Genomic DNA, 72,089 nt, shown 5'->3' on the forward strand with positions numbered 1-72,089 from the left:
TCCTTTTTAGGCATCCAACCCACACTTGTGGGCTCTCAATCGGCCACATATATTACATGCATTGTGAGGCTCAATCAACTTGTAAAAATAATAGTACTTACAACTTGCACGGGAGTGAGCCCCACCCTCAATTTTATATTGATAACATTCTTGAAAAGATAATTACTATATGTCACATAATCGTAAAATTTATTGCATATCATATGAGGATGTTTCTACTCCTTTGTATGCTTGCTCCATTGCAAGACAAGGGTTAACACGCATTAATATACACACACTTTGCTTTGAGACAATATATCTTGGAAGTATGACGTTTACATGGATTTTTTGAGAGATGGCACTTTCTAAAAAGACCTTTTCTTGGCTCAATGGCTTCTTAGTATGCATGAGAAATTGAGTGTACATCTCTTTTTTTAATAGCTCTATGGCTTTTATACATTTGTTCATATGGCTCTTTAAAATTTCAGCAACTCAAAAGCCTTTAAATTTTTCTTCATTTTCAAGTATTTTCATTTCACGTTTCAAATACATAATATTTTGTGGATTGAAATTTCTTATGCACACTTATGTGATGAAGTTTGATGGGTAGGTCTTACCGCATTTGTTGACAGTGATCTTCAAACCCTTACATGATGACTTACTTCACTCAAACCTAAGAGATGATGTTATAACTATTTGTATCTAAAATAAATAAGCTTAACACCACAAAATGTAGCTTGAACATTTTGCAAAACTTAACTTATTAATTCATATTTAGACAAGTGGTGCTTGTGAAGTCTAAAATCCTAAGCCAATCTTTGATAATGCTTATCTTTGGGCTACAATACCAACAACCACATGAGTTTAGTGCTTCACATAATGAAGTAATACTTAGAAAGCTTAAGACTACAAGAAGAAGCTCAAATAATGAAGTAATACTTAGAAAGCTTAAGACTACAAGAAGGAGCTCAAATGCATAACATAAAATTGACCTTATTCTTTGAGATTTGGACAAGTGGCATTGAAGTCAAAACCCCTAAATCTAATCAAGATTTAATGAAGTTTACTTTTAAACTACAATACCAACAAACTAGTGGATGAATGATTTCTTATTTACACCGTGATGCCCTTTACATTGTGATGCCCTTTACACTAGCAATGCCCAAGACGTTTAGCTCCAAAGAAAGCTCTTAATGTGTACTTCAATGTGAACTTTGTATGTATGTAGGAAGAGAACCAACTTGACTTTTGAGCCTAGGTCTAGATATCTTTATTGATCAATGGAGCAAGTCTAAGAACGTCTGAAGGAGACTAAAGTGGATGACCCGCTCTAATACTATCCGAAAAAACCTCCACAATCAAACATAAAAACATGTGAGAGAGAGAGAGGGAGAGAGAGAGAGAGAGAGTGTGTGTGTGTGTGTGTGTGTGTGTGTGTGTGATGACCAAAATGTGCATGTTGTACTTAAATAGGCATCAATACAACTACTATTGGTAACAAAGGCCATCCCTAGCAATGGTTAATACCTCTCATTAAATAAACAAAGGACAAGTGAGCTATGGTTAAATTGAATGACATTGTAATCCATGTAGGATGAGGATAATTCTTGGAACACATGCAAAGGAAACAAGCACCATGACCAAAGAAATGCAAAGATGTCAAAGTGTAGACTAGGAATAGAGCTATCACATGTGACTAAATAAAAACTCTATGCACATCTTTATCAACCACAAAAAGAAGAGAGTAAAGCAAGTAGATGTCTTTAAAAATGGGATATGATGCCAATTAAACAAATTTGTGAGTTAAACAAAATACCTTCAGCGCACAAAGAAGATTATTGGAAAAGATTTTTTCACCAGTAAATCACGTAGAGGAGCCTGTATGCCAGTACTATAGAGTTACAGATACTGGTGGCATCTTCCATGATGATGAAGGAAGGGATGTGATTCACCTATAACTAATTTTCCAAACATCAATATTGATTCACTCGACCTTTTTATGCAATTAGATATTATACAAAACTTGACAAGATTAGACTTACGTGTGAAAAAGAGATGGCAAAATCCAAGAAATGCAAACTTTGCATTTAAAACTTGCCATAAATACCCATTTACCAAGATACAAAATATTAAAAAGCGATCCACCTCTCCAAAGTTCAAACAATCATTGGTTCTCTACTGGCTTGGGATTAGATACCCCAGTAATCCATGCCATCAACAATGTGTTCATTTTTAGTCCACAAATCGGAAGCTCAACTAACATGTTAAACACTCCACCTGGGGAATATGGTTGAAAGACTGAAACTCAAAGGACTCGACGGGGACTTGTACATTGGAGGGGTTCCACTAGGATGGACATTATTTCATGGAAGGATGATACTCGTGTAGGTAGGTAAAACAAAGATACAATGATGATAGTAGACTCACGTGCATCTAGTATTGAGTGGACCCAACGTCTTTAAGTCAATTCAAGAGTGATTGAACTGGGGTGCAACAAAGCAAAAGCCTTCTTATAATGGAAAAAAGATAGGGAAATGTAATCCTTATTCTGATCCATGCACATTTTTAATCATTAGCCAATGCTAAAGAGTCTCCTCCACTTCATATCTACTTTCGCTCACCTTGACCTCATAACTGCAAATTAACACTGCAACATCCACTGAATGTACTCTACACTTCAATGTTCATGGTGCTTGGGTTACACAGGCTCATGGAAACTAGTATTGAGTGGACCAACAAACTTTGAAGGCAATTCGAGAGTGATCTCTGACTATGCTTCCCTTAATAGGCCAAATATCTAGTTTAACTCACCTTGATCACATAGCAGATTAATACTACTTAGCATCCAATAAGTATACCCTACATCATGGTCACTCACCTTGACCATATCAGATGAACACTACTTCATATCCACTGAGTATACCCTACAGTTTGATATTCATGGCATTTGGTAAGTCAACATAAGGAACTTTCAGTGTGCTTGCACAAATTAAGCAGTTTTGATAAAACTCTGTAAGTTAGCTCATCAAAAAAGGAGGCAAGTCCCCCAAAGCTCACTACATGAAAGAATGACTTGAGCCAATCATGGATCAGGCCCCTGAACAAGGTAGCGCCTTTTCCAACCCCAAAAATGAGGCATAAAACACCCATGTGGCATTGTATGCACAGTACATGGCATAATCATTAGCATGAACAACTTGTGAAACCCTAGTATCCAAGGCACTCTCCAAGTAACAAACATGGCAAGCAACAATTCAATTAGACATTTGAGCTTGTGATTGTTCCGGTACACTAAGAGAACGCCCTAGATCTATGGCACAAAAGATGGTCCCGTTTGAAGTCAGCCTTTGCTGCAATCTTATCATTAAAGCCAAATCCACACCTAACAGGCAAAGACACCCAAATCATTACTCTTGTTTCAATCTTTGTCCAAACTCGCAAACCTCCAGTTGATTTTGCCCAGAATTAAACATGTACCAAGGGAAAAAATTGCAGACAATAAAAGTGGAACTTGTACAACTGAACAGAAATAAGGTGACTATCATACAATGTCCCAAGACAAGGGACAAGAAAACAAGCTCTTGGCCTGATCAAAAACACCTCTATAAATAATCTACATTGCTTGCAATAGTTGCAAGAATAATGAATGATTAGATGATCATCGTGATGTCATTCATTGGCTCTGATCTTTCATTCTCTGAACAGATATTTTTCTGTGCAGAACTTGAGACCACTTAACTGCTAATAATTTAGTCTTTATGATACAAGATCCAAAGATTGTGACATTACTCACAAACAATCTGTTTGAAATGTCTCTTCTTCTTCTGCTTTTCCGGTCATCTCTCCAAGATAATACATCTTGACTTCATGAGTGGCAGCAAAGCTAGAAAGTCTCTCAAGCATCTCAGCTAGTTGTATTGGAAGATCAAGACCGCATAGCCTTCAAGCCTCAACAGTCTGCTAATATGTAATTTGTATCCTTCTGTTGCTAGTAAGGTCTTACCTCTTTTTCGTTCGAGTTAAACTTTTTCCTTGCCTTGACTGCACTGCAGATGCTCGCGTGGTTCCTGATTGACAACTTAGGACATCAAAAAAGAGTTGAAAACACCCCACTTGAGATAGGCACTAGGATTATTCACATGTCAAAGGCTTCATTAAGTTTCAAATAACTATAGAGATACAGATAGTCAGCAACTTAAATCTGTAAGTGTCATCTTAGTAAGGTTGTATGGTACAATGCATACACAAAACAAAAGTAGCACTTAAAGCTTGAAGCACGTACCCTTCTCAGATGGCTTTTCCTTCTGGTACACTTCTTTCCAGCAATTGTCTAGACCTTCACGAACAGTGACCAATTCATCCTGTTTCTGCTTGAGCTTGCCTATAACCATGGGCAAAGCAGTCTGTGGGTCCTTCCTTATCATCTGTTCACATTCTATACCATGTTCTACATACAGCCGTTCACAGCAACGCCAATCAATCACTGTGGCAACAGAATTGTTTCCAAGTAAGACAACCTATCACATCAGATACTTCACAGCAAGCTTCAAAGAGAAATAAGTTGGACGATCTACCAGTCAAATAATCATCCACATGGACTTCTTTACTTGATCGCAACCTCATCATTAGGTCTTCCATTCGCCTGATCGCTGCTCTGGTGCATTCTAGAAGAACATCCACCTCACACCTGGAAATTTTATCAAAACCATGATGATTCACGACAGGTCAACATACATGGTTCTAAACAAAGTGAACACAATTTCTGTCTTTTGAGGTTGCTAAGAGTGACTAGGGATGGCCTGGAAACCAAGCCAGAACTACCGCATATCTAGGAAAAGCATCTGATTTACACATTGACCTGTTCAATTCTGATGATGTTAAGCACAACTTTCTTCTCTGATTTGGAGACATGAAAAAGCTATGACCTATATCTTTCTCTCAGAATTGCTATTGTATGCAAAAATTAACTCCTGACCAAAACAGTAACATCAGACTCTACACAGGTATTCAAGTAAGACATTGAGGGCGATTGCAACATTGCCATTTGCCTTAATTAGGAGATTCCAATTGATATAGTCCACTAAAGGCATTTGACCTTTAACCACTAAACAATCTTCCAAACATGGGTGTATTTAATAAAGGATTGGAAAAGATAAAGAAGGCCATCAGATCTACATGCTTGAATGTGTTTCATTTTTCCTTAATGCATATATGAAGAATGAAAGTAAGCAGAAACTATTGGAGAGAACCCTTGCCTCTGCTTTCTTCTCACCTACCAATATGAGGCTAGCCTCCTCCCACCTTTGGTTTGGCCTGCTGCCCCCGTCAGTCCAACTCATCCACCCTTTCTTGCTACCCTGTCCTCCCCAACAGCTTGTCTCTATTTGGATTCATATCTTAATAATCTGTGGATATTATATATTTGGATTCATATCTTAAAAATCTGTGGATGTTATATTTTTCCCACTGCAATAATTAAGCTATGAAATCAACAACTAATACACTTTTACTCGTAACCATTATAAGAAGACCAAATCCAGGGTGATACTATCATTTGATTTGGTAGGCTATGGATCGATCCAAAGTGGTCTAGGGAATCTCCGTCTAATGAATGATTGGCCTTGACTGATCGATCCAAAGTGGCCTAGGGAATCACTATCTAATGAAAGATTAGCCTTGACTACAAGTATTCATGATGATTGGCACTTCTGTTTTCAAAAATTAAAGAATACTATTAATAGATTCCTTGCCAAAATTTCCAAGGGTAGAGTACAAGATTAGGCTTGTATTGGATTTTCAAGATGTAACAAATATAAAGCCAACAAAAACTCGGACTAGTAAAAGGCCTGAGTAAATAACCAATCAAGACATCTACAATCCCCGATTATATGTGACTGAAAATGAAAGAATGTACTAGAATTCGAGATCCTGAGAAAAGCATGTCTTCCACCTTAGTCTTCTAATCCCTCGCAACCTCTCCCATCTCCCTCGAAGAGTGTGGATAACCTTTGCCCATATCCTAGAGAGAGTCTCTGCAATGGACATATCCAGTAAACCTATAGCATGGCTATGGCGATTCAAAAGAACCAAGGAATTACAGTGGCTATCAGTTCCCATCTGTGACAACATCCCTCAGTCGACTCTGTCTGCAAGAAGCCTAGCATGGCTATCTTGCTCAAGAGCTGACCAGAAATGATATAGAATTGACTTCCATGAAAATCCTCACAATTGCAATGAAGGCCTTTCTCGACGACCCAAGCTTTTGACCCTCACCTCACTATCATAATCTGTCTTGTACCATGAAAGACTATCCTTACATCACTATCATAATCTGTCTTGTACCATGACCCAAGCTATTGTCCCTTACCTCACTATCATAATCTGTCTTGTACCATGAAAGACTATCCTTAGGACTCACCTCCATACATCCTGAGCCCTAGGGCAACCCCATAAGCAATGCCTCTGAGTCTCCTCTCGCTTTCCACATCTAGCACAAGCCACCAAGAACCTGCCATAGCCAAGCCACATGCCAATTGCTGCTACCAACCATAGAAAGATTTTGATCTTCTTGGGTCTAAGGCTATCATCCCATCTCCTCCAAAAATCAGCTAGGAATGCCGATGCAATGCCATGTCCAATATAATATTGGATAGCCACTAGCACCACTCTGATCCGGCTCATCTAGATCCTCTTCCCCAGTCTAGTGATGTATCTGAAAAAGGGGACATCCATGGGTCTCTCTACAAAGCGATCTCTCCAACCTCTTCCCCTAGGTCCCACTGTAGTCTCTAGAGAAGCCTGCTCCAATTGTAACAATTGGCTTTGAATATGTGTATTCAAGGATCCCTAGCACTCATTACCATGTGTTTAAGTATGTAAGTGATTGGCCTCAGATAAAGCGTGATTGGGCTCAAAAAACAGTGTATGAAAGATATTGTCCTTCATAAAATTAGGTGCCCAAGAAGTTATCAAGGACAATAGGTATCCCAGAAGTTATCAAGGAGATTAATCATTATACTGACAATGTGTGACATGAAACTACTTCTCAACCTAGATTGTTTATTCATGTATATGGAATCAAATGAGACATGCTTGTGCTTTTCTATGTTTATCTTTGAGATATAGATTTTGTTGTCAAGAGATTTTCTCCATCTCCATATCTGAAATTTTTCCTAGCATTCTATTACCTCCTTTGTGGGCCATGTTTATGGTCTAGACCAACCAATTGGCCAACCATATTTTCATATTTTCAGGTCAGTCAGTCTACAAGTCGAACTTGTTCCCAGATATTGGCATACTTTAGGCAGCTCCTTTGGATAGTGCTTTCAACTCTTAATTCTAAAATTTCCTCACTTCCTCCTTCACACACTTTCATGTTTATCCTCTCTTGTCGACTCCTCTATGTCTCTATTTCCATCATGGTACTAGGGCACAAAACCCATTCTCACCTTGGAAACTTATCTGAAACGCAGACAGTCACTGTTCATGGAATAGTTGCAGTTCAGACCTGTGTTTCTCACGCTAAAAGCATTCCCAACCTGATCAAATTTCATGGTCTTGCAACATTCTGCTCTTCCTGAGCCTCCAGCACATGTTCTTTCTAGAAATTGCTGGATGTTTGCAGTCTACAGCATGCCCTAGTTCATAGTGGCCCTTTTTCTGATTAATTGAGGTGTCTAATGACCACTCAAACCCAAGACACAGAACTGCACTATCTGTAGTAGCTAGCAGTTCGTATCATTTCAGCCATTGTCTTTGAGAACTCCCTCATCTAAGGCTCCCAGCGGCCATCAACTGCTGCATTTTTGCTGTAACCCAGCATTTGTGCAGCAAAATTTGGATTTTTCTGCTATTCAGCAAATCCATGAGATAGATGGGTTCCCCACCTATCCTCAGCATCATATTGACTAACAACCATTCTATTTGGAAGAGATGCCGTAGGTGCACCAACATTGGGACATGAACAAAGGCAATGCTGTCGTTCCATAGAAATGATATACTTCAGCAAGTGAACACAAGACTCCCTTTTCTCTCTCAAAGACAAATAATTCCCTGGTATAAAGTTTTAGGACTCTTTTTGTGCCAAGCGGTTGCACCCTACTGAGGCATCTCCAAAGCCCCCGAAACTGGAGGATCAATCACCAGCTTACAGCATTTATCCATCTCATCTCCTTCCACTGGCTCATGAAAATCCTCGCCCAAAGTCTCAACATCAGAGTCCGATTCTTTTTCTCCCCCTTCTTGAATTTGCTGATGAAGAAAATCCATATCCATGCATATCCATTCCCAGAGCAACACAAAACAAACCACACCCAAGAAGAACACAAGCTGACTAAATCTCTCTCTCTCTCTCTCTCTCATATGAGTGTTGGGAGTTTCTACCTTTCTACTGGTGGGTGGAATGCTTACCATTGTAAGATCTCTTAACTCTAAAATTTATTTGAATAACCTTACATTTAATTCCAATTTGTTATATGTATGAACAATGTCTTTCATCTTTGATTTTCCAATTTGTTTTCAAGAATGTGCAACTAGGCAATTCGACCAATCAAGAGGTATACATGCTATGCTGTGGTATGTGTGAGCTGCTCATCAATCTTCAGCATTGGAAAATAATCAATTGGGGCAAAGAGGGTCATTATTATGATTTACTATAGTTCTCTCTCTCTTCTTCAACTTCTTCTTCTTCTCCTCTCTTTTTTTTTTCATAAAACAATTCCTCTCTCTCTCTCTCTCTCCACATCAAGGTAATTGTATTAATTACAAAAAAAGTACAAGATTACAAGATACAAGATGGCTTCCGTCATGCATAAAATCAGAGACATCACAATGAAGGTACAAAGGAAGCAAAATGACTTAAGGGGAGCATAAGAAATTGCGGTATGCCAAGCAAGCAGATATTGTCTAGGGAGAGTATTTGTTAGCTCAATCAAGTCTAGCTGCCCATGAAGAAGCCCTTTCAAGCAGGCTATATGACTCTGCATGCCCGATGAAGTATTAAAGATGAATGCATTCCTCGTGGTCCATGTATGCCAACAACCCCAAAAGCGCAAGAAAGGAAAGAACACTTTCATATCTACCTACAAGGTGTCCACAAACTTGGGATGTCCAAAGACCCAATCCTTTGGAAGCATCGGTAGCCCAACCACTCGTAACCAAATGGCCGATAGTAGTGACCAAACCTCTCTCTCTCTCTCTCTCTTTTTTTTTTCGTAAAGGGTAATTGTATTAATTACGAAAAAAGTACAAGTTTACTTGATTACAAGATACATGATGGCACTAAGCCATCATGTGAAACGGTTCTAGTTCTAAGAGTTACAAGGTCATGGCAAAGATATAGAGGAAATTGCCATATGCCAGGGACGCAAGTCCTCCCGGGAAAGTAAGTCAGAATGTTGAAGAAGATCTATCTGCCAATACAAGAGGCCCTTAAGCCTAGCAATATGCCGCTGAACATTACAGGCGGAATCAAAAAGAAAAACATTCCGAATGGTCCAGTTATGCCAACAGCCCCAATATTGAAGAAAGTGAAACACGAGCTTCATATGTGGCTGTGCCGGTGTTGGGTATTTGGGCTGCACAAAGACCCAATCAAAGGGCCTTAGCGAGAAACCAACCACTACTCTCCAAACGGTTGACAAGAACGACCATATTTTCTTAGCAATAGGGCAAGAAATAAATCGGTGACAGGTAGATTCGACACTGGTGGTGCAAAAGAAACAATTGCCATTGGATATTCATCGCTTGGAAAGAGCCGAAGCAAGCGGAAGACCCCCAATCATCACCCTCCAAAGAAAGACCTTATATTTGAAGGGTGTCTTGTTCAGCCACCCTTCCATCACAGTTGCCCTCCACCATGACCGGGATTTACGCAATCCCCATAGAGCATTAGCTTTAGTGACCAGCCAGTGATGATCTTTAATCAGAAGATGATAGACCTGGTTAGCGGAAGCGTTGCCTAAACTCAGCCGGCCTTCAAAGTCCCAATCCTGCCAAGGACGATCCGAAGCAAGGGCAGGAAAGGGTTGTCTGCTCTGGAGCACCATCAAAAGTTGTTCCCATAAATGCCTGTATCCACGAGGGATTCTAAAGATCCTCCCGGCTGTACGAAATGATATTAACACATTGCGACTGGCAAGGGTGGCATCCGCGACTGAAGTTAAGCCCAAACGTGCCATACGGTTGAATTGTGGTCGAAGCTCTTCTTTACCTTCCCATGAAAGTAACCGCGAGACTGCCAGCAATTCCAGTTGAAAAGAATTAGCAACTAAACGATCCTCCGCCAGATGTCACTGAGCCTTCCGGAGGACCAGTTTCCAGAAACATACCAAATGGGTAAGCAGTGATGAAGAGGAACACAAGAATCGGGAATCGGCATTAAGAACATGCCACCATGAACTCTGGATTTGGGTATTGCCATGCCGAAGCCCATGCTCCTTAAGGAAATAATGGGCTATAACGACCCACGGATGATAATCTAAGCACATGGCGCGGAAAAGAGACCAACAGAGGGCCTTCATGTGAGTTTGGGCATCCAAAATAGCTCCTCCACCCATGCGTTTGGGGGTGCACGCATGCGACCAAGAAATCCAGGAAATGCCTGCATGCAAGGAATCTTTCTTCCATAACATGAAACGAATAAACTGAGTCAGAGCATTCAGAGTAGTAGTAGTCCAGGGCAGCAAGGGTAAGAAATATGTGAGCATCGGCAACATAATTGTCTGGGCTACTTTGAGGCGAACATGGAATGGCCAAGCCTGAGACTTCCAATACAGGAACTTAGCTGCCAGTTTCTGAGAAGTCCACTGTAGAAGCTGCTTTGGGGGAACATCAGCGCCCAAGGGGTAGCCAAGATGCCTGACAATGGAGCCACGAGGCACAACGATACCCTGCCAATTCAATGACTGCAAATCCGACTCCGTGCAGCTGAGAATGGCTGATTTCAACGCATTGATGCGAAGGCTAGAAGCCTGACCAAAGAGAGCCCAAACATCCAATGCTTTGCGAAGGTTATCCTTATCCGCCCGCAAAATCGTAAAACTGTCATCAGCCAAGGATTGACTAATGAAATGTTGTCCAGAAGGAAGCGACAATCCAGCCAACTGAGTGGAAGCTGCCATATGAGATAACATCGAAAGAACCGGATGAGTTGCAAGGGCAAAGAAGAGCGGGCTCAACGGGCACCCCTGTCTGACAGACAGGGCAAGGGCAAATGGCTCGGTAACGCCTCCATTCAACATGACTCGCGAAGACGCCGCTGCACTGATGATGTAGATCAGTTGAGACATCCGAACACCAAAGCCCATAGCAAACATAAGCTCTGCAACAAAAGACCAGTCCAGATAGTCAAAAGCCTTTTCCAGGTCCAATTGAATCAGTACGACCTCCTGATTAGAATGCCGTGCATAATCAATCGCCAGTTGCGCATTTAATACATTGTGCAGAATGTTTCGGCCCTTAATGAAACCATATTGAAGAGGATGCACAATGGCAGGGAGATGCTTGTGGAGAGCCGATTCGCCATTACTTTGGCAAAGATTTTGTACATAGAACCCATTAAAGAAATTGGGCGCCAATGTTTCAACATAGACGGCGAAGGAACCTTCGGAAGCAATTTAATAAGTCCTTCTTTCCATGAGGAAGGCATAATCCCTGTTTCCCACACCTGCTGAAACAAAGCCGTCAATGGTTTCGCCAATTGGGTAGCAAAAACCTCAAAGAACTCATTGGTGAGCCCATCCCAGCCAGGACTTTTATCCTTGGGTAAGTGTAACAAAACATCCATAACCTCCGCCTCACAAATATCTGACTCCATAGTGGCTTGTATGTCCTACGGAACCTAATTACGAACCAAGTCATAAAAAACTGAACGGGCCTGAGTAGTTTGGGCTGAAGGTGGAGAAGTGGAACCAAGTAGGTCGATGAAATAATTCCTACACATATGCACAATAGTCTGCGGATCAAGGACCAGGTGCCCGTCTGCATCCAGAAGTCTGGTCATATTCTCTCTAGCAAGAGAGGCATGGAGGGCTCGAAAGAACTTATGAGTCTGACACGCATTATCTTGCAAAGTCTCCGTCAGATGCTGCAATTTGGCCTGCTGATACGATTTCAACTGAAACTCTTGAATAAGATGAGCCACACGCATTGCCAGTGCTAGTAGAAATGCATCATCTGGAGTGTCCATCAGCAGAGAACGGACCAAAGCCAGCAAGTCCTCCGCTGCTTGCCGACGCTGTCGACAAAGAGAGGCATGGTGGATTCCATACTGCCGAGCAACCCGCTGCACATTAGAGAATAATCGTTCAAACGAAGCAATGCCCTGAGAGGAGAAGTCCAGTAAGAATCTATCAATCAATTGCTGCATATAACCCTGAAAGATTACATGCTTCAAATAAGACGAGTTAAAACGCAAAGGGAGCCGCTCCAGAAATCGCCTAAAAGGTGCAATGGGTTGTGCGAGCATCTCAAGCTGCAGAGGAAAATGGTCCGACAATGCATATTGCTGCAACACTTTCATTTCAAGCATCTCAGGGAGGAAATCATCATTCTGCATGATGTATATGCAGTCCAGCCGCGACCATGTTGTTGCATACTGAGCGGAATGGAAAGTAAACCCTGTAGAAGACGGGTGCAGCCAGGACCAGAGATCTTGCTTAAGAACAGCAAGAGCCAACTCATGCCACCTACGGCTTTCCGGCGCGTCCATTACCAAATGCTCTGATGTGGACTGCGAAGAATCAACACACATATTGAAATCTCCCATGAAGAGGCCCCGTCTGCCAAGTGACAAAGAAGTCTGCAAAGTATGCCAAAGCTCCCGGCGCGATAAAGGATCATTCGGAGCATAGAGACCAAGTAACCATAAGATTTCTCCATCGAATAAAATTTCAATCACCACAATACGGCCATGCACATCATTTTTAATAAGAAGAGGTTGATATTTTTCGTGTACAATCATGAGCACACCAGAATAACGCATGGCCTGTGTCCCTGCATAGAACAGACGAAAGCCATGGCAATCTACAACTTTTCCAGCTTCACCGTGACTCTTGTGTTCAACAGCACACAAGACATCCCACTGATTCTCATGCCATACAGTCCACATGGCATGTTGCTTATGGCGATAACAGATTCCTCGCACATTCCAAGTGGCTATTTTCATGTGTTTTTTATAAAAGAAACTCAGGTACGAGGCACAGCTTGCCTCGATTTGACCTTTTCTGCGAGAATGTCCAGGACTCCCTCATCCAAGAAATCAGCCAACACGGCAAAAGAGTTCTGCGGACCAGATTTGGAGGTAGACGGCATATCTGCTGGCTTGGGAATGGAGCGGGGATAACGACGATCCCACGGGGTAATGACGTTGCCTCTGGTATCAAAAGCCAACTTAGCTGGTGGACCCTTTGGACGATCCAAATACACTCTCGGAGTGGGCTGAGGACGGGGGGCAGAGGAAGCCATCGCAGGAGGAGAGTGCTCCGACGGCAACATTTCTTTCCTGCGCATATAAGTACGCATGGAATCTTGTGACGCAGAAGGCACAAAATTCTCCATGCCAGCAACCACCCTGTTTCCTTTTTTTGCGCGTACTTCAACCCAGTCTGTGCCATGGGAATCTAAAACCGAAACCTGTTGTTTACCTTTATCCAGAGCTTTAGATGGGTGAATAGCATCCTGCGATGGGACATCACATACCATATCTTCCATGGGTAGCGCAACATGCCCAGCATCTGAAGTGTGTTGCTGTTCTGGGCATTCGGCCATGAAATGCCCTGATTTTCCACAGGAAAAGCAGTGTCCTGCAAAATTGCCCCATTTCAAACGAAAGTGTCAGGGATGCATGCCAGAGCAATTGAGATGTAACCATGCAGGCCTTTTCCTGGTAGTGTCCCATAACATACACAAGCGATTAGATTCACTGCCCTTAAACTTGGAGGGACCAGAACCGTGCCCACAGCAACCATGGCGTCCTTCAACAGTGGCCAATAAACAGCCGGGCAATTTTCCACTTCAACCCATACAGGGCACTCCCGTTGTAGCAGGCGCTGAAAATCTGCCATTGGGCGCCATGGTACAACATGGACCAAACAACGATCAAGAAACAGAGGCAGTTTAGACAGAAGAGCAACACGGTGCGTCTCAGATTTTAACAACACCTCAAAAAAACCTCGGGGCCCCACAAAAATCTCTTCAACACATTCCCCTTGTAGCAGACTGTGCAGCCACTGGCGAATACGGGAAAGCTGGGGGATTCTACCAGTGAAGAAGAGTATCACCGCACGATCATAGAATACTGAAAAGGAGCGCAAGACAGATTTGGGATCAACTGTGGCTTCCAAAACATCTTCCGGTGCAGAGTCAGAAAAGGCTTCCTGATTATGTTGAACATAATCGCCAAGTAGAGTGTTGGCAAACTCTAGCAAATGCTCCCAGTCAACATCCTGAGAGTCTGCAGAGTCCGAAGCAACCTGAGCATAGGAACGATCCTGATGATCCATTGACTCCTCCGAAGTGTGCTTGGTGCGTTTGCCTGTAGACTGAAAGTCAAGAGCAGTGGGCATCTCTTCATTGCACGGAACCATATCATCGGGTTCCTCGGTATCAGTGTCCGGACCAAGCGCTACCACCGTTTGGTCTATAAAATCCAGGTCCAAGCCAGCCATGGTGTATCACTGCGTATACCGGTCAGAGGCCGAACGAAGATCTCACGGGAGGCAAGAATGCACAGGCCGTTCTTCCTCTTTCTCAAGCAAAAACGAACCCGGCACGGGACTGACGAAGAAGCTTGGGAAGCGCATGCACAGAAACAGACAGCCACTGTGCAGAGAAGGCACGTCCGCAGGCAGAGAAGGGCTCGTTCCCTTTGCTGGCTCACGCTGTCGCGCGCTCTGTGTGGCAACCTGGGTGTGACTGGCTGCTGGCCCTTGGTGGCAAAACGGGCAGATCAAGGCGGGCAGCAGGCAGGGGGCGACGGAACGTCCAAGCAAAGGGCGAGCTCTCTCTCTCTCTCTCTCTCTCTCTCTCTCTCTCTCTCTCTCTCTCTCTCTCTCTCTCTCTCTCTCTCTCTCTCTCTCTCTCTCTCTCTCTCTCTCTCTCTCTCTCTCTCTCTCTCTCTCTCTCTCTCTCTCTCTCTCTCTCTCTCTCTCTCTCTCTCTCTCTCTCTGTGCAGTGCGCACTGTAGGGCGACCAGCTGTTCGCAGACAGGCAGGGGCGGGAGTCGAGCCGCAAGGTCGAACAAACCCCACGCGGGTCCGAGGGGCAAACGCAGGCAGCGCGTGAGGTAGAGGAGCACGTCGGCGGGTCAGGAGAGGCGCATCAGATCCTCTCGCTCCCTCTCTCGGACGGGCACAGACAACGACGGCGACTGACGCGCACAGGCACAGGTGGGCGAGCACGGCGACTGTCGAGCACAGGCGAGCGAGCACGGACGACGGCGACTGTCGCGGCGCAGACAGGCGACTGAGGCGGCGCAGACAAGCGATGGCGTGTCAAGCGACGGCGGCGACAAACGCGATGGCGTGTCAGGCGACGGACGCGACGATGGCGTATCAGGGTTTCGGTCCCGCTCCCATCTCTCTCTCTCTCTCTCTCTCTCTCTCTCTCTCTCTCTCTCTCTCTCTCTCTCTCTCTCTCTCTCTCTCTCTCTCTCTCTCTCTCTCTCTCTCTCACACACATGACAATGTTGGGAGTTTCCACAATTGTCGTAGTGCAATAGTGGGTGGGATACAAGGTAGTGAGTGGAATGCTTACCATGCAGCTACTTTGTAAGATTCCTAGACTCTAGAACTTATTGGAATAATCTTAGTTTTTAATTCCAACTTGTTATATGTATAAACAATGTCTTTCACCTTTGATTTTCCAATTTGTTTTCAAGAGTGTGCAATTGGTCAATTCGACCAATCAAGAGATGCATGTGCTATGCCATGGTATGTGTGAGCAATCATCGATCTTTAGCATTGGAAAATGAAGTCGGTTGGTGTGAAACAAGCCATGATTAGGACTTTTCCATAGCTCTCTCTATCTTCTTCTTCCATAGCTCTCTCTTCTTCTTCTTTTTTATCTTCTTCTTCTTCTTCTTTTCTTTTTTTTTCGTAAATTCTTCTTCTTCTTCTCTCTCTCTCTCTCTCTCTCTCTCTCTCTCTCTCTCTCTCTCTCTCTCTCTCTCTCTCTTTTCATAATGGGTAATTACATTATCAACCACCTGAGAAATACAAGAGTCACAGCATGTAGCAAAAGAGACTACCATATACCAAGGGACTAAATTCTCCTTCAAAGAAAACCAACATGTTGAACAAGGTCCAACTGTCAATGAAGACCCTTTCGCCTATCTAGATAACTTTGAACCCCAGAGGTAAAATCAAAGATGAAAGCATTCCGAGTGACCCATCTATGCCAACAATCCCAAAATCTACGAAAATGAATAATATTTTCATATGTGGTTGTGCCAAAGGAGGATATTTTGCCTTGCCAAATACCCAGTTTGATGGACAAAGGGAAGGACCCACCACAACCCTCCAAATGTCAGTAACATGGACCGAATCTTTGTGGCCAATGGGCAAGAGATAAATCTATGGCAAGAAGATTCCACATTGGTAGTATAAAAGAAGCAGTTGCCATTTGAAATATGGCACTTGGAGAGGGGGGAGGCGAGGAGCAAGCCACCTATCAACATTCTCCAAAGAAAGACTTTGCATTTGAATGGGCTCTTATTAGGCCACCCTGTTAGAGATCATCCCCTAGACACAAGCATTTTCCTCTTTCAAGTAGTGTGCGGAGCAGTTCAAGGTCAGTTTGAGTGCCACATCATCATTTCTGCCAGGTCAGCAGTCACACGTGTGGTGGGAGATGCTGTTGCAGATGCCACGTGGCAGAGGACTGTGCAGTCGAACAGAGAACTGTGCAGTCGGACAGTTTTTGGCATTTTTTAATGCTGTCGGTTGCATTTAATGCAGCCCACCTGATGCTGGACATTGTTCTTTTCTAGGCTATATATAGCCAGTCTTTTGGCACACTCTCATTATTCACAGGCACTCTCAGCAGTTCATGGAGATCAGATCATGACCAGGCCTTGCTGTCCTCGAGGTGTGCGCGTGTGGTGACATCATAGAGGAGGAGATACGCAGACATACACATTGCTCCCATGTACAGATCTGCATTCCTTTGTATTCAGCATACTTCCTACAGCAGATCTTCTTGTTCTAGTGTCTCTTTCTCTCTCTCTCTCTCTCTTCTCTGTGTTCACTCTCTCTCTCAATCTTGGTCCCACGCTTCCACATCGCTGCACTCTGACATGGTATCAGAGCAGTGAAGATGGACTGATTGAGTGAAGAACCTACCTAAAGAGGAGATTTCAGCGTGACACAAGGCTGCATTTCCAGCATTCGAGTGCGAGCAGGAGGGCTGCACATCGGAACAAGGCTGAAGCGAGCATAAGCACGCGGGAAAGGAGTCCAGTTGGTGAATTTGCTGCTGTTTGTTGCTGTTCGAAGGAAGGCAGGCTGCGTTTTCAGCCTTCAATTGCAGATTTTACCTTGTCATCTCCGGCAACTGAAGAAGGTTCAAGAAGCAGAGGCAAGAGCCCTAGCAAGCTGCGTCTTCATAGTCAAAGGGGGCTGCTTTTACGTTTGTGCAGGCATTGCAGGTGAAAATGTCTACAGAGACCGACTTAAGAGTTCCAGGTGATCATGGACCGGAAGATGCCTGTGTTACCGACTCTTCCATCAAATCAAAAGCTCGATGGCGACAATTACCACATCTGGCGTGTGATGATATTAGCCATCATGGAATCTTACGATCTGGCAGAGCTTGTGACAGAAGAGATCAAATGGCCCTCAGTGAGAGATGAGTCCAAACTCTCTTCAAATGCTCGTGCGGAGTTGACCAAGGCCCAGTCTCATTGGGACAAACTGAATGCCAAAATTCGTTCTTTTCTTTTTCTATCTTGTACTACAGCTGTGATAACTCACATCAAGCACTTGATGGTGGCTCGAGAGATATGGCTGGAGCTCGACCAGATGTACAACCAAATGACCATGATGAAGAGTGTTTCTTTGGAGGTGTAGATGCGGACCTGTCCATGAACAAGTCTTCTTCATTGTAGAAGCAAATCAACAAGCTGAGACAGCTTCAGATGCAAATTCAAAATGTGGGGAAGCCGATTTCCTCTGAAGACATGGCGATTACTTTATTGTCCCAGATGCCGTCACGATTTGGTGCCTTTTATTCCGCTCTTATTGCTTCAGGGCAGGAGTCAACTCTTTGTTGGGAAGAGTTAGTTCCTATGGTCTTGGACAAAGAGGAACAGTTGAAGGGACAAAATGCTTCCAAATCAGAGGCATTGACAAGTCAAGCCTCTCAGAAGAAGAGGAAGGACCAAAAGAAGAAGAAGAACAATAAACCAAAGGACAAGAAGAAGGAATTGACATGCCATATTTGTGGTAAGACCGGTCATTGGAAGAAGGATTACCCCAACAAGGACAAGAGGACACCAAGAAGGACACGAAGGATTCTAGAGCGGTGGATACACCCTCATCAGCCGCTTTTCTACACTTAGCGGTCATTGAGGACCCTACACCGCAGATTTCTGATGCTGCGATGACAGCTCCCTGGGCTCAAGAGTGGATTGTTGACAGTGGTGCCTCACGACACATGACTCCTGCCATTGGTGTTGCACATTTACAACCTTCGCGTGGGTAGATTCTCATAGGAGGCAACTCTTCAATGTCCATTGCTGCGCGGGGTAAGATACAACTGTTTCTAGATGAACATGGTGGTACCCATACTTCCAAGGTGTTACATGTACCAAGTTTAGGATATACTTTCGATACATAAGATTTGTTCTCTTGGCCTTTTGGTGGAATTTGACAATGATGTTCAAGTCCTTGATCGTGGATCGAGGAAGGTTCTCTCTTCAAGATATGAGGAGAACGGCATTTACAAATTGAAGTCTTCTACAGCTCTTACTTCTCTTCTTCTTACCTCTCAGACACAGTCCGAGCTGTGGCATGCTCGGTTTGGCCACGTGAACTATGATTATCTTCGGAGGGCGTCACGAGGACAGCTTGTTGAGGATTGTTGGACATAGTGGTGAGCCAGCAGCCTTGCGTCTCCTACATTCATAGGAAGCAACATAGGCATGCGATTCCCCACAAAGCTTCACGGCGGTCTACTTCACCTATGGATCTTGTATCTACGGATCTTTGTGGCCCGATGAGGAATGAGTCCCTGAAGGGGAGCTTGTACTTCATGTTGATCCTAGATGACTACAACAAGCTGACATGGGCCTACTTCTTGACGTTGAAGTCAGAGACTTTCTTCCACTTCAAGGATTGGCTTCTCTTCGAGGAGAACCGATCGGGCTGGCGATTGAAGACCTTGCGATCAGACAAGGGAGATGAATTTGTTTCTAATGAGTTTGCTCGTTTTTGTGCAGATAGGGGCATTCACCAAGAGTTTGCTAACATCAACACTCCCCAAGAAAATGACATTCTTGAAAGGAAGAACCGCAATGTGATCAAGATGGCACGCACCATGATGGAGCATCGGCAAACACCTCAGTTTCTGTGGGCCAAGGCTATGGCTACGACAGTCCACATCCTAAATCGATCCCCCCCCTTCGGCCATTGACGAGATAACACCTTTTGACGCATACTTTGGGACTAAACCTGATGTTTCTTATTTCAAGGTCTTTGGGTGTGACGCATATGTGCACATCCCCAAGCCTCAACAAGACAAATTCGAAGCGGCTTTCCGAAGACAGGTTATTGTTGGCTACAGCTCCTAGTCCCAAGGATATCGCCTGTATGATCCTGTGAAGCGAGATGTCTACACAAGCCGAGATGTGCGGTTCGTGGAAGGTCCGACCACAACACCCCGTACTCGGAGATCCAAGGGAGAGTTGGGCTCCAGAGACAATTCTTTTGGAGCCAAAGCCTCTTGATGAAGATTCTGCTACAAATACAGAGTCTTCTATTCCACTGGCCACCCCAGTGGAGCTTCTGCCGGTAGATGTACCCAAGTCTTCAGCAGATGGAGAGCGACGAGGAGAGATCGGGCCTCCTCCTCATTGGACCCGTGACACACTCCAAGATTCAGGGATCGAGGGGGTCCCCAAGGAGTGGGTACCACAAGATGGATCGTGAAGGTCACGATGGCACTAGGCACATTCTACGGAGCTTGTTTGCTCTAACTATTGTTTGATGACCCGTGTTATGCAAGATCGAGAGCCCATCTCCATGAAGGAGGCTTTACAGTCTGACCATTGGAGGAAAGCTATGGAAGCCAAGTTGGAGGCTATTGAGAGGAATGGCACTTGGTACCTCGTGCCTCATCCCTCTCACAAGAAGGTGATTGGCATCAAGTGGGTCTTCAAGACCAAGTACCTTAGCGATGGTTCTTTGGACAAGCACAAGGCCCACCTTGTTGCTAAAGGTTTTGGTCAACACCCAGGCATTGACTTCCATGATACTTTTGCCCCCACTGCTCGTATGGCGACTATTCGAACTATTCTTGCCTTGGCTGGCCATAGGAGATAGCCTATCTACCAATTGGATGTGAAGTCAGCCTTCTTCGATGGTGACTTGAAGGAGGAGATCTATGTGGAGAAACCTCTTGGCTTTGGATCCTCGGATGGGAAAGTATACAAGTTGAAGAAGGCCTTGTATGGCCTAAAGCAAGCTCCGCGTACATGGAACAAGAAGATTAACTTGTTCCTTCACTCCAAGTTGGGATATCAGCGCTCCAAGGCAAATCTACAACTTTATGTACACACTTCCAAGGTTGGTCGTGTGTTGTTTGTGTTGTATGTTGATGATTTGATTCTTACAAGTGACCACACACAAAAGGTCCCAGCTTTACATCAGACGTTCGAGATGACGGACTTGGGGCTTCTTTATTTTTTCTTGGGTCACGAGATTTATCAATCTCAAAGGGGGATTTTCATCTCTCAGCAAAGATACATTCAAAAGCTCTTGGTGACTTTTGAGATGGAGACTTGTCAAACCATTTCTACTCCTATGGATCCGAACTGGAAGGCCACTTCCCACTCTGATTCTCCCTTGACGAATGCTTTCCGCTACCATCAACTGATTGGATCATTGATTTGGCTCCTCAACACTCGTGTTGATCTTTGTTTTGTTGTAGGTTTCTTGGCAAGCTTCATGAGTGAACCCAAACAATTGCATTGGTAGGCTGCTCTGAGGATTCTTCGGTATTTGAGGGAGATCTGACTTAGGGATTTCTTATCCACAAGGTACAGGTGCTTCAGATCTTGTTCTTGCAAGTTGGAGCAACTCGGACTGGACTAGCGATGTGGACCCCCGACCATCTACTACAGGCTATTATTTTACCTTGGGTGCAGGTGTTATCGCATGGAGTAGCAAGAAGCATCCCACAGTAGCCCTTTCTTCTACTGAGATGGAGTATCAGACTGCATCTTCCACCACGTAAGGTTGTGTGGCTTCATAGATTATTGGAGGAGCTTGGCTACCCCTAGACTCGTCCTACTCTTTTGCGGTGTGAAAATGAGAGTTGCATTGCCTCGGTCCGAAATCCTATATTCCATGCCAGGACAAAGCACGTAGAGATCTAGTACCATTCATCAAGGAGAAGCTTATGGATGAGACCATTGATGTGGAGTATTGCAAGACGGAGGATAATCTTGCAGATTTGTTTACAAAGGCCCTTCCCCAGGCTCTTCTTCAAGAACATGCCAAATCCCTCAACCTTATGTCTCGTCCAAGACCTAAGGGGGTGTTAGAGATCATCCCCTGGACATAGGCATTGCCCTCTTTCAAGCAGCAATTCAAAGCCAGTCTGAGTGCCGCATCAGCAGCAAGGTGCCACATCATCATTTCTGCCAGGTCAACAATCACAGGTGTGGTGGGAGATGTTGTCGCATATGCCACGTAGCAAAGGACCGTGCAATCGAACAGAGAACTATGCACACCGGCATTTTTTGGCATTTTTTTATGCAGTTGGTTACATTTAATGCAACCGACCTGATGTTGGACATTGTTCTTTTCTAGGCTATATATAGCCAGTCTTTTGACACACTCATTATTCACAAGCACTCTCAACAATTCGTGGAGATCAAATCGTGATCAAGCCTTGCTGTCCTCAAGGTGTGCACGTGTGGTGACATAGAGGAGGGGATACGCAAACATACGCATTGCTCGCATGTACAGATCTGCATTCCTTTGTATTCAGCATACTTCCTACAACAGATCTTCTTGTTCTACTGTCTCTTTTTCTCTCTCTCTCTTCTCTTTGTGTTCACTCTCTCTCTCAGTCTTGGTCCCACACTTCCGCATTGCTACACTCGGACAACCCTTTTATAACAATTGATTTCCACCATGCCCTACTTTTGTGCAAGCTCCAAAAAGCATTGGCCTTGACCACCAACCAATAACAATCTCTAATCAAGAGATAATAGATTTGATTCACTGAAGCACAATCTAAATTTCGATCCACAAGTTTTCAATCCTGCCGAGGATGATTTAAATCAAGAGTGGGCAATGGGTGGCAATTTTGTAAATGCATGGAAATCATGTCCCACACATCACGATATCCATGAGAGATCCGGAAAACCCATCTTGTTGTGTGGAAAGACATGAACACACTATAAGTTGATAAGGTTGCATCTGCAATAGAAACTAGGCTCTAATGCGCCATGTGATTGAACTTGGAACTATCATCTTGTTTCTCTTCCCATGAGAGCAAGCAAGAGACAGCCAATAATTCTATCTACAAGGAATTAGTATGCAATCTATATGCTAATGGATGCCAATTCACCTTCTGAAGGATTGTCTTCCATTGGCATATCAAATGGATCAGTAGAATAGAATATGAAATCGAGAGCAAGGAGTCGTTTTTATGTGCCACCATGAACCCTAAATTTTAGTATCAGAGTGCACAACTCTCCAATCTTCCAGAAAAAAGCAAGCAATAGAGAACTAGGGCTAATGGCCTACACACATGGCCTGAAACAATGACCACTGGAGAGCAACCATGTGAGTCTCAACCTCCAAGACAACCCCTCCACCCATGCTCTTTGGAGTACAAACATGGCTCCACAAAATCCAAGAAATAACAGCATGCATCGAATATTTTTTCCATAGCATAGAATGGATATGCCTAGTAAGGTCATGCATGCTAATCTTGGGCCAAGGCGAAAGAAGCAAATAATAAGCATGGGCAGCATAATAGTTGTACCACTTTAAGAAGGCCATGAAAAGGCCAAGTTTGAGGTTTCCAAAAAAGAAACTTGGTATCCAGGTTATGAGAAATCCATTGCAACAATTGTTTAGTATGTACATCAACACCCAGAGGGTAGCCCACCACACAATATGACCACACAGAACTACTTGGCCTTGCCACCACAATACTTGTAAATTTGATTCAATGCAGCTGATCAGTGACGATTTGGTGGCATTAATATGGAGGCCCAAAGAAGAGCTAAACAAATCCAAAACGTCCAAAGCTTTACAGAGATTGTCCCTGTCAGCTTTCAATATCATAAATGCCTCATATCATAAACATGTCATCAACCAATGCCTCAATAAAATGTTGTTTGAAAGAAAGGGATAAACCAGCCAACTATCCAATCTCAACAAGATGGGACAACATAATGAGAATCGGTTGGGTAGCAAGGGCCAAAAACAAAGGATTCAGAAGACAACCTTGTCAAACCAACCTTGTCAAAGTAAACGGCTGAGTAATGTCATCGTTCAACATGACACGTGAAGAGGAATTGCTACTAAATAGTACATATCAATTGAGACACACAAGGCCCAAAACCCATGGTTTACATAAGTTCCACAAAAAAAGACCATTCCAAGTAATCAAATGCCTCCTCCAAATCTAGCTCGACAAGAAGAACATCTTGGTTGGAGTGTTGTGCATGATCGATGCGCATCTTCAAATTTAGTATATTATGCAAAACATTCCTACCCTTAATGAACCCGCACTGATGGGAATATACAATGGAAGGAAGGTGCTCATAAAGACAATTGGCCAAGTCCTACGAAAATATCTTTTACATAGTACCCACCAAGGAAAACGATCACAAATGCTTGAGCATGGAAGGGACGTTGGGGATCAACTTGATAACCCCTTCTTTCTGGGATGCAAGCATTGGTCCAATAGCCCGAACCTCCTAACACACCGTTGTCAAAGGCTTTGCTAAAGGAGTAGTATGAATCTCAAAAAATTCATTCGAGAGGCTATCCCAACTGGGACTTTTATCCCTAGGTACGTTTAATAAGATATCCATAACCTCATCCTCATGAATATCAACCTCTAAAACAGCATGAATGTTCAAGGTGACCTCATCCTTAGTCAAAGCATAAAATACTGAATCAACATGGGCAATCTAATCAAAATGTGTCTATCTCGAATCAAGGAGATCCTGAAAATATTGTCTATATATATGAACAATAGAGTGATAGTTTGTGACAATATAACCATGAACATTCTACAATCTCACCATGTTTTCCTAAGCAAGGGATGCATGTGAACCACAAAAGAATTTATGGGATTGGCAAGAGTTATATTGCACACCCTCGATCGAGGCTCTCCACTTGATTCCTTGATAAACATGTTGTTGACAGTGCTTAGCAAGATCAGCCAATCATACAAAAAAGAAAGCCAACAAATCATCATCGGAAGACTCAAGCAACAAAGGATAAACTAAGGCCAGCAATTCCTCCACAGCATGATACACTACCTGCAAAGAGAAGCATGGTGAATCCCATATTACTTGACAACAATCTGCACATTTTATATCAACTACTCAAAAGAGGCACTATGCACACATGGAAAGTTGAGTAAAAACCTATCAAGCAACTGTCCCATGTAACCATTGAAAATTGCATGACCCAAAAAGGAGGAATTGAAACGCAAAGGAAGCCAATCCAAAAACTATGCAAAGGGAGCAATAGGTTTGCTAAGCATCTCATACTACAATGGAATGTAAACAGATAATGCATATTGCTACATACCCTCATCTCCAAAATCTCTAACAAGAAAGCATCATGTGAAGAAGACAAAAAGCTAATGGTGAGTGGTCATAGAGTCTTCACTAACCAAGACAGGCTTCATGTTGAAAGAGGACGGCTCGAGCGTTGCACATGAGATAGTGGGTAGTCTGTTTTGCCAGGCAGCATGGGTTTGACCTGAAGCTAGGGTGTTGCACATAAGGCAATGGGCTGCCTGTTTTATAAGGTGGCAAGGGGTTTCACCAAACTACCTGATTCATGTCATCAAAGCACCGCCGATTAGTTGTCACTTGTGTTGTGACTTGGTAAGCAAGGTCAATACCACAAGGTTGTATCTTCCATGTTGGGCTGTTTTATTCCTACTCTGGGTTGTTTTGGGGCAGATCTAAGGGTGAAGAACTCAATTTGTGAGTAGGGAGACAGCTGCTGAACCTTCAAGACAGCAAGGCAACCTAATGTGGAGTAGGTTCTCAGTTTGTAAAGAGCAAGAAATGCTAAAAACAAGGTCATTGACAAGTGCTGGTGCAGAAATTGGGGTCTCAAACAGCAGTAAAACCCTAAAAACCAGAAGGTGACCTGATTTTCTCTCTCTAAAACTAGAGGGAATTGCTGTCACAGCACTTTCTTGGCATCAAATTGAAGGCTTCTCTTCCCTCTATTGTCCGCACTCAGCTGAGCAAATCTGAAGATATTCAGCATTGTTTTGTTGTTTTTAAACCTAATTACCGCCGTGCTTAGGGTTTATCAATTGTCTCAAGAAGTGTGAAAATGAATCTCAGCCATTCTCAGTTTTGCTCAGTTGTTTGAAGGTGGACAGCAATTTTCATGCTGTCCAAACCCTAATTTAAAGAAGAAATTAGGGTTTCTCAACCACCTAGAAGTGCATGGGCATTAAACAAAAGCCCAAAAATCAAAGCAACTACTGGAATTGAAGCAATTACAAGAGATTTGAACCCATACTGAAGTTGACCCGCATGCAAGTGTTCTCAATTCAATTTGTGCCAAAATTGCATCAAAATCAAGGGGCATTGGATCTTGATGAAGCTGGTCACCAATGAAAGCCAAATGTATTGGAATTTGTAAAGAGATCAGTCTATATCTTAGTGTCCTATGAATTCAAGCAATGAAAGTTGAAAGAATTACTGCAAGGGATGCTAGTTTTGGGGCCAATCGGGTGTTCAGCTGTCCAAGATTAATGTGGTAATGTATTTTTTCCAGATTTGTGAGTTTATTTGCTTGCTGTAATTAGTGTTATATCAGGTCATTTACCACCCTATCCAAGAAGAAAGGCTGATTTCACTATGCATAGCTCTGCCTGCTAATAATATGTAGGGCCAGCTCAAGCCTATAAATGTCCTTTCTTCATCCATTCATGTAGAAGACACAAGTGAACTACTCTAGGCTCTCAGCTACAGCTATCAACTGGTGCACTCCTCTTGGACCTGTTGCTGCTCCAGTCTCTGCTCCCAATTACAAGGTGTGTATAGAAAAGTTTATTGAACATAAGTTGAAATTTTTGGAGCTGCTTTTTGTTCCTCGCTGGTGGGCACATCCTAAGGAGTTCACCGTTTACAGCAGTAAATTGCAGGATCTTGTTTTTCTTTTAACTCTTTTTACATCAGTCTTGGCATATTGTAATCATCTTACTGTTAAGACAATAAGGTGAGGTAATTCAATGCTGAGCCAGTTCTTATCCAACCAGAAGCACACCAATCAAAAATCTCCAAGGAAATAGGCCTTTGTTTGGAAGGGAATTTGTTTTCCACATTTTTTCATGAAGTGTTTTCCAGCATTTTAATGGCTTATTTGTATACCAAAAAACATGCACCAATGGATATGGTAAAATATAAAGATGGATCTGAATGGGTGACATTCCAGGCAAAGAAAATGCAAAATCAATAGGAGTAGTACTTATAAACTCTGTATTCTATAGGATTAGGCCATTTGCCAAAACCCAACTGAAACAGTTCAAGACATTTTTCACGAATTCCATTATGTAGAATAATAGCCTTGTTACATGAATCTATCATTAATTCTTCAAAGTTTTAGATGGTGTCAGGTAATAATGACTATGGTGGACAGATTAGCAATGCTTATGCATGTGATCCTTTGAAAGTCATCAAACTATGAATGACTAGCTAAAATAAGCCAAGTCCCAACTAGAGCTCACACAAAAAACATGTGCTGGCTGGTCACAAAGTGTTGGTATGCTGGTCACAGTGTCACACAGATGGTCCCTAAAATACCTTATGCAGCACTTTAAATGCATTTCCTAGGCAGAGTGACCAAAGACCCAACTAGGTGTTTTATTGGTCGTGTAAATACACATGTATATAGGCGATCTTGGGTTGTATATTCAAATTATTTGGTGTGGTTGAGCTCTTCTAAGCTGACTAGTACTATATAGGTGATCTTGGGTTGTATATTCAAATTATTTGGTGTGGTTGAGTTCTTCTAAGATGGACTAGTACTATGCTCTGGGCATTGCCCCTGCTATAATTGCCCTTTGCAAGTAGTTCTTGACATTTTAGGAGGATCTTGCCAATGTTGTGGTTCTCCAATTTTAAGCAAGTCTTGTGAACTGGACAAAGCTTTCTCTACCAGAGTGCAAATGATGAGATTCTTGATTGAATTTACATTAGTTCATGGTGATTTTCATTAAGCCATCTTCGAAAGGAGTGCCAATTTGTCAAAATGTACACCGATTGATTGTGTGTACCATTCTCACAATCATGATGCATTGTAGTTAGAAAGTGTTGCGATGTATCCTTTTATTTGACATTGTACTATTGAAATCTAGAACACTGTCATGAGGACATGCATTTTTGAAACCTCACTTAACAAGTGGATTAACTTTTAATCACATGGTTAAGTAAATGTTGCACATGTGAGATATAACTGGGATGAGAGTAAATTTACAAGCTCGAGACCCGAGGAAATCACGGGATGTCAAAGGCAAAAGTTACTGTAAGTTATGCCGCACATATACTTGGTGATTCATTTGGCCATAAGTGTTAGTTGGTGACACTAGAGAAGTGACGTTTAATGGTATCTAATGTCAATCTGATAGTCAAAGATGATGCAAAGACACTCAGGAATGAAAGTTGCCTAGCCAATTTAATTATTGGCCAGTTAGATTATTTTTTTAGGGGGATCGAAATAATTATTAGATTAATTTTCAATATTTAAAGACTGAAAATTAATATTTAATTATGGATAATGCCGAAAAAACCATTTGGAAAGGCTGCCACTTGTCAAAAATACCCATGGAAGACTAAAAAACGTCTTTAGAGATTGGAGAGAGACAATTTTAGTGTATTCAGCCTGCAAGAGAGAGGGAGGAGATGCTGCCGGTCTGATTTGCAGCCATTGGAAGACCTTCTAAGACAGCCAAGGGCAGGAGAAGACCAATCAATCGCAAGTGACAACATCTACAAGCTGTTGAGACAGTGCAACAACAATAAATGACTAATTTTCTTGAATTCTTTGCATCAACAAGCTGTTGAGACAAGGCAGCTCAGTAATTGACAGATTTTCTTCAGTTCTTCACAAAGAAAGTCTAAATTTTCTCTCCTCATCATTCTCTCTCATCTCCCAACCTTTCTACAACCTTGCTTCAAAGATTGCAGCATTGAGATCACCAGAGGCTGAGAAATTTCAGATTTCTCTGTAGTAAACTCTAATCTACAGCAGCAAAAATTAGAGTTTAGCAATATCCTTGGGAAGCGTGGCAAAAATTGGAAGCTCCAAGACTTGGATTCAACAAGGCTGAAGTTATTTTTGGCCTGTTAAGGTGAGGGACCAAAAAATAATTGAATTTGGAGCATTTTTCATCTCCATCAAAGTGGGTGAAGGCCAATTGATTGCCCGAATCAAGGGGCAAATCTGATTAAAAACTTGTTGGTCATTTTGAACAAGAAGGGGAGTTGGAATATCAAAAGGGATAAGGAGAATCCCATTGTACATCAACTTATTCTTCAATTAAGTTAAATAAATACCGAAAGGGGCGTCAATTTTGGGACCAACAGGGTGTCCAATGTCCAAGATTATCTGCTAAAGTGTACTTTTCAGTTTTGTGAATTTGTTAATTCTTGTAAATAGTGCTTAATCAAGTTATTTACCACCCTATCCGAGGAGAAAGGCTGGTTACAAACATACTCTCAAAGGATAAAAGAAAAGCAATTTTACCATCATTCCCTTATTTTGTCAAACAACAATCATCTAAGGGTAAGTTGTGATATGAAAAGCCTTTCATTGCAATCTTAAGCCACGTACAATGTTCTAGTAGAGCTTGATGTGTTGGTTGGAGGAGTTACTTTTATGATACTTGAAAAAATGCTCCAATTTATTGAGGTGTATGCTTTAGATAATTAGTTATTCCTTAAAATATGTACAGAGAGTCCAGAAGGCTTACCGATCATCCTCACATTGTTGCATTTTCTCTTCAAAATCGCTCATTTCCACATGCTTCAAACAATAATCTTGACTACTTGAAGGAACGCAAACCCAATGATCATTCAAAACTTCAGCTCTCAAAGGATGCAGATGGCTTGATGTCCTGATATACTGAAACCATGGGATAACACAATCAGCGGTTATAAAAGGTGGTACATGTGCTCAGATATTAGAAATGTATACACCTTCATTGGAAGCAAGCGATAACTTGGGGTGCACGTCAAACTTCTGGATAGGTCAAGGCCTGAAACAGCTTTACACCAACTCTTTCCCCTGTGCTGGGAGGGTGAAATTAACACTTTCTTTCGCCCTCTTATTATGCCTGATCCGGGTTGATAACCATGAAGCTGATTCACTGACCTATCTCTCAAACAACGTCCATTCTGCTGTATTACAGTCCTAACTCCTGTTTTAATGTCAAGGTTTTGCTCTCTAACATTGTCTTTAGATTCTGCTACAGACAGAAAAAAACAGATACAATAGGCATCTCAATGCCCCCCCAAACTTCAAGAGGCTTGATCTTTGCATCAAGCTTCAACTGCATAAAGTCATTGACTAATGTGAACTTCTTGTTACCTGACTGCAATAGATATGAAGCTTTCATGAACTCATTGGTATCACTTTCACTAGAAGTTTGCCTATTATGCAACAAATTAACCTGCCAAATCAATTCACATTATATTGTTTGATCACGAGTGGGTTTTTGTAAACAATTAATAATTGTTGCATTTAAACAAGCAATACTAGTCCTGCTGAGAAATCCACATCACATGGCTATCACAAACATAGAATCTTGGTATCATGAAAGTGGACCCATTAAAAACATGTATTAAGTGCAAAACCAAAAGGGAGCTTGAACATTTTTATGACATTGCCAACACATTCATACAACAGCAGAAACCCACATGGCAGCTGAAACTGCGTGCCAACATATGAATAGGAACCAAGTAAATTCATAAACTTGATAGCAACAACAGAGTTGTCTAATGTACACATGAGACTTGCAATGATGTTTGAGTTCCTTCTTGCTCTTTTAGGCTTTAGCTTATGGCAAGGCCTCGACTCACCTGTATGTAAGAAAAAAGCTCTAAAAGTTTTGAATTATTTGACTCACTAAATGTGTTTCTCGAGGTAGAATGCCACTATTACAATTACAATATGGGATGGAAGTCCAACATTCTAGAATTGCAATATGGTTTGGCCAATGCAAATGTAAAATCTTGGTATCACGCAAGTGGACCATATAATGCATGCCTTGTGTGTGCAAAACTTAAAAGGAGATTGGACGTGTTTATGACACATTCATAGGACAGCAAAAACTCACATAGTAGCTGAAATTGCATACCGACCAAGTAAATTCATAAACTTGCTAGCAACAACAGAGTTGTCTAACGTACACATGAGACTTGCAACAATGCTCGAGCTCATGCTTGCTCTTTTGGCTTATGGCAAGACTTCACTCACTTTTATCTTGTGATCTAAATGTGTTTCCCAAGATAGCATGCCAATCATTAAATTGCAATATGGGATGGTAGTAGTACATGTCTATACTTGCTCCTATTTGAGAGCCACTTAGAGAAGCTAGAAATATGTGACTATTAGCAATCACATAGCAAGTACCTATCTTACTTGTGTGCATATTTATTACTCATAAGAAGCACTTAATTCATGTGGTCTTTTTAATCTTGCATAATTCATTGGCCTCTATTCACTAACCTTTAGGTCGCCAAGTATAAATGTACATTAAATCTAGAGCTATCAAGGGATCTTGTGGCATGAAAACTAGGGCACATTGGAGCCACATCTCCTATGATCACCACACTTGGACTCTAGAGCCTTAGCAACTCTATCCACACACCAGGATGGTGTAGGTTGATAGTATGGAACATCAGTCCTTACACTAGGGATCTTACAAACGCACATTAACTCTAGGGGTATTAAAGATCTTGTAGCATGAATATGCAATGCCCCCAAGGGTTGGGGCAATTAAGGAGTCCTATGAAAATTGGGACACGCCACACATTGGTGCCACATGTCATACCTTGGACCCTTGACAACTCTATCTAGACATCGAGAAGGTGTGGATTGAGAGTGTCACAAGGACATGAAATTTTGAGATGCTTTAATCTTGCCGATAACATTTGATTAAGTTATTAATCAAATGTGCAAGGTCGTTGATGTACATGTGATGCACATGGCAAATATTCCATAGTAACACGCCAAGGACCCTGAAGATGCAGTGGGTATCAAAAGGCAAAAGTTGTGTTAAGTTAGAACAACTAGGTTTCGTTGGTCACGTGGTATATCAGATTGGACCCTAGGGAAGTGGTTTGGCCAATAAATGTCGATGGTGACACTAAGGCATTAATTAATTAATTAATGTCAGTCCAAGGATCAATAGAGGTTGAGGACCACTCCAAGTTGCAAATGGCCAAGCCAATCTAATTATGGATTGGCACATTTAATTTTAGGTAGGGTCAGAAAGACTGAAACTAATTTTCAAGATTATTTAATTTTAAAAATAATTAAATGGATGGATAATGCTGAAAAATGGGTTTGGCTACCACTTGGCAAAAATGCCTATGCAAACCGAGAAAACATTTTTGGGAGTTGGTTCTCAACCATTCAATTAGTTTTACAGCTCGGGAGAGGGAGAGGGAGAGGAAGAGCTGCTGATCCATTTTCTGATCAAAGAACAACAATTTGCCGCAAAAGACAACCATCTAGAGGCCTCAACAAGCAAGGGAAAGCAAGGAGTCACCTTCTAGGGGCTGGCAACAACATTGTTAATCATGTGATAGCATTTTGGAGGTGCCTAGCAATAGGTGACTGCATTAAATGCACGTTTGAGCAAGGAGTGGCTTTCTCTCACCTTTTCCAACCCGTTCTTAGGAAATCTCAATCATTTTGGGCATATCTCAGCCAAATTTGGTGGACAACAAAGAGATCTCTACTATAAACCCTAATTTTTTTCGACAGCCACCTCGATACCTGTGTCAATTGGTGAAAGTATCATACACTGAATTCAACACTTGAAATTTGTGTAATTGTCAAGGAATCCAAATGCCAGCCCATTCATTGTAATTTGGGACAGCATTTGGCCAATTGGTGGTTCCATTTGTACAAGTCCTAGGTGAAAAATCAAGGAGCAATTGGCTTGAATTGATTGCTGATTGTTGCTACAACAAAGAGTCTTTTAAAACAGCAAAGGAGATTGTGAATCTCAGCTTGTACTCATCCCATTAGCAATCAAGTTAAAGAAATACCGAAAGGGGTACCAATTTTGGAACCAAGAAGGTGTTCAATGTCCGAGATTATTAAAGTAATTTGTACATTTCAAGTTATATTCATTTGTTGATTGTTGTACTTAAGTGCTTAATCAGAAAATTACCACCCTTTCCAAGAAGGCAGGCTGGTTTCAGAGGGTATGAAACATCAATCCTTGCACTCAGAACTTGACCTAATATGTTACTAATCCCATGCGTAAGGGTGACCGTACTGACTCTATGACTAGAAGCTGAGTCCGATATCCATTGCTGAATGTCCCCCCTATGTTTGTATGGTTTGTGTCATGTCACATATGGAGGTTGAGGACAAGTGTGGGCATTTTATTGGTATTAAAGTTAAGGGGCCTTGTGATGTGAACCCATCCTAAATCTTAGGGCCAATGAGAAGTCCTATAAAAAGAACTCACGGGCATATTTGTACAAGAGATCATCTAATCAATAGGACAACCCTATCCATAACATTGGATGATGTACACTAATGGTAGGGACATAAATCCTTGCAATGGGAGCTTGGTCCAACGTATTCTTATCACAAGCTCGAGAATGAGCCTATATTGGCTTTGTGGCTAGGAGGTAACTCCTATGTCCATCCTTCAATGTTTCTTCCTATACTTGTATGGCTCGTATGTTATGTTATGTGTGCAAGTTAAAGATACGTTAAGCTACCACGATCTTAGTCTTAAGTTAATCTCATAATTGCTAGCTAGCTTTTTCAACTCTCCAACAACCCAAAATCGAAATTGGAGATTATCATTCAAAAGATAGGATCTTGAAGAATTTTATATAATTAATTACTAGCTCAAAAACTCTTGGAAATTTGAATCATGGACATGCCACTATTTTATTTGGCATTACCTCTTATGTTATCACTTTATTTGCCAATGCATCACCTAAAAGGGAGCGACGGATCGAAGGTTGGACTCGAGAGCTATAGCGGGAGAGTAAGAGCAAGAAAAGGGAGAGACTAGAAATGGGAACTCCAACAGTCACAATGTGTGATCGGGCCTTCCTTTATTCAAACTGTCACTAAAAGAATAAGGAATAAAGTGGTGACGGGCGCCCGCCACTTGCAGTGTGCAGTGGCGGTGACTGTCAATGTAGTAATACACGGGCGGCTAGGCAGAGGCGCCTTTATCCCCAACAACCTCCCACTTAAAGGCGAATCTGCCCTAGTGAGGAGTGAAAAGAAAAAAAGAAAAAAAAAAGTCAGTACAACATATACACATGTACAACAGGATGAGAAAAGACATCATCTCATCCCACGCCCATCAACCTCCTGAGGAAGGCAAAGCGCTCTGTAGAGAAGCTTTTTGTGAGTAGATCTGCAGGATTTTGGACAGTCGAGATCTTGACAAGGTCAACAGACTTGTCCTCAACGACCCCACGTATGAAGTGATACCTCACCTCAATGTGTTTCTTCTTCGCATGGAAGACCGGATTCTTGGCTAGATTCTTAGCTAATTGAATAGCACTCATAGAATCCGAATGCAATGTAGAGATAGCATCAATACCAAGGTCAACAACCAAACGACCCAACCAAATGGCCTCCTTGCAAGCCTCAGTGGCTGCAACATACTCGGTCTTTGTAGTAGAAAGGGTCGTGCATTTTTGCACCCTGGACATCCAAGAAACAGCACCTCCAGCATATGTGAATATATAGCCGGAAGTGGACTTCCTACTATCTGCATGTCCTACATAATCAAAGTCAATGTATCCCACAACTCCTGTATCCTGGCTGCCATAGCATATGCACATATCTGCAGTGCCCTTTAAGTACCTCATGATACCCTTCACGGCATCCCAATGCTTCTTGCCAGGTGTAGCCATATAGCGTGCCACAACACCAACTGCAAAGGCAATATCTGGACGAGTGGCTATCATGGCATACATAAGACTGCCCACTGTGGATGCATAGGGAATCTTGGCCATCTCGGCCTTCTGCTCTTCTGTCTGCGGACAATCAACTTGTGATAGCTTCACATAAAAAGGCAATGGACAGCCAATAGGCTTTACGTCCTACATGCGGAAGCGCTCAAGAACTTTATGAATGTACTCCCTCTGTGACAAGTAGAGGAGTCCCTGATATCTATCGCGTGTAATACGCATACCAAGTATGTGAGCGGCCTGTCCCGGATCTTTCATCTCAAAGCTCTTTTTGAGTTGAGTCTGAAGAGCATCTAGCTCATCATGAGCTTTCCCTGCTACCAACATATCATCCACATAGAGTACCAAAATCAATAAAGAACCATCACGAGCTTTCTTCGTGTAAAGACACGAATCCATAGCACTTCGGCTATAGCCCTGTGACTGCATAAAGGTATCAAACTTATGATACTACTCCCTAGGTGCATATTTCAAGCCATAAAGACTTTTCTTCAATTTGCACACTAGGTGCTCCCTGCCAGGTTCTGCAAAGCCCTTAGGCTGCTCCATATAAATCTCATCATGCAAGTCCCCATATAAGAAAGCCGTCTTAACATCCATTTGGTATAAATCCAAGTCAAGCTGAGCAACCAAAGCCAAGACTAAGCGTAGGATGGTCATCTTAACCACAGGAGAAAAGACCTCATCAAAGTCCACACCATGCTCCTGCTTAAAACCCTTTGCTACCAATCTAGCCTTGTATGCCGGCTTGGGGTATCCAGGGGTACTTTTTAGCTTGTACACCTACTTGCATAACAAAGCCTTCTTGCCCGTAGGCAAGGAAACCAAATCCCAAGTGTCATTCTTATGCAAAAAGTCTATCTCAGATTGCATAGCCCTCTCCCACGTTTTTTAAAGTGACTGTCACCCCTGCGCATAGCCTCATCATAAGTGAAAGGCTCTCCTGCATCTATAACCAAGACATAATGCATCGAGGGCTGAAATCTATCAGGTGGACGTCTGTCTCTAGTAGACCATCTCACGGCAGGCTCTGCTACGTGCCCAGCTGCCTGTCCAACGCCCTGACCATGAGCATCTGCTGTAGCTGTAGACTGTCCAACTGGCTGTGTGGGAGCTCGCAGCTTCTCCTGAAATATGACCCTGCGGATCTCAACAACTCTCTCAGGCTGCCTATGCATCTTGTCTTCATGAAAGACTACATCATGACTGCGGATGACTTTCCGCACCTGCGGATCCCAAAGACGATAACCCATCTCGCCTGCATCCCCATAACCAAGAAAAATGCATTTGACACTCTTAGGATCCAGCTTACTTCTCTTATCCCTGGGCACATGGCAAAATGCCTCACATCCAAAGACACGGAGATGCACACAAGAGGGGGGTTTTCCAGTCCATACCTCCTCTGCAACCTGGAAAACCAAACCACTAGAAGGTGATATGTTTATGACATGCACAGCTGTACTAACTGCCTCAGCCCAAAAGCTCTGTGGTAGGCCTGCATGGCTAAGCATACTACGTACACGCTCCTGGATGATTCTATTCATTTGCGCAGCCAAACCATTCTTGGAGAGGGGTGTAGGGGACAGTCAACTGACGCTTAATACCCCTCATCACATAACTGCTCAAAAGCACATGAGACATACTCACCCCCATTATCTGTCCTTAGGTATTTTAGCCTATACCCAGACTGATTCTCAACCAATGCAAGCCATCTCTGAAACACAGCCAAGACATCGGATTTCAGCTTAATGAGATAAGCTCAAACTTTACGTGAAAAATCATCTATGAACGTAACAAAATACTTTGCACCACCCATAGACTGACAAGGCATGGGCCCACAGATATCCGAATGTACCAATACCAAGGGCTCACTCATGCGTGGCCTATCAGACTTCTTATGCGTAGACCTAGTCTGCCTGCCATAAAAACAATGCTCACATGAATCAAAAAATGCATAATCAAGGGACGGTAAGTATTGCAAACTAGAAAGCATTTTCATTCCCTTCAAAGACATATGGCCCAAACAGACATGCCAAAGAGATACATGTGGGATAGAACCCACACACAAAACATGATCAAGGGAAGAAGCTGATACAATCAAGGGATAGAGACTGCCAACCTTGACACCTCTCGCAATTACAAGTCTGCCACGAGTGATCTTTCATGCAAAGTCTCCAAAAGATACATGATAACCTGCGTCATCAAGCTGTCCAGCTGACATGAGACTGCGTGTCAAAGCAGGTACATGACGTATATCCTGCATAACAAAACTGCTGCCAGAAGGAAACTGCAACCTAACATCACCAATGCCCACAATATCAAGAGAGCTGTCATCACCCAAGCGCATAGTACCCAAAACAGTACGGTATAAATGAAACCACTCTCGACAAGGTGTCACATGAAAGGATGCACCTGAGTCCAAGAGCCAACACTGTGTATACATAGAGTGTATCCCTGTCATCTGCGAAGCACTAGAAGAAGCTGCAAGGATATAATCATCATCATCAACATCCTCAGGTTGCATAACATTGATCTCTTCAATTTTAACACTAGACTTTGTAGACACTATGCTGCGATCAGAAGACTTATCCTGCACTTTGTCTTTCCCCTTATCTTTGCGCCTTTCATTGCGTAATTCATGGCATTGTGGCCTAATATGGCCCTTTTTCCCACAATGGTAACAAATAACATCTGCATTCCTACCACGGGATTTGCTACATGACTTCCCACGAGACTTAGACTGAGATTTTTGAAAATCCCGTCCACGGCCACTGCCACTGCCATGCTTTCCATATCCATCATTCCTGCCTCTAACTATCATAGCATGCGACACACGAGAGACATCCAAATTCTTACGGTTAACCTCTTCTTGTAGAAGAGCACTCCCAACATCAAATAATTTCAAGGTAGCAGTAGAGACACATAATGCAATGCGGAATACATCCCATGACTCATTAAGAGTACCAAGCAAGAAAAGAGGAGTGACATCCTCTGCAAAAGTGATGTCCTGCGAAGTCAAGTTCTTGAGTATAGTATGGAATTAGCTCAAGTGAGCACACGTAGTCACATTCTCCCTCATGTGCAGATCCATAAGCTGCTTCAACCAATACATCTAACTCGCAGGACTTTTCTTGTCATAGAGATTCTTAATCTTATCCCACAACTGCCATGCCCTCTGTTCTTCCTCAAAGACATTATAATGAATCTGTTTTGTGAGAGACATACAATAGTGGACTTGCATAACTCATCAAGCTCAAGTCATTCCTCATCTGGCATAGTTATAGGCGGATGTCCGCTCAACCTCAAAGGTTTGATCTGCGATTTCTGCACCAACACCTGTCAAATATGGCTCTTCCAATAAGAGTAATTCGTACTATCAAGCTTAGTGATTTTGAAAATAGCATGATCAGTGGACGAACTCGCCATAATGCAAGCTGGAAGACTGTAGATAGTTCAAAACTGCTTGCTAATTACTGCAGAAAATGACCAAAAAATCACCAAAATCGAGAGAAAATGGCGAGAAAAGTGAAACCAATGCTGCTGCCCACCAAGTACTAGTGAAAGTACATCATTTCAAAGTATTTCAGCATGAAAAATCCATGTCAATCCATACATATATGCTTACTGTAATAAATTTCAGATTTTAGTAAAAGAGAGCTAACAGTGCCAAAATCGGATCCCAAGGCAATCAGATACTGCCAAGACCAAAGCCGACATCATGCGGGCATAGCATAAGCATATGACGGTCGTTAAGCATGAATCCAACACCCAAGTATGTCATACAAACATCTGCCAGTGAGTAGAGACACCCCCCAGTCAACGGGGCAAAGTGTTCCTGCCACTACCAAAACTTGGCACAAGTAGGTGTCAGTTCACAAAGATACGGATCCAAAACTGAGACTCAGCTCATAAACATACAGTGAACCAAGACATATAATGTATCATCCCAAAGGATAAGAAATCCCAAGGTCTCAAGTGTCTGTAACTGCTCAATAGCATATAACTGCTCAATGCATAAAAGTACCACCAGCTCAATGTCTGATAAGCATTCAAGAATGCTCCCACTGGCACAAAAGCCATATGTACGAGCTCAAAAGCTCAAGCCAAGGCAAGACACAGTGCCAATGACATAAGTCCAAGACAATACATCAATAGTACATCCCGAACATGTAGGCGGTAGAGCATCCGTATGTAGCATCCGTAAGCATGTAAGACATCAAATATATCCCAATCCAAACTCTGACAAGCCAAGTAACATCCAAGACTACTCCAGATAATCCAAAATGTATCCAAGGTGGAGTTTCAATGAGCACTCAAGCTCAACGTATGCATAGGGTAATCAACCGTGGCATGAGCATCAAGCCGTAGACAACGGGTATGCATAAACCCAAGAAGCATCACTGTCAAAGCATATACCAATGTCAACAAGTGCGGGCTGAAATAAGCTCAAGCTTTCAAAAGCATCCGGATTCAATGACAAGCTCAAAGTCGTCCCTCGATGATCAATACATCATAGCATAACCCAAGACATACATCCAGAACCAATACGCATATGTCAAAGCAATGCCCCATCAAGAAGACCCGTAAGCCATGCAATCCATCGTGCATTCAGTCATCCTTTAACACTTTACTACAACAGACTACAAATCCCAACAATGGAAGTAGTAGGAGTCCTTTGGGTAAAAACAAGAGGCGAATATAAACACCTTCACTCACTTCCCCAAATTCCTAGAGGATGAGATCATCTCCAAGTTTGTGGACAGCTTGCACACCACCATTTCGGTTGATGAGGAGACACGCATTGGAGCGGGCTATGGAGTAGGCTATTACCTATGAGAAGCAAAAGAAGCACAAGAAGAGGGATCAATCTTACAAATAAACTACTACTTAAGCAAAAGAGAAGGGCAACACCACAAGTAGCAGGGAAGATACTTTCAAGAAGGCAATTGCTTGGGAGGAGCAAAAGAAGCTAATGGAAGAGAACAAGTCTTTCACATGCAAGCAGATGCTATAAATTGCTAAGAATTGCCTCAAGAAGCCTAACTCAAAGGATAAAACTTTCAAGGTAGGGATCAAGACCGTGAAGGCGGTCGCAACCTTGTCCATCGCAGATTTTACCCTTAAGATAGCACCCTTAGGAGATGTGGACTCTCCTTTGGGTGCTATGACCTTGTGTTAGTGCAAGCAAATGGATCCATGCGATACTAGTGTGGCACAATCTGTGGAGCAAGCTTTTCAACTTAAGAGAAAAACCAAAACTGAGAAATACCACTTACAAGAAACAGGTGGAGGAGATAACTATCCAAACAAAAGTTTTCAAGGTTCAAGATACTTTGAAGGTGGCTCCTCTCCTCAACATCAATATGATTTTAGGGCAGCCATGGCTTTATGGCCACATGGGTTTGGTGGATCATCACTCATACTTCATCCTTATTCAGTATGGAACTTGGCAAGTGGTGCAGACGCACCATTGCACCTGGGTGTCTCAAGCTCAGCCAGGTGCCAATGGTAGTTATTTCTCTTCTCAAAGTGAAAAGAGTAAGTCACAAGGGTGGCCATGCTATGATGGCATATGTGCAGAAGCTTGAGAAGAAGTCTTCTTTTGCTTTAGAACACGAGATGTGACAAGAAAAGCTTGGCATTGCTATGAGACTTCGATCCTCTTTTCTTCAATGAGTTACCTCAAGAGTTGCCCCCATCATGACTGCAACATCTCAAAGATTGAGTTAGTTCTAGGAGCAAAACCTCCCTTGAACACACCCTACCACATGAGTAAGAAGGAGCTTGAGGAGCTTCAAGCATAGATATATTTTGGAGCACGGATTGATTCGGGTCAGCTCTAGCCCATTGAGTGCTCAAGTCTCGTTGGTAGAAAATGAGGATGGGAGCTCACATCTATATGTGGAGTACAAGGCCCTCAATAAGCCCATCATAAAAAACAAGTTTCCCTTACCACAAATAGATGGGATCACCTAACAAGATCAGTAATTTTCAGCAAGCTAGATTTGAAGTACGGTTATCGCTAGATTCGGATTGCTTTGCAAAATATTTAGAAGACTACATTACAAACTCCATTTAGGTTGTTCCAATTTGTGGTGCTTCCTTTTGGACCCTCAAACACGCCTACTTACTTATCTAGACTCGGATATTGCAACCTAGCCTTGGGAAGCATATTATTGTTTCCCTAGGTCATATGTTGGTTTAAAGTTTGTCTTGAGAGGAGCATAATGATCACTTGTGGAGGGTCTTGCAATTGTTGCAAAAGAACTAGCTTTTCTTCAACAAGAAGAAGTGTTAATTTTGCATGATATTAGTCTCTTACTTGGGACAAATCTTTTTCGCAGGGGTGGTTTCCATGGATCCTGAGAGGGTTGAGGAGACAATCATGAAGTTGCCTTGTCCTAAGATGCATTGAAGGTGTGTGTGTTCTTTGATTGGTAGTGTTCTATCGTAGGTTAGTGAAGCACTATGCACAAGTGGCATTGCCTCTTATGGATGTAGCAAGGGGGGAGTTTCAATGAACATTGACACAAGATGGACCAAGCTTTCAAGGAGTTGAAGGATATCTACTCTTCACATCCTGTATTGAGATTATCAGATCTCAATGAACCTTTTGTGGTGATTCGCGATACCGAACATCACGAAGGACATGAAACTTGCTTATGAGACGCAAATTGGTGTATATAAAAACATTCTTTGGCTTAAGCTTGTTCCATTTCTTCGTATGAATGAGAGAAAATTTTCTCCAATTTCTCTCGCATAGTCAAGCACAAATGCCTTGAGACAATATCCTAAGTGCCAAGCACTGCAATTTAGTATCTCTGCCCCAAACCCTCCATTTCACACCTTGATGCATCCTCTTCTCATCCTTTGCAATAGGGCGCGCAAATGCACCTAACTCAAACTTATACTTATCCAGTTCATCATATAACTCCCCTTGAGCACTTACATCATAGTTTGAAACACGTTCAACTACATCCATCCAACCCTTACTCACCTCCCTGTCACTATCAAGATTCTCTACTCTCCAAATAGAATGGAGCACAAAAGCAACGACATGCAATGGAGAGTGCATCATGTTCCATCGGTCTACACAAAGTGCCTTGACTTGCTATAGCTTTGAAGCACCAAAAACCTCAAGACTTCAATATTTCTATCATGTGATTACTGAGCTCATACACAAAGTGCCTTGACTTGCTATAGCTTCGAAGCATCAAGAACCTCAAGACTTTCAATATTTTCTATCATCCAATTAGTGAGCTCATACACTAACCCCATGGTAGCACCCTCTCTATCAACAAGATGCAAAATCTTTAAAATTGGAGCACATAGCTTCACAATCTTGGCATTGATCCAAAATGAAGAACCCAAGACAATAGATGAGACCTGCAAAGCCTTGGCACTTTTGGTCACTTTCTTTCTACAATACTCATCACTAACAACCATGTGGTGCAATCCATTGAAGACTCTCTCATCCCACATGTTTGCCACAATGATAAACATATATGCAAACCGATTTTGTGATGGTTTAAGAAATTCTTTGAGCTAAACTTTCTATACAAAGCAAGAACTGCACTTTTTCGTGTGACAAATGTCACAACCTACACAGCTTCTTTCAAAACAAGCTTCACCCACCATGAAAGTTCTCCAATATCCTCAAAAAGTAAATCAAGGCAATGGCATGTGCAATAGGTGTAAAAATGGTTGGCCACTCTTGCTCAACCAAGTGACCAACACAAACACAGTTGGTTGCATTATCCATGCACACTTGGACTATTATTTTGAGGCCCCACTTCCAAAATGGCACTCTTAAGACTTTCAAAGGTGTACCCTCCTCACTTATACTCACCACTTGCATCAATTGATCGCAAGAATGTGCAACCAAACATACATGACACCATTACATTGATAATGGATCGACGACGTGCATCGAACCATCCATCACAAACAATGCTATAACCATATCTTTTCCATTTCTCTCTAAGATCAAAAAATCTCTTTGCGCACATTTGACCTCATCATCCAATTTCTTAGTGCACAAGTGATGGTATGAAGGGGCCTTGAAGCTTGGGCCAACATTTCCAATTGCCTTCACCATGTCAAGAAAGTAAGGACTCCTCACCTTCCAATGAGGAATGTCCTCTGCATAAAAGAACCAACGAAGGACAAGTGATGCCTCTTTCCTTGCTTGTATGTCCCAATTTTGAAACAAGGAGCCTTCCCTAGCATTAGCTTTGTGCTTTTTAGGCATCATTCCATGAGCATCACTAGCTTGAGAGGAACAAGAAATCACATTGGCACTAGCACTTCATGATGCATCTCCCAATTCAAAAACCTTTGCATCCAGTGCATCCTATGAACTCATGGGAGCACTTACATGCAATCTACGAACTGCATCTTTCACATCTTGGGGTGCACTAGAGCATTTGTCAACCCCAAATCCCTTCAGCCCCAAGATATGGGCATGAATACAAGCAAGGCCACCATCCCATGTGTGGGAACAATATTTGTATTGCATAACATGCTGTCCATTTGTCAATTTCTGCAATTCAATGACGAATTGTCACTCTTTTCCTTGCTTTCGAACCATGTTGACCTGGAAAATTAAGATCAAAGAGAGAGGATGAAGCTGAGTACTCAACAGTGAACACATTGCAAACACAATGCAAAGGACTAAGGCGAAAACTCCCACAAACAAGGCACCGGAATGAAATCCTCAAGCTGGGGCAGTCGTGGCCTTTTTTTTAAATGGGCAAAAAAACATCAAGTGGCATATCATACGTTTTCATACCAAACGTTTTCAAACTTCTAGCATAATGATTCATACACGTCTAAATCAACATTGTCAGTAGGTATCAAAGGCAAAAGTTGTAATAAGTTATATTAGTCAAGTACTACATGGCAACAACTTTTGGCCTAGAAGATTTTCTTAGCAAATAATATCAATGGTGACATTAGAAACTAGGCATTAATTACTTAATTAATGCCAACTCAAGGACTAATAAATGCTTAGCATTTCTTTAATGACAAATTGGCCTAGCCAATTTAATTATTGGTTGGTATAGTTAATTTTTTTAGCAAGAATGAACAATTAAATTAATTTTCAATATCTTAATTCAAAATATTAATTTAATTGGCTGAAAATTGCTGAAAAATGCATTTAGAAGGCTACCACTTCAAAACTTGCCCATGCAAGTGAGAGAGAGGCTATTAGAGGCTAGTGGAGCCTCATTTCAACATTGTGGAGGTTGGGAGAGGAAGAGAGAGAGTTGTTGCTGCAATTTTCCAGCCATTAGTGATCAGCCTAGCCATTGGAGGCTGCCAAAGAGCTACCCTCAATTCATCAAGAGGCCATTGGAGGCAAATGACAACCCCTATACCCTGTCTATAGGTAGGTCTCAGCAAGTTTGGGGCCCACAAGGGCAAGTGATTGCATGTGAAACTCCTATTGATGTTGGGCTATAGTCAATCAGCCATTCACAGTAAGGCAACATTAAATTTCAGCCAATTTTGGCAATGGAACTCTGAAATTTCTCTCTCCAGCTTCCTCTCTATCCTCCCAACCAATTCACAACTTCCCTCAAGAGATCTTAGTCAAATTCAGTCCCAATAGGGTGCAATTGAAGAATTTTTACCTACTAACCCCTAATTTACAGCTAAAATTAGGGTTTACCAGTCACTCTAGGAAGGGTGCTCAAAATTTAAGGCCTAGTACTTGAAATTCAACAATTGAATAGAGGCCAACTAGCCAACATTAAGTTTAGGCTAGAATTTGCCATTCAAGGAGCAAATTGAAGGCCAACCCCCGAGCAAACCAAGGGTCAAATTGGTTTGAAGGCTTGCCGGTTGCTATGGACAGCAAAATGTATTGAAGAATGAAGGAGATCAAGCTAGATCTTAGTGTACTTCGACCTCATTTTTGGGGTCAACCAGGTGTCCAATGTCCAAGATTAAGTAGTAACATTTGCATTTTTAGTTTATGTGAATTTTATACTTGCTGTAGTTAGTGCTTAATCATGTTGCTTATCACCCTATGCAAAGAGGAAGAATGGTTTCACCGACAGACCTAGTGTAGGAGCAATGTTGCAGCAACATGACCATCCAATGGTTTGTGAAAGTCAAAAACTCAATGCAGCTAAGTCAAATTATTCCACCTATGACAAAGAACTCTAGGCCATTGTACATACCTTAAAGAAGTGGAGATACTATTTGATAGGGCAAGATTTCCTTATGAAGTCTAATCAACAAGCTTTACACTGCCCTCTCACTCAATCGCAATAGGATATGAGTCCTCGTCAATTGCATTGATGGCAATTATTGCCTCAATTCAGTTAAAGATTATGTACCTAGGAAACAGACTCAAATAGCAAATGCATTGAGCTAGTAACTGTCAAGATTGTGGGAGAGAAGGAAGGAGTCTCACTTGTAGCTTTCTTGCTTGCACAATGGGGGAATACACACACAGGTGGAGATTAAAAAACAGTTTTCCTCTTCTTAGTTATATAAGCCAAAAATAACACTCATACAAAGAAATAGAAGAACCCTATATATAGGTCTCAAACCAAACTCAACTAACTAAGGTGGCATACTAACTGAGCCACGAACTAGAGTAGATAAGGATAGCTGTCATCTAGCTATTATTCATGGGCAGTGTACCAACCGCATCTGCAAACTAACAAGTCGGTGACATAAATGCACAACAGTCACCCTGGCATATCACGAGTGGAGCTCGATATTTCAACACTCCCCCTCGAGCTCAATCCCAATTCCTGCACACCAAGCAGGTCTCTGAACTTGCGCAGCTTCTCTGCGCCCAATGCCTTCGTGAATATGTCAGCTACCTGATCCTCTGTGCTGACATAAACTAGATCAATAAGACCTAGTAAAACTCTCTCTCGCACATAGTGATAATGCACCTCAATGTGCTTTGTTCTAGCATGATAGATTGGGTTATTTGCCAAGTGTATACTACTCATGTTATCACAATAAATGACAACTGGCCCATCTGTAGGCTGATGCATATCATAAAGTAGCTTATGCAACCAAGCTACCTCACATGCAGCCATTGCTGCACCCCTGTACTCAACCTTTGTGCTCGACAAGGCAACTGTAGGCTGTTTCTTGCTGCTCCAAGTGACTGCAGCACTCCCAAAAGAGAACACATACCCACTGGTAGATCGTTTATCAGAAATACTACCAGCCCAATCAACATCAGTGTATCCATGCAACTGTATCTGAACCCCAGTCTCATAAAGTAGTCCATACTGCAATATGGACTTCACATACCTAAGTATGCGTCTAGCCGCATCCAAATGCGGTTTCCTTGGAGCCTGCATAAACTGACTTACCAATCCAACAGCATAGCTCAAATCTGGCCTGGTAATAGTCATATAAATCAAACTTCCTACTATGCGTCTGTACATAGTAGGGTCTTCCACAAGCTCGTCTGCATCTGCGCTCAGCTTCACATTCTGCTCCAAAGGAACTGAAATAGGCTTACAGCCTGTCATCCCATATTTGGACAACATATCCAATCCATACTGCCTCTGCAAGAGCCGTATCCCACTTGGTGATCTAATCACCTCAATGCCCAAGAAATAACGCAGCTCTCCCAAATTCTTCATCTCAAATTTCTGCTTCAATAGCATTTTCACATGAAAGATATCTTCATCACTGTCACCTATCATAATCAAATCATCAACATAAATGACAAGTAGCATAATACATTTCTCTGTTTTTCTCACATAAAGTGAGAAATCTGCCTTGGAAATCTAAAAGTCAATTGTGACAAGATATTGTCCTATCTTGTCAGACCATACTCTAGATGCTTGCTTCAAGCCATACAATGCTTTCTTCAACCTGCAAACAATGCATATAACCTGGTGGCTGCTCCATATATACCTCTTCTTGCAAATCACCATGCAAAAAGGCATTATTTACATCCATCTGATGTAAAGACCATTCCTTTGATGCAGCCATAGCAATGACTGCTCTTACGGTTGCCGTCCTTGCAACCGGACTGAATGTTTCTTCATAATCAATGCCATATGTTTGTGCATATCCCTTGACTACTAATCTTGCCTTGTATCTATTCACAGAATCATTTGCATTGTGCTTCACCTTATAAACCCACTTACAGTCAATTGCATTCTTACCTTTAGGCAAAGATACCAATTCCCATGTAGCATTTGCTTCCAAGGCATCCATTTCTTCATCCATGGCTTTCTCCCATGGCTTGCTCAAAAGAAGTGGGTTCTGGTTCATGTATCACTTTGACCATATAGGCATAGTGAATAGCTGTAAATCCATCATATTTCAGCCTATCCACAGGATACCTAGCTCTGGTAGACCTGCGCAAAGTAGATTCACTCTCAGGTGCTCTCAAAACATCCCTGGTCTTCCTTACTCCAGGTGTAACAATAGAAGGAATACCCAACTCATCATCAATGCTCTGTTCTGAGCCACTGGATTCACCATCCACATAAGAGTGACCTGCATTCACATCAAACATGGACTGATCTACCTTCTCTTTTCCTTTTCGTGATACCTGAATACCACTATCTGTATTGCTTTGAGAATATTCTCCTGATCTCAATCTGCCTGTCCATGGTGAAGAATGTGAACCACTGCTAGAGGACGCTCCATGTCCACTAATATTTTGTGACTGCTGCTGTGAATTCTGTGCAGCATTACCATTTTGTGCATCTACATCATCAATCACATTTACTGATTTATACCAGCTACTCATCTCATCAAAAATATCTCTGCTCACTGTAAACTTACGAGTAGAAGGGTTATAGCATCTATACCCTTTCTACTGCAGAGAGTAACCAATAAAGATGCACTTCTCAGCTTTTGAATCCAACTTGGATCTCAACTCATCTAGCACATAAACATAGACAATGCAACCAAAAATCTTCAAATGAGAAATATCTGGTTTCCTACCAGTATACCTCTCCTCTGGAGTCATGCCATGTATTGCTACAGTGGGAGTCCAATTCATTATGTAGACTGCTGTAGCAACTGCTTCAGCCCAGTAAAAATCTGGCAAGTCTTTTTCATTGAGCATGGCACGAGATACCTCTCCAATATGTCTGTTTTTAATTTCTGCAATTCCATTTTGTTGTGGGGTATGATTGCATGAATATTGCTGCTTTATGCCATGCTCCTGAAGGAACCTTGCAAACTCATTTGAGAGGTACTCTCCCCCTCCATCTGACCTTAGGTATTTTATTTGCAGGTCTGTCTATTTTTCAACCATAGCTTTAAGAGTTTTAAATGCCCAAAACCTTCACTTTTCTTTTTCATAAAATACACCCAAACTTTTATGCTATAGTCATCAATAAAAGTGACAAAATAATGACAGCCTCCAAGAGATGCAGCTTTAGTAATCCACACATCAGAGTGGATTAATTCCAATGGCTTCTTACTCTCTTGAACATGTCTAGAAAATTGTTTCCTTGCCTATTTTCTAAACTGACAGCCTTCACATACCTTATGCATTTCTGTAACCTTGAATTTAGGCAATCCTGCAACAATATTTTGGACCTGCATTGATTTAAGTCGCTGTACATTAACATGACCAATGCGTTTATACCAAATATCAATATCTGCAACTACACCGATCCCATGTGCAAGCATTGTTGCACTCAATTCAGACATGTCTGCATCCAATGTAAACATTCTGCCATTCTTCTTTCCTTTTGCTATCAAGCGACCTTTATTTTTTATATCCTCAACAAAGCATCCATGAGGATTAAATCTGACCTGCAAGCCCTGCTCAACCATTTGACCAACAGAAACCAGATTCTTGGTGATATTCGAGACATGAAATACATCTGACAGGTATTTTTTTTTCCCATCTTGTATAGATAAATGAATTTTTCCAATCTGCACAATAGGATATGCAGTATCATCACCAGTCTCCACAAATCTTGGTTTTTCCATTTTTCTTGCATCCTCCATCCATTCTACATGACCTGTCATGTGGTTTGATGCACCTGAGTCAACATACCATACATCGTTGCTTTCTTCTGCACTTGTCACAGAATTATTCATGTGCTACACCATAAACAAATGCTCATTTCTGTCATTACCCTGTCTACTAGAAGATGCATAATTCCCTTGTTGCAATTTTCCGTTCATGATATCATTCTGCTTTTTATAGCAGTCTTTAGCCATATGACCCATTTTACCACACTAGTAGCATTCAACATTGCTGTTTGCATTTTGGCCTCTTTGCCATCCACCACGACCTCTTTGGCTCCCCCTGCCTCTAGAGTTACCACGTCCTCCTCCATAGGACTGGTTTTCTTAAGTTTGCTGCATATTCTGATTTCTACCACGGCCTCCAGATCGGCCTCCTCTACCTCTGCCTCTACCTCTTCCAACATTTGGGTAAAAGACAGCTTCTTTTGAAGTTCCTCCTGAAAAAGATGCACCACCATTTCTCTGCTCCTCAGAAATTAGAAGAGCAATCAACTCCTCAAAATCAGAAAATCTTTCACAGACGGAAATGGATGTTCGAAACTGTGCATAATCCTTTCCTAGACCATTCAAGGTCACAAAAACTAAATCATCTTCCACTGGCGACCCAATGGAAGCAAGTGCATCTGCAATCTTCTTCACCTTCATGTGGTAGTCATTGATGCTCATATTTTCTCTTTGCACATTATGCAACTCTTGCTTAAGCTGCATTTTCCCGGCTTGCGTATTTATACTACACATTTTTTACAAAGTATCCCATGCCTCCTTTGGCGTACTTGCATCTTGAATATGCACAATCAGAGAGTCTGAAATGCTGATAGACAGCCAGTACATAACTTTCCTAGCTCTCTCATGCCATGCTTTAAATACTTGCATTTACTGTTGATTAGGAACATCAGGAAGAACTGGTTCTTCTTCATTTCCTGCAACAAATTTCCAATATCCTTTTCCCATAAGGGAATTCGTCATTCTAAACTTCCATGCTTGGAAGTTGTTCTTATCAAGCTTTTCAGTAACAATCTGTGAAAAAGAATCAGACACCATTACAGAACACTGCAAAAAATTCTGTCACTGCAAAGAACACAGCTTCAGCCTCACAAGGACAAATCTGCAAAACTGACGAAAGTGGTATTTGACCACATAGTCACTTCCTAGTGACGATTTTGTATCAACAAGCAATAAGGATGATTCTGTAACTCCCAATGTCTCTGCGCATAGGCATACGATGCAATTTCTACATTAACTTTTCACCGACCTGTAGAACAGTGGTCGCACAGCATAAAACTGGGCCTTTTCCTGAGTACGTGCAAAAAACTTCCGCCTCCAAAACAGACTCCGAAATGGCCTCAAATCAAAAAAACAGGGTCACCAAGGGCTAAAGCCATGTCCCGCAACATATACTGTCCTCTTGCTTCACCGCGAATGGCATCTCAACCTGAGACAATACACTCTTGCACTTTCCGGCTATGCTACCTGCAGAGACTTGCTCCCAAAACAGAAGAATGAAAGCAATACTGGTCCTCTTATCAGAACACCGCGAACTTAGCTTGCTTTCTTGAGCTCCTTACCACAAACAAGGCTCTGATACCATGTCAAGATTGTGGGAGAGAAGGAAGGAGTCTCACTTGTAGCTTTTTTGCTTGCACAATGGGAGAATACACACACAGGTGGAGGCTGAAAAACAGTTTTCCTCTTCTTAGTTGTATAAGCCAAAAAGAACACTCATACAAAGAAATAGAAGAACCCTACATATGGGTCTCAAACCAAACTCAACTAACTAAGGAGACATACTAACTGAGCCACGAACTAGAGTAGATAAGGATAGCTGTCATCTAGCTATTATTCATGGGCGGTGTACCAACCGCATCTGCAACTGACAAGTCGGTGACATAAATGCACAACGGTCACCCTGGCATATCACGAGTGGAGCTCGATATCTCAACAGTAACTACATACAATGATCCAGATTTTGGTACAAAGATGCAAAAATACAATCAAGGTCTTCATTTAGATTGTGTTGAAGAATGGGTGGATGTATTTTCATGACAAACTTTGTCTTAAGAGCTGCAAAATCTTACAAGGCCACTATTCTACAAGAGGCATATAATGCACCTAATATGGGACACCACAATAAAGGTTCCACTTATAAGAAGCTTTGACAACATTTATTTTGGCCACGAATAAAGTAAGACATTCATTAATATATGAGGGAATGCCAAGCATGCCAAACCTCAAAACCAAACAATTGCAAGGTGATGGGAAAGCTACAGCAATTACTTGTTCTAGATTTGCCTTGAAAAGAGATTTCCATGTATTTCATTACTAACCTTCCAAAGAGCAAGTGGTTTCAAAATGATGCAATCTTTACAATGGTGGTAGGTTCAACTAGTTGGTTCAACAAGCAAGAGAGATTGATTTTATACAAATCCAATGGGAATACAATGAAGGTTGCCCCACTTTTGATCAAACATATCTTTCAAGAGCATGGCTTACTAAAGAGGACCATGTTTGATTGCAACTCAAAAGTTCATTAATAGGTTTTCGAAGACTTTGTTATATGGCCTTGGCACAAAGTTAGTATTCTCTACTGCTTCTTATCCACAAATTGATGGGCAAATGGAGAATTTCAATCATACCACAATTACCATACTTCGTTGCTATTGTTATGAAAGGAGCACCTACCATTGGTCGAGCATGTGGTCAATGATACCATCCACACCTCTACCAAGCCAACCCCATTTGAGATAGTTTACAAGTGGCTAGTTTATTCAACTGCACCTTGGAGACCTCTATCAAGATCTATGTGACGCATCAATTGATTGTGGATATAGATCAAATGTTAAAGTACATTCATGAGAATATCCAACAAGCACAACACCAACAAAGGGAGGCCAACAAACATCATTGTAAGTTGATCTTCAAAGAAGTTCAATAGTGCTATCTCAAGATCCAAAAGCAACATTTGAAGTAGTTTGGCAATTTTCACATAAGCTAGCACCTCACGAAAGATGGGCACTTTTCACGTTACTAAGAAGCTACGTGAAGTCACTTACCAATTAAAGCTACCCTCTGATTGAAAGATGTATCTAATGTTTTATGAGTAATCATGTGAAGTATCATGGACCTATTCCTACTCAACCCCAGATCACGAGACTCTAGAGTTAGTGGGCTTCGAGAGCTATTGGTACCAAGACAAGTGTTGCTTCACTAGTGCAAGAAGGGTAATCAAAGGAAGAAAGAAAGAGTATTTGCTCAAGTTTTAGGGTTACCCATGCATGAGGTAGTTTGGATGGATAAGTCTCAATTTGGTGATGACTTTGTCTTTACTTCAAATCTACCAAGAGGCTATGAGACTAGGGGCAGCCACAATTCTAGTGGGGGAGAATACAATACACTTGGGCACTCCCCACATATACATGCTCATATGTCAAGCAAGGGATGGGAACACATGGGGGCAAATGACATGGTAAGACAATTGCGTGGAAGGTGAGACAAGTCATGGCAAGACTTGTAGATGGTGTACAACACATCGTGTCAAGATGACCGAGGATAGCAAATTGTTTACCCTTTGCAAGAGTTGGTTGACATTTTTCCTAAGGCACAGCCTTAAAAGTGTTGATGACATTGCACATCATTATGTTGAGAAACCCTTCACCTGCAATTTGCGTTTTTACGTTTTGTATTTAGGGTTTGCAGCCCCAAAAAGGGGCACCATCCTAAACTGACTGTGCCTATTTATAGACCACTCTCCCATTCATTTCTCACGACTGGTTCATTCAGTCTGTCACCTCTTCTCTCCAACCTCTCCACTACCCTCACACCCCTTCAAGAGGACATTGCGGTTAGTGGTTCGTGGCTATCATCATCATCTTCCTTGTGCTACAGCACCCTTGTTCCCTTATATCACATTTACTCCATGATTCAGAACTTCATCATTCCATTCATCAGAGTTTTTTCTCTCTTCTCTTCTCTTCTCCATGTTTACCGAGTTCACTCCATATTCCTTCCCGCCAACCCTACTGTCTCGCTAGTAGGTCATCTTTTGACACATTAAACATTAAGTTAACCTACTTTAATTAATAAAGTGGCAAGCAAACAAAAAACGTTGGTTGGATTGAGACTAATGCTTGATCAAGGCAGATTTAAAACAAACTGTTGGCAATGTGCTAGGGCATCCTAGTGACTATCCTCAAGCAAGATAGCAAACACATCTTCTATTTGTGCCAAGTTGCAAGGAGCAACAAAGAGCAAGTCTATCCTAAGGTGAAGAGAGCTATCTAGATAGGACAGTTAGGCAACTTCATGGATTCAACCCTCAAAGTTGATACTTGTACAAATCTCTGTTAAAATGCTATAAATAAAGTCTTGAGGATCTCTTCCACCTTTCTTGGCTTCTCTCATATTCTATTAAGTTGTGCATTAGGACTATGAGTCTTCCAATCAAATACCTTTACATGGTCTCAACGTGAGAAAGTACATTCAAAGGCCCAACACTAGTCCGCCTATTACTCAACTAGCTTGTATAAGGCCATGCAATTGGCTCACCACTTGCATGCCACCCGAAACCCTTCTTATAAGGATGGATAATTACATGTATTTAGTACTATGAAGAAGGGTAATCATAGTGACTCAGGTTTCTATAGTGAAGTCAAGTCCCATATGTTGATTATATACAAGCTTTAGGTGCACAAGAAAGGTAACGGAGTTTTTGTTGTATAGCAACAAGGATCAAGTGAAGGGGCTTGCTAAGATGCCTCAAAAGGGAGGAAGAGAAGGAAATTAACCATGTATTGGTTGTGAGACTTCTCTTACATAAGAACGTAATTCACTAGTTCCATAGCTTGTTGCACCCCCACCTCCAACATCTAAAAACATCTCATTGTATAGCTCCACTGATGTTCATCAATATGTTGGATGGGACATCACAATAGCACTATCTCTAGTGAGATGAGCCCTCGATGTCTGCTATGATTCAAAGACTCGTCAATTTAAATCTCCTGAAGGAAGTGGTTATCCTACTTGCAAGAGATGATTATTGGGGGTTTGTTTAGAAGTTTTCCCTACAAAAATTAGAACAAAGTAGATGGTGATGGCCTATGTATGTGACATCTTTAGGATGATATTCTGTATACCTTACTCTAACTCCACAAGCAAGGATGTATGACCCAAACGTTCCAACCCATTTTCAACATGTTGGGAGAGCGCACCAATTCAGCATATTTTCTGCTTTCAACAGCAGCAGTCTTCAATTCCAGTTTCAACGGTATCAATTAGGTTCCATGCTTGATAGCAGACAGTTTTGCAACTCTTTGGTAGATTGAGCAAGAATTTCCCATGGTTCCAATGGCAATCTTATGTCTAGGATGCATGCAATCTGAGGAAAATGTACAATGCATGAGGCATGACATGTGCCATCTTTTTTCAATTCTTTTGAAGGTTACTGAATATTCCTAAGGATGTCATATTCACCATGTCCTACATTCGTCCAACTTCATTGAATGTTGGATGGGGAACTTGGATCTCACTGTATCATGTGTATATTTCTGCCCCACGCTTCAAGCACATCCACATGTCTGATTATTTTCAGATCAGTTTAGTTCCACAGACCACTCCTTCTCATAAACTTCTCGGTTTGATTGTATCTTATCATGCCTTTGCAAGTACATGATTCATGTTGGCAGCTTCATACATACATGTAGACGATCATGTGTGAGTCGGTAGATATAACATGTTTTATTATCGGTCCACTATGCATGAGGCTGGGATCTTATACAGGATGGGCAATGCGATCCTGATTTCTCGAACAACACTAGCACTGCTTGGTGGCTTAGTGTCGCACGAAGATCAAGTGATAACTGTGGGATAGCGCTACGCCACTCTGGCAGCCCACTTGGTTGGATCTACCATAAACGTTCCAAAGGAGAAAAACTGGTTTCAAAAGCGAGAAAGTATGGCGTTCGCACCTGAGATGTCATCGTGTGTCGTTTTCGGTATGTCGACGTAGGCTATGAGAATCTGATTTCAAGGAGAGGATAAGTATCACAATAAAAACAAAAGGCAAAGCCATGCAGCCTGGAAAGGAAGGAGAGAACCTTCTTTCGCAAGGCGGTAAGAAGCACAGTTGACAGGCGAAGTAACAAACAGCAAGCAACAAAGGTAGAGAAGACACTAACCTGCAGCTCGAGGACCGACGGAGGAGAGAAAGCTCATCGATTATGAAGAAGAAGCCGAATGCCGATCGTTGCACACGAGCGCTTATACATGCACACACAAAAGTCACCAGTGGATTTCAACTATATAAATACATCTTCAATGGACTGGCTTATTCAACTTTTCAAAAAGTTATTTCAACACGATTTTTTGGGGGACTCTCGAAAATCAAGTTCGTGAAGGCTGAATGCCTTATTTTAAAAGTTCTGATTCGAAATCAACTTAAATCTATGAGAGGCCCACCACTCAAACTACATATACTTGTAGTGGCGGGACCATCAACTTTCCGATGGACAGCCACCCCGAAGTAATCCATTTAGAAGACCTAGTTATATGCAATCATTGAATGTGTTGTGCTGGTTAACGAATCACCCACCATTTTTAAGGGTACTCCATTCACCACCACAAGCTCCATTTTCACAGAAGACGAAGTTAAGTTGCATCAAGTTGATACTCCGCATCAGTTGTTTTGCAAACTGAGTTGACTCGTGCAAGTCAATTGACATGCACATCCGGACTTTGAGTGTGTCTTTATTTCTCACTCTGTGTCATCACACAGTAGCTTCAAAGTCCACTTCTCTTCAATATAGAGTTTATAGCCCACATTCCTCAAGTTGAGTAGAATTGCAAGCTATGCCAAGAGGAGGTGAAGAGCAAGGCGCACTACATATGTAGACACAGAGCTTATAGCGCAATCTAAGCTAGATATCCCCTACTATTCGTAGGCGACACCTCCCTTGAACTAGTCATAGAGTCCCCACACCAGTGCCACTTGGGCCAATTCCTAGTCGAGATTTAAAGGCTCCGCACATCACTACTACAAGATGCCACTACACAAAGAGGGGGACATCAATCACAACTCATCAATTTCTTCTAGACAATGGACCACACACACACAACACCCACACAGAGAGGGGTGACAATCTTGTTGGGGTAAAGGCGCCTCCGCCGTGCCACCCCGTGTATTACTACACTGACAATACCCGCCACTGCACACCGTAGGTGGCGAGCGCCCGTCACCGTCACACTTATTCTTTATTCATTCAGTGACTTGTGAATAAAGGAAGGCCCGGTCACACATTGTGACTGTTGGAGTTCCCATTTGTCTCTCTCTCTCTCTTTTCTTGCTCTTGCTCTCTGCCATAGCTCGTGCATGGTCTTTCGATCCTCTCATCCCTTTCAACTAGTATCAGAGCTTGGCTTCCAATTGCTCGAGCTCTTCTCGGTGCTTGCTTAGCTTCGCATCGACTCCCTTCTTGCATTGGATCTCCATCCCGACAGCCATATCCAATCTCCCCGAGCTCTGTCACTCCCTGGCTTCCCGAGCACCTTCCCGGCCTAGTAAAGGCACCTCCGCCGTGCCACCCCGTGTATTACTACACTAATAGTACCCACCACTGCACACTGCAGGTGGCGAGCGCCCGTCACCGTCACACTTATTTTTTATTCTTTCAGTGACTAGTGAATAAAGGAAGGCCCGGTCACACATTGTGACTGTTGGAGTTCCCATTTGTCTCTCTCTCTCTTTTCTTGCTCTTGCTCTCCGCCATAGCTCGTGCATGGTCTTTTGATCCTCTCATCCCTTTCAAATCTAGAGAGCTGAGGATATCAAAGTAGTATGTCACTCACAAATAGATGCATAGCAAACACAAATGCTACATTAGGCGGAGATGAGGGAGATCCGCCACCAACATGAGCAACCACAAATAGAGTTGAGGGCCTAGTCATAATACTTACCCTCATACTATTTCGTCTACGATGTATGGCATACTCTATCCACTGATCCCGATTAAGTGGAACTAGTTATAAGGATATCATTCAATCACATAGCTAGACATGTACTATCTCATCCTCCCATCATATCCTTATATGAATGTTATTTGGTTTTGTACATCGCCTTAGCTTCTTTTCACAATATATCACTAACGATATTTTAGCATGTCACACTTTGATATCTAGTGACAACTAGCATTCTTCATGGTTTTGTCTCATAGGCTTATTCTAGCCTCAAAAGACATTAATATATCTTTCTTTCTTTCTCTCTTTTTACAACATTGAATTTGGAAACCATAGATGAAAAACCAATGTATAGAAATAAGGGGCTACAAGCTCGCAAAGATGCTTTGTATCATGCTGAGAAAATAAATATTAAAGCACAAAAAAATGTCGATGCATGACTCGCCAACGTAACTCTCTACTCTGAGCTTCACCCACACACAATGAGCCAATGGATGATTTGCTAGTCTTTTTGAGCATGGAGCGTAGGCATGTGGCATCACCAAACTAATTTTCTCTCCTCCAATACTATCACTTGATGTAAAGTACTCTCCCTTTCTTCGTAGTTTCCTCCTAAATGACCTCTTTAGGTTCTTGGATTTTCTACTCCTCCATATTTTTAACCAACTTATTCTAGGACCTCCCCCTCTACCATATCTCTTGTTGTTGACTGAAGTTCTCAATCTCTTGCCCTTTTAAGTGGATTAATGATTCCAAATTTTTTATCTTTTGTGTCAATTTATGATTCCTAATCAACAAGCTTTTCTTACAAGGTTTGGATCCTTCCAATTGTGAAGAGGGATGTGAGACCTATGAGACTAATCTAGAGATCACCATCTAAAACTTTGATAACTCCATGCAAGCTTATTTGGAAAGTATTCACTAGTTCTAACCTTATGCTATACATAGAGACACATCAAAGACAGGAGAGTAGCTTTCCAGCCATACCTAAACATTGATTAGCATCTACATATATGACAATAAACCATGCATAACTAGGGGACCCATGACCATACTATATGAAGAGGAGTTGCATAGGTGATATAAGTTTTTAGACAAGATGGGGAGACTAAAAACACATTGATCAAAGTTGAAGGGACTACAAATGTGTACATTGCAGTATGATACTTTGCTTAGCCACTTCTAAATATGCTTTCACAAGAGACGAGTCATCATACATCTCATGCTATGTAGACATAAGGAATTTCCAGCATCAAATACATGTTACTCATCAAGGACTTCATTGCCACAATGTTAGCCAGCAAACCACTTTGTTTGACATGTCAAAGCTTATATATGACAAGATGGACCTAGATGAGGCATGCCTTACCAAGACCTCATAAGATATATAAATGACATTACACCTTATGGAAGAAATCTCCTAAATCTAAGTGGAGCAACTCACCTTTTCACTTTTAATGGCATGGCACAATGGCCATGCCATTAAAAGTTGTAGAAATCATTATTATTCATTTGGACATGGATAGAGTCCACTTAATTACCCCTCTCTCTCTCTCTCTCTCTCTCTCTCTCTCTCTCTCTCTCTCTCTCTCTCTCTCTCTCTCTCTCTCTCTCTCTCTCTCTCTCTCTCTCTCTCTCTCTCTCTCTCTCTCTCTCTCTCTCTCTCTCTCTCTCTCTCTCTCTCTCTCTCTCTCTCTCTCTCTCTCTCTCTCTCTCTCTCTCTCTCTCAACATTCATTGTTTCAAACAAACTCACTAGAGTGAGAGTAGATCATATAGTCATATCCTCAACATGCATGTAGCACCATGCTAGTAGTTTTATTATCCTACTTCAACACCCGATGATCCATTTCTCACATGCCACTAGCCATGAATATATTGACTACTTCAACACCTAAGCTAGTAGCCACAAATGTATCCCTATGTAGATCTCAGTTGTAAACATGTCATTGCCTCTAGAGGGGTTTGCATCACTATCTAAAGGCATTTTGCACACACTAACGATGCCAACCTTTCCTCATATGTAGATTGGATCAAGGCCATTGTGATGGGAATGCATTCAAGAATAGCTAGTATGATGCATATGAGCACCTATTTACAAAGGGAAGATGGGATAGCTCATGCCATGAGTCATAACACATTTTTCAATGCCTCATTTGGTGTAAGAAATAGACCCAACATGTTAGGATTAAGGAGGAGTTGTACTAGCTCTTCCTCAATCAAATTTGTAAGTAGACTTTGAGGAGACTCCATGTGCACCAACATGCAATCCCTACTACCTCACTACATGTTTGGCATGCAGTCTCTCTATCATGCACCCAACCCTTCATTCTTCTTTCAAATAAACATGGTATTGGGATCTATTAATTAGCTACATAATGATGAGCCCTTCTCACATGCAAGGGGCCTACTTGCCCCTTTCTAAGACACATATTCAATAGAGCCTTTTGCAAGGGATTTCGATGTAGCTAGGGAAACCATCATTATAATATCAATTTGAAAGGCAAGTTATCCAATAGAGCCTAGCAATTGATCATCATTGGCCACATGTTGGCCAACATTTTGGGTTCTACTCTTGAGCATGAGTTGAGTAGATGGGCAACAACCACGAGCACACCACAACAACTAAACAAGATGCATAAGACAAGTATATTGAACCCTTGAACGTATATTTATCCTATGTGCCATCATTGAGGAGATTTGGGCATACCAAGGGGAGGGCATATTGCTTTGTGAATGTCCACAAAGCATTTGACACGGTATAATGGGCCAAGCTCTTACATTGACTCCAAGCCGTAAGAGTACCACCATAGGTTATATGGGGGATCTTTGCACAACATAAGTCAATGACAAAAGAGTAGAAGTACTAGGTGTGATGTTTGACATACTCCAAACCACAATTAACATGAAGCATGGATGTTCCTCTTACCACTATCTTTGGACTATATATTGATGAGACTATTGATATAGATAGGGCATAAGAAGTATCACACGAGTCTTGAACCTCATCATACTATATACAAGCAACATTACGATGATCTTAAACTCTCCCAAGGAACTAGCATGTCATCTCAATGCCAATATTTAGATTGTGTTATATCACACTTGACTGAGAAACAATTATTATTATTGTGTGCACACATCATTTTGGAGTGTATGCTTGCTTGTTGGCAATTGCATACCCTCTCCTTTAGCCACAATAGACCTAATAGTAAGATCATATATTGACACTCACTAAAGGTATGCTAGAGTCTATATCTTTGTCTCTCTTCGTTCTAGTTCCTCTTCTTGTCAATAGGCATTGGAGTGTCAACTTTGCAAGGGCTTCTTCATTAGCAATAGAGAGGGGACCTAAATCATGAGCCAATCACGCATCAATAGTAGTGCTTAAGAACTTAAGAACCTTTAAACACTGCAAGATACCTACCACTATATTATCCTTCCCTTCAAATTCCAATCTCAATCTTGCCCCCGCACAAGATGGACTCTATGAAATCATTGTAAATCAAGATGTTACTAACCACAAGGTCAGTGATTGAACATGCAATAGATTAACTCCAAAATGATAGCTCTTTTCATATTTTTATTTTCACTTTTGTGAATTTTATAGCAATTTCATGTAAATATCAAAACATGTTTATTAGATTTTGGTTGCAAGGATGCACATACACATCTTAGAGAAAAAGAAGCTCGAGCTCAGAACACAAAGTGTATCAAGTGGCATAAATAGAGAAGATTTACATGACTAAGCATGCATGCATATATATATATATAAGAGACTAGGGAAAAAAGGCTTCTTAGCATGGGAAAATGTGACCTAACAGCTCTCAATGTGTTTACACACATCACTACCAAAACATGGTAATAAATCACCCATGAGAATGATGCAATGAACAACAACCAAAATTGGCACTCATATACAAGAAAGTGCTAGGATTGGTGGACTTTGATCAATCCACAAAAGGGAATAAGCCTAAAGCTTTGCATGACATGCCATATAAGCCCACAATGTATAGTTAGTTCTATCCAAGTTGTCCTCAACAACCAACATACAAAATACGTTATTGTTGCTAGTAGCCATGGCCATTGACTAAACTTGATGCAAAAGATATATGTATAGATGAAAATTCGCACAAACCAACTTGTACTATAGAGTACAATACAAATTAGACTATAATCCCTTGGCTATAGAAATTTGATCGTTGTAAAAAATTATTCACAATAGGATAAAATAGCATGTTTAGCACTTGCTAGCAAGGCAAACAGAGCTTGAATAAAAGATCTAATGATGTCAAGCCCTATAGGATAACCTATAACACTGTTGGACTTGCGAATGCTCGTTATCTCTCATCCCAATCAGAGGAGATGAGGTAAAGGGTATTGAAAACTTTGGCCTAGAAGTTGAAGTATGCTTTTAATATTAGGATTGTAGGAGTGCATATGTGGAGGTATCACAAACAACGAGCAAGAAAAAGAATGAGTGACATCATAAATTTTAGAGAGTAATAGAAAGTCCAAAGAGTGTTCCCACACAATGTACATCGCAATAGCACAAAAAATCTTTCAAAGGCCAATGTACTCCTACTTACAACTTTCAAAGAGTAATAGAAACTCCAAAGAGTGTTCCAATGCTATCTCACAACTTTCAAAGATGCGTAAAAAGCAAATAAAAAATACTTCTACTTACACTTTCAAAGATGTGGAACAAGTAGATAGAAAGGCCAAAGATTGTTCCATTGCTATCTAGATAAGACTTGCATGACACTAAAAAGAAACAATCCTAAGAAGATGATTTTGCACACATGGTTACAAAGGAGAAAATGTCAAGGAAGATAATTTGTATAGAAATATATCATAAGTTCTTCCTTTTCCCTTCTAATCTTAAGGGAATTCACAACACAACCTTAAACATTTTGGTTGCCTTCAATACTCTTATCATCCAAGAATTCGTCTAAAACATCCACTCGTGATATGCTACTTCATAATTGAGATAATTTCTAAATTCAACATCATGCAACTCGCCTGAGGCTTAGAAGGTTTATTTCCATGATCAATAAGTAATTCTATGTTGTTTATTATTTGTGTGATTTTGTAGTATTTCTTATGATTCAGTTCTAACTTTTCTAATGATTTTATAAAACTAATGCTAATCCTCTATACATTTTGACAAGTGTATGATAGAAGTATATGGTAGAATATATAGTACTATCATTAAATTGCTTCTTCTCTACCTAAGGCTGGGCTATCTGATCTATGTATAGTACCAAGTATAGCTTGATACACATAAACTATCTTAGATTTTGTGTTGCTATGATACATTAAGCACAAATATGGTCAGGATCCACATGTTTTTTCAGGTGCTTTTAAATTTGCTTGCAGGTAGATGTAATTAAAATTACATAATCCATCATAATTATTTTTTATACTTATAATATTATTGACATATATCAAATATCAATTATTTACTTTCTTGCTTTAATTATTTATTCTTTTAAACATATATATTAGAAGAACCTAGATGGCCCAACTTGATTCTAGATGATATTGAATGTATGATTAACTAGGATCTCCACTTCATGTCATCCCTTGAGAGGCATCTTACCACCTTCCTTTGATTCAAAGAGCACCACTTCAAAGGTTCATCAATTCTTTCTCTGTTGCTAAATTCACACACACACACACACACACACACACACACACACACACACTCTCTCTCTCTCTCTCTCTCTCTCTCTCTCTCTCTCTCTCTCTCTCTCTCTCTCTCTCTCTCTCTCTCTCTCTCTCTCTCTCTCTCTCTCTCTCTCTCTCTCTCTCTCTCTCCCTCCCACACACACACACACACACACGTGTGTGTGTTTTACTATGAAGTAAGATCTTTTGTACTACTTAAATAATATATATTTGTGCTATTGCAATTTGCAGGACATAGAAAAATAGAAAAGGGAAGTTTACAATGTTACTAGCTTTTAGCTAGGCAGTTTTCAAAATCATTACAAGTATAACAAAAGCATGAAAGAGAAAGGGACCATCTGATACCTATTAACCAAACAAGTAGAGAGTTAGTAAGGACTATAGTCTAACCTGCATCACTAGTATGAACAGTAGCCCCTTCTTGTTATCGTTGTCACTCAAATAAGCTAATGCTACCTTGCTATGATCCATAAAGAAAGAAAAAGCTATTAATGAAGAATTTATCATAGTAGCATGGCCAAAGTTGGGGTCTTTATATAAGAAAGAATACATTAGAGATATGGAAGAAGAATAATGGTGGAGTACTTGTGCTAAGACATTGTGGTTATACCCTTGAGTAGAGGGCAAGCCTATGCGTGCATGTGTGTATCCCATATGATAAACCTTAGATCTTGCATGCATGTAGTCCTATCATTGATCCATAATCTCTCACCTTTTCTCATGTGAAAGGTGTGTTCACATGAAATGTTTCCTATAGTCTCCACATGTTCAAGTAATAAACTATAAACAAATGCAAAATAAGGGTGTTTACATAGGTAGTCTATAAGAAAAAATTCTAATTTAGAATTACTTCTACTCACGCCTTTCAAACAGACCTTAACACTAGGCAAAAAGGCCAAAGGGTGTTCCATTGCCATGTGAATGCAACTTGACTGATACTAAAGAGAAATACTTACATTCAGCCACTTGAGCATCTTAACTCTAAAATGATAACAATACAAAAACAAGATAAATTAAGACAAATACCAAATAAGAAAATCATCCCAAACCATGACAAAATATTCATGCCAATAGTTTACACTTCAAAACAAGCTAGGTGCTCACTAGTCATCATATGGAGAGATGCCTGCCAAAACATCTATTGCATCATCACCTACTTACGAGCTGCTAGTAGCCATCTCCTCAGTCTGGCTCTTCTTTGGATGAAGAAGAGGCAAAGCATCCAATGAGATCAATGTCTTGTCATCATCCAATGAAATGCACAAAGTGATCTATCTAGAGTCAATCTTGAAGCAATGGAGCAGTGCCACACCCCAACTCAAGGGCAACCCCTTCATAACAACAAAGACACTCTAAGTAGCATGCAACAAATTTGTGGCTTCTTTGCATGGGTCCCCCTCAAATCATCTCAACTAATTTCTCATGCTCTACTATTAAGAGGCAAGTGTTGGTACACAACTTTGTCCTAAGGTTGAAGTTGCAGTGCCTCAAATAGAGATGGTTAGTATGGGGCTAGTATCCAAATACAAGGGAGGTTCGCATCCATATCTTTGAACTAAAAACAACATGGAAGTAGAACACTGTATTAAAATAATAAAATCAATATCTCATTTCCACATACTTGGGCTAAAGTCATCCTCATCATTTGGGATATTCCCCTTATCATTTGGATCCTCTCCCTCATGAGCACAATTTGATACTCCTTGAAATATGATACACCATAACTAAATAATCACCATAAGGATTGTCAACATTGCTTTCCAAATGCAAGTGTCAATACTCAAAGGAAACACTAAATAATCAAATGCAATGCCAACAACTATTACCTCCACCACTCAATGTCACTTCCTCATCTTGCGCTCTAGTATCATCATGTCACATCCCCCCAAAACTTATTTTCTCATCTAAATCTACCAAGGGCAATTCTCCATCTCCCACATTGAGAGAGAGTGCATATTAGGAATCTACATAGTCATGGCCTCATTGGTTAGTGATACATGGGCCTTGCATGCTACATGAAGGGAAGGCAAGTGTCCATCATCCCTCCAAAACAACAAAAAATTATCATGGAATGGGAGATCTCAAAAGTGATTTGCAAGAAACCCAAAATCAAGAACTTATATTTGATTGTCATACTTGTCAAACACAACAAAGAATCTCACCTATACAATAGTATCTAGGCATCCATTTGAATCAAGTCAAAGTTTGTTTCTCAAATTTTTTTAGCCCAACACTCCTCTCACATGCCTCAAGACACACAATGGTCAAGAAAAGACATTTTCTATTTCAATGTAAACCTCATCAAAATACATTTCCAAAGAATAGACCACTAGCACAGTGATACCATTTGGGTGCACAACAAAGTCTTGAGAAGGATCTAGATACCCTTGAGAAGCACTCTCTCTATCACAACACCTCCCTTTGTAGCCAAATGTTTGCATAAACCAAACAATCATTTTAGTAGAACATTGGAGAGAATACTTTAAGAAACCTCAATTATGTGACACAATACTTGCAAAAGTCACGGTCTTCCCTCAACACCCCACACACTACTCTTGTTGCCTTGTTTGCCTCCAATAACGACAGCCAATGAAGCTTGGTTTGTGCAAGTACTAGAGGAAAAATACCTATCAAATTTATATTCTTCAATGCTGCATGGTTTCAACATTCCACTTCAATGATAGAACTTTTCTCCACCAGACTTGGATCAACAATGCTTGAGATCTTCAATGAGAAATCAACAAAATATTGCAAGCAGCACCGAAACAATACCAAAATACAACATGAACAAGCTTAAATTTGAGAATATTTCATCAAAGAAAGTAAATGAATCTTCTCATCTTTCCAAATTTCTCACTATACTTTTGAGTTAGGTCATCCATCTCTTTTGTTTTTTATTTTTGAAATTCAATAGGCATCATAATAGAACACAAAGGGTCAAGGTTTTTTTGGAGATTGCTATTCATTTGCATCTAGAGAACCAAACAAGAACATTCCTTTACTATAAGATGCACCAAAATATCTAAACACAATGTTAAATAACAGAGTTGAAAAACTCACAATGTAAACCAATTTAGAGAAACCATGGCTTAACACCTTTGGTGTGCTTGTTTCTTATTCTTCCAATCAAGGCTACACTCTCAAGTTACAAATCCTTTAGGTAGTATTATGAGCTAGCTATGCATATATTGTATGTATTCACCATCTTGTCGCTGAATGAAGTGGTGATGAGAGGGTGTGTATTAGGGCTACATAATGAAAACATGCCATGATAGTGTTAATAACATATAGTTTTGCTTTGATCTGATTGACTTTTCAAGGATTGATGATTTTAGACAACACACACACGTGTTTCTATTATAGAAGAAATCTCTTAAAGATAGCCTTTCTTCATGCAACAGTGCGATGATTCCCCTCCCATACATAGAACATGCGATTAGACGTTCATTTTAGTGTGGAAGCCTCAAAATAAGGAGCTCTTCTTCAAACTCTAAGTCCTTCTCTCCAAATTGGATCCCAACCTTCCACAATATCATGAGTCACTAGTGTCCCTTGCTAGCATGAGTACAAATAGAGATAATAACAACAAATGCAATCTTCAATTCTAATAGATCATCCTTAAGCCCACAAACCTTGGCATATGGGAAAAGACGACAAAAGGGTATAGGGGCACTCATGACAACTAGCAACCCGTGTTCTCAAAATGTTTTCACCCATGAACATACTCCTACCCTCATCACTTTTTTACATTCTCTTCACTTAAGAACCTTTGGGTGCACCACATATGGTACAAATTGTAACTGCAACTCCAAATCATCAATGCTATGGTTTAGGCCAACTTGCACTTCCTCAAGATCAATTGGTTCCTCATAACATTTTATTCACCCACATCTTCAATTATTGTGTCCAGAGTGGACCTCCCACTCTTTCTCTATTTTCTACCTCCTCTCGTATGTGGGGAGACACTAGGATTGCAAAAGCCAAAGCTTGCACACACATATGGACTTTGAAAATGCATATGATAGAACTTGAATACTTCATACAAATAGACCTCTTAGCTACAAAAGCCTTAACTACTATAAGAAGGGGATGAAAAGCCTAGTTTCATAAATACATGTAGCTAAAAACCTACAAGAGAGGCAATTTATTGCTATATTCTATTTAGGGGAACTAGCTAAAGAGAAAAAAAAGGTAACATCTTCTTCCCACCACCCATACAAGCATTGAAGTAAGGGTTTCATCCCCAAATCGAAGCTTGAGATAGCCATAAGGTTTTGGGTTTAAATCCATGCTACAAGTAAGTATTTCTAGTTTTTTATGATTGGTTGAGTAGGAGAAATCCATTCAGTGTCCTGCTTTTGATCTTTGTCACATTTAGAGTAGGATAGGAAGGAGACATCAGAGTGGAATGTTTACAGTTCATTACTGTAAAATAGCCCTATATAGGGCAATAACATGGAAAAATGGAAAAAAGAGAGGGCTCACAGGTCTCGAGGTAGCAAGGAGATGATTGAGAAGGTTAAGATGCTGGCCAGCAAAGGTTTAAGGTCATGAGTGACTAGGGAAAACCTCATTTACAGTTTTGGCTTTGAGAGAGAGAGAGAGAGAGAGAGAGAGAGAGAGAGAGAGAGAGAGAGAGAGAGAGAGAGAGAGAGAGAGAGAGAGAGAGAGAGAGAGAGAGAGAGAGAGAGAGAGAGAGAGAGAGAGAGAGAGAGAGCTTGCAGGTCCAGGTATACGCCAGATTGATCAGAGTGTATCAGGGTTTTCTACGAGATTCAGGTATAGGATGCCCTTGGCCCACACCTCTTCTTGATTCTTGACTGTTGTTATGGGTAAAGGCAACATCTATGCTTAGATTTTTGGTAAATAAGTGATCGATAACTATTTCGATCGACGGAATCAGATGCCCACCACAGTGTCCAATTTCCAAAATCGGACTCATAGACCTATCCGATTTCCAGAATCGGACCGAGCGAACCGTCCGATTCCTAGAATCCGACTTGGATAAACCCACTTGGTTCGATCAAACACCCAGTCCAGTTTTGAAAATTGGACCAATCGGGCACACAACCCGTCTGATCGAATGCTCAACCCGTTTGATCACAACAATTGGACCAACAGCCTTGTCCAATCAGACATACCCCAATCAGACCATCCAAAATTAGACACTCTAAAATCAGACACTATCTCATCAAGCATCTGATCCCTAGGATTAGACGCACAAAAATCGGACCACCAAAATCAGATAAACTCCAACTATCCAATTGAACACACACCTGTCTAATTGTGACAATCGGACTTGACCCTATACGATCCCTAAAATCAGGACGTCTAATTTTCAAAATTGAACACTGGTAAATTGGACACAGCCTGAGAAGGAAAACTTGGAAATTTGATGAACCCTAGCTAAAGAGAACCGTTCCCCGCGCTAGAAGAACCCACCAAATACCTCACATGCAGTTACAAATCTAGAGATTATGGTCGAATAGTTTGAATGGGTGTTTGGTGTTGTGGGCTAATTGCAAGACCCCAACTCAATCCAAACTAAGCTGAATGAGATAGTGCAGTAAAAAAACCCTAGAAGCTAGCGGGAACAATTAGGAACCAAACACACGACCCTGTCAAGCCAACCCGTAGACAAGAGCATCAAAGCTACACGCACTTTGTTTTTTTCACTCACTCTGATTTCCATCACTCGAAGCTCAATTAAGGAAAGCTAAAAGCCTGATTTCACACAATGCATAGAAAAGAGCATACACACGCACCTAAGCACCCATGCATAGAGTGAGGGTAAGTTGAGGACTGATTGTAAGTAACAAGGAACACACATGGACTTAAGAACTTGAAGGAACCCATTAGTAAGAGAAGACCCAAAGACATAGAAGGGATATCGAATCCCCAAAGATAGGACCAAGCGGAGAACACGACAAAAAATCTGAATGCAACAAGGATAGATAATACCATGGAAGTGGATCTGCTCGGGCTTATCAACTTGATCAACAACTTGGCAGAGCAAGAAGTCCTAGACATGGAAGAAGGCAGCTCAGGCCATAAAAGCGATGAGGAGCTTAACCTAGGAGACTTTCATGAGGTTGTCCAATAGTTAATGTACAAATACGACGCTCAAACCTAGCTAGAATATCGCAACAGAATAGTCGAGGACATCATGACAAACCTAGAGGAGGAAAGAAAACTAGCCCGCAGAGCTCTGTAAGGCCTAGTTGTGTACAACCAGGATCAGCAATTTAGGAACTTACACCAGGGCTTAGAAATGCGAGAGATCCAGAGAGTGCTAGCCTTAGCGGGCAGGAAACGGTCAGAGAGTGAGAGGCGCTAGAAGGAGATCTCACGCTGAGCGAGCTCTTGACAAAGCGGTTGCTAGATAATACGGCCGTAGAACAAAGTGCTGCAACATCGGAAACATCGCTACTGACGGGATTGGGAGTCAACCAAGGCTCTAAGAGTCAATCGAAAATCCCTGTGGTAGCAAAGCATCTAGACAAATACCAAGCTATTGACGATCCATACAGCTTTGTGGAGCAGTTTGAGTAGGTTTGCAAGGACAATGGCCTCACTGATCCTACTCAACGCTCCCAAGCCTTCGGACTGTGCTTAGGCAACAAGGGTCAGACCTAGTACACAAGTCTAGATGTTGCAGAGCGTGCCAATTTCAATGGCTTGAAAAATCTCTTCATTAAGAGATTTTTCAAATCAGGATACTCTAATAACCTGTTAGTGCGACTTATGAACGTCAAGCAGAAAGAGAGAGAACATTCGAGATTATGTGACCCACGTGAGGAGTCTCTTCAAGAGAATCCCCATGGGTGAGAGACCAACCGAAAGGGCAATATCCACGGTATTCATCAACGGAATATGAGGCGAAGAGCTCTAGAAAGCCTTGGCCGGCAACTCAAGCTTGCAGCGAGATGCACTGGCAAGGGTCTTTGAAGAAGCTATTAGAGTGGATGACCAGCTCAAGGAAAGAGGCTTCAGAGACTCGAATCAAGAATATTCTGGTGCTAGGAGTTCCAAGAGAGCCTCAATGCCAAGTGAGAGAGTAGACCCAAGCACTCAAGACAAAGGGAAGGGCACTGAGTCGGGACAAGAGCTAGTAGAGATTAGGATGGAAATAGCCAAACTGTAGGAGATGATGAGATGACTGGCACGCCCATAGGTCCAATGTGTGCATTGGAATGGGAACCACTTGCCATCTAAGTGTCACGACCCTAGGTCATGACCTTTGTACTAATTGTGGTAGGTTCGGCCATGACATCATGCATTGTCAATTACCTCGGAGGCTCCCATACCCGCAGCCTTACAATCAACTCCACCTTGCGAACAAGCCACTGAATTTCTTTGGAAGAAGAGCCTTGTTGGCTCTTTCGGCACCAAATGATGCTAAACCGACCATCCTTAGGATGAAAATAAATCCCACAGGTATCCCTAGACCGCATAGACCCTAGTGACCTATCCGCCAAGTGATGCTCTAGTCCACTATGTGGATGAGCCTAGCAACGATGAGAAAGGCCATGCTATCCTCATGGACTATCAACTAGTACCGGTGATGGCATTGGGTAGAGGGAGAGGCAGAGGCCTAGGAGAGCAAGCCCAAGAGTCAATGGATTTGCGGGCACCTAGTACATATTTCTTCGCGTTGCCCTGAGAGGGAGCAAGCGAATAGAGATAAGGCTGAGACGTGCTGAGTGTGGAATCACTCATCTCTTTGTCAATTGCTCTAGATGAAGACCATCCTCTAGTTTGGCGAACACGCCATTGGTTCCATTGGGGTTATTTGGTGTCGAGACACTCGATGCAAAGGCAGCACCTATCCCATTACAGGTCATGACCTGTACACAGACAAAGCAGGCTTGCATATCATTGCCACGGCCTAGCAACCTTGACACAACCTCAGTTGGAAAGAAGAGCCAGAGACGATGGAAGAAAAGACCAAATGCTAAGGTCACCCTCAAAACCGAAAGTGCCACAACACTACTGGCTGAAGGAAAGTCGATGTTGAGGAAGAAACGTTGATTCCATGGACGGCTAAGAAGGGAAGTGCTAAGGTCGAGGAGTACCCCAATTCGAAGAAGTGCCAACTTGAAGCCACCAAGAAGGTGAAAGAGTGGATGAAGGAGGCCCAAAAAACCTAAAGGACGTTGAACCCATACTAGAGGACAAGATCGATGATCTCTTAAGCATAAGCATGCCAATCTCTCTCCCATGACCAAGTTCAAGGGAGGCAACGACACCATAAGTTGGGTCGCCTAGACAAAGCCTAGATACTTCGGGCCAACAAGGCAATCAAGGTCAATGGCCAAGAACTGCAGGCATAGGAGAGAGGCAAGCGACTAGCAACCTCCTCAATAAATTGGTGACCACCCGATAACTCTAAGCCTAGGTGACCTGCTTAAGTAGTGCCCAACTCTGGAGCTAAAGCAGTGGGTTGAAGAACCAAATGAGCCAATTGCCACAAACTTGCTTGAGCACGATGAAGAAACCCAAATACTGAGTCTAATATTGCACTCCATGCCTAAATCCCTGAACATCAATGCCTTTTGGGAAGGCATGAAAATGTAAGTAATCCTACCAGTCCTAGCACTGGGAGACATCACCAAAAAGGGGCTCGTGGACACATGGGTAGGAGTGAGTGTACTAAGCCATGCAGTACTCCAAGCTTGGGGTAACCCACTAGTCGAGACTACTAGGTTTAATGTCACACTGGCAAATGGAATGAAGGTGAAGCCATTTGGAGTGTGGAAAAATTGGCTAGTAAAGATCGCAGGGATCCAATTCTCTGTTGGCTTCATAGTCATGAAGGGAATGGACTATGACATCCTGCTAGGCTGACCCTAGATGCGCAACACGAGAGTCATAGAAGATTGGGGCAATGATCTTATCTTCTTAGGCAATTGAATAGAAGGTGTGAGAGTAGAGATGGACACGTGGAAGACTACGTTAGTCGACCTCGATGCCATCTCCACCATGCTGAAGGGCGATGCACAGACTAGGGGATCCTATGGGGCTCTTACCAAGTATATCTCGTGTCTTGAGGACGAGCGAGACTAGATGCATGTTCTTGCTACCATCGACCTACCATTCTTAGATGCTGAGGAGTACAACAAGCCGTTAAGGCAACTAATAAGTTCAAGGACACACCTTCTGGGCCAGTCTGCATGATGACCAGGAATCTACATGAAAGACCCAATCATGTTGCATTCCGAGTCCCAAACAATAGACGCAAGCTCCAAGAGATCCTAAGGTATTTAACCAACAAGTTGGATGGCAATCCAAGGATGAATCTTAAGCCACTCCAAGATCTCTTGGATGAGCCTGAATGGCAATGGTCCAAGGTACACGATTTGATCTTGAAGTACAATTGGGCCTTACTTCTTGACCAACAAGAAGGGAATTGTTAGAACCAAGAGAATTAGGAGCAACCATGCAAAGACAACTCACTACAAGTATGAGGACTATTGTTCCTTTAGCGATGAGAGTGAAAAGAAAATCGATACCTTAGAGTATGACACTGGGGGGCATATAATCAAACAAATACAAGTGGACCCTAGACCGCACAAGTGGAGCACACTTAGAGCGGAGAATGCAGTCAGGCACAAGGATTGCGATCGAACTTGGTTGGAGCACAAAGGTGCAATCGACTATAAGGAGGTAGGCCTAGCTCCACCAAGTGATGCACCACTTCTGCGAATGGACTCACCTTTTGAGCTATGACCGCCAGGGGGGAGCCCCTCTTCTAGTGAAGATGGAGAGTTCGATTCCGAATTAGAAGTCAGCTCAGATAGTGATCTTGAAATACCTCGACCTCCCAAGACTAGATGCACCAAGGGGGACCTACCCACCTACCT

The 72,089-nt window shown here is 41.7% G+C and overlaps 1 protein-coding gene across 2 annotated transcripts; it reads right to left on the reverse strand.

The window, feature by feature from the left end:
• Positions 1-3,431: 3,431 nt before the first annotated feature.
• Positions 3,432-54,894, reverse strand: LOC148025349 (paired amphipathic helix protein Sin3-like 3). 2 transcript variants are annotated; one of them, XM_087692389.1, is made up of 8 exons: positions 54,763-54,894; positions 54,553-54,604; positions 30,009-30,090; positions 29,618-29,883; positions 29,392-29,543; positions 4,554-4,666; positions 4,262-4,426; positions 3,432-4,046 (listed from the first exon to the last, which is right to left on the reverse strand). In XM_087692389.1, the coding sequence occupies exons 2-8, from the start codon at positions 54,562-54,564 to the stop codon at positions 3,979-3,981; spliced, it is 858 nt and encodes a 285-aa protein (XP_087548515.1). In that variant the 5' UTR covers positions 54,565-54,604; positions 54,763-54,894; the 3' UTR covers positions 3,432-3,978. The 2 variants fall into 2 exon arrangements, with proteins under 2 accessions (XP_087548515.1, XP_087548514.1); XM_087692388.1 differs by having other exon boundaries at positions 3,436-4,046; positions 4,262-4,462; positions 54,763-54,885.
• Between the last annotated feature and the right edge of the window lie 17,195 nt (positions 54,895-72,089).

This window comes from Lygodium microphyllum, chromosome 14 (assembly GCF_053477565.2).
Source record: "Lygodium microphyllum isolate KBCC chromosome 14, Lygodium_microphyllum_v1.1.10, whole genome shotgun sequence".
In the NCBI taxonomy this organism is placed as follows: Eukaryota; Viridiplantae; Streptophyta; class Polypodiopsida; order Schizaeales; family Lygodiaceae; genus Lygodium; species Lygodium microphyllum.

Coding starts and splice junctions, on each gene's coding strand:
- LOC148025349 (XM_087692388.1), bottom strand. Junction 29,884..30,008: donor TTCATATCTATTGCAGTCAG/GTAACAAGAAGT, acceptor TGTCTGTAGCAG/AATCTAAAGACAATGTTAGA. Junction 29,544..29,617: donor ATCGCTTGCTTCCAATGAAG/GTGTATACATTT, acceptor CCATGGTTTCAG/TATATCAGGACATCAAGCCA.